Source organism: Sturnira hondurensis, unplaced genomic scaffold, assembly GCF_014824575.4.
Source record: "Sturnira hondurensis isolate 20B ecotype Veracruz unplaced genomic scaffold, ASM1482457v3 Scaffold0022566, whole genome shotgun sequence".
In the NCBI taxonomy this organism is placed as follows: domain Eukaryota; kingdom Metazoa; phylum Chordata; class Mammalia; order Chiroptera; family Phyllostomidae; genus Sturnira; species Sturnira hondurensis.
The window spans coordinates 17,682,346-17,753,120 of record NW_028095197.1 but is presented as its reverse complement, the minus strand read 5'-3'; the positions used below and the strand labels follow the sequence as shown (position 1 = coordinate 17,753,120).

General features: G+C 47.0%; 3 protein-coding genes across 3 annotated transcripts; 2 read left to right on the top strand and 1 right to left on the bottom strand.

Annotated features, from left to right (window-relative positions):
* Positions 1 to 25,323: 25,323 nt before the first annotated feature.
* On the top strand, positions 25,324 to 52,607 carry LOC118979688 (elongator complex protein 1). Its single transcript, XM_037035884.1, has 21 exons — positions 25,324 to 25,383; positions 25,466 to 25,571; positions 26,414 to 26,529; positions 26,926 to 26,999; positions 27,707 to 27,785; positions 27,884 to 27,963; positions 29,331 to 29,468; positions 29,559 to 29,644; positions 29,946 to 30,094; positions 30,840 to 30,963; positions 32,102 to 32,199; positions 33,616 to 33,817; positions 35,148 to 35,209; positions 39,850 to 39,912; positions 40,225 to 40,285; positions 41,904 to 42,020; positions 42,530 to 42,641; positions 43,699 to 43,826; positions 44,305 to 44,459; positions 47,046 to 47,121; positions 50,581 to 52,607. Exons 3-21 carry the CDS (start codon positions 26,500 to 26,502, stop codon positions 50,646 to 50,648), a joined length of 1,902 nt encoding a protein of 633 aa, XP_036891779.1. The 5' UTR covers positions 25,324 to 25,383; positions 25,466 to 25,571; positions 26,414 to 26,499; the 3' UTR covers positions 50,649 to 52,607.
* A 2,371-nt stretch (positions 52,608 to 54,978) lies between these two features.
* Positions 54,979 to 56,298, bottom strand: ACTL7A (actin like 7A). The gene has a single exon (XM_037035885.1). It carries the CDS (start codon positions 56,296 to 56,298, stop codon positions 54,979 to 54,981), a length of 1,320 nt encoding a protein of 439 aa, XP_036891780.1.
* A 5,995-nt stretch (positions 56,299 to 62,293) lies between these two features.
* ACTL7B (actin like 7B) lies at positions 62,294 to 63,547 on the top strand. The gene has a single exon (XM_037035886.1). The coding sequence runs from the start codon at positions 62,294 to 62,296 to the stop codon at positions 63,545 to 63,547; it is 1,254 nt and encodes a 417-aa protein (XP_036891781.1).
* The last annotated feature ends 7,228 nt before the right edge of the window (positions 63,548 to 70,775 follow it).

Sequence of the window (70,775 nt, the reverse complement as noted above, 5' to 3'; positions counted from 1 at the left end):
CACTACCTGAATGAGATTCTTGACACTTTATACCCAAGGAAACACACACAATTCAAGCTTATACAGATCTGTTTATTAGTTGTGCAACTTTGGGCAAATAAAATGTTTCAAGGCTCAGTTTTCACCCCTAAAATGAGGATGAGTATTGATGTGAGTAGCACAAGTTACTACAATAAGTAAATTCCAAATAGCACAATACAAATGTACCGAACAGCCCTGGTTGGTGTGGCTCAATTGGTTGGAGAGTCATCCTGTAACTGAAAGGTTGCAAGTTCAATCCCCAGTCTGGGCACATACAATCCCTGGTTCATGCACCTACAGGGGGCAACCAGTCGGTGTTTCTCTCTCTTCCTTCCTCTCTCTAAAAGCAATGGAAAAAAATGTCCTTGGATGAGATTTTTTAAAAAGCTCACTGAACAGCAGCTGTCTTCCAAAGTGTGACTCAAGAGCCAGACTGCTTCGTTTGGCTCTTCCAACATCACCGTGCTTGTCTTCACAAGACGGGGGAGGGGAAGAGACGCAGGAGGAGTGTCTACGTAGGCCTGGAGGTAACCAGAACTCAATCAAAGCTGTTGGTTTGGGAAATGGAGTTTATCTGCCTGCCCACAATGGGGAGCCAGCCAGTCCCTGCCACAGGACGATAACCTTACGGGATTATTATAAGATTAAATAAGATAATAAGCACTCTAGATGCACAGTGAGTGTTCAATGAATACTAATTGTTGCAGATAAAATGCCACAGGGGCACTCAACAGGCCCTTGAGAAGTGGTGGGGGATGTCATGAGCCAGGGAGGGTGATGACATCCTTTGTCTTGTATGGGCCCGAACCACACCCATGATCGGCTCAGAACCATGAACTCAAGCTCACACTTCTGCCGACTCCCTTTGGGGAGAGAAGAGATGGTGGGCTTTAGCTCTGAGTGAGGAGGAGACAGGGCAGTAGTGGCTATTCCAATTGCATTCATACTCTCTCACCTACCATGCTTTGGCCAGCGTTCCCAGCACACACCTGAAGGCTGGCAGGACTTGCAACCACAACAACTCAAGGACTCCCAGCCAGGCTGTAAGAAGGATGGATGTTCTCCTGCTACTTTGACATTGGCCACATTCCTTGAGGAATAATAACCTTGGCCTTACTTTTCTAGAGATACATTTGCCCCTTTTCTTCCTTATTTTAAAAGATCTACCTAGTGTATCAAATTCCTCTGCCCAGGACATTTGGGACAAAGGCTTTATGCTCAAATTTCTTCTCCAAGTTTCTCTCTTAATAGTAGAACAGAGGAAAGTGGTTGTATTAATGCCAACATATGAGGGAAAAAATAAAAAGTCATTACTTGATACCCCCCACTGCCACATTCCACACACACACACACACACACACACACACACACACACACCCCTACAGGTGAGCAACGGGAACAACTCCGAGCTGCATTTGTCATTTTGGGTTGGGGGCTTGGGAAAGCAGAAAGAAATGAGAAATAAAGGGAGTGGGACAAAGGGAAGATAAAATGTAATATAACTGGGAGAAGAGGGTAAGTAAAAGTCCTTTGGAGCCATGGGTGCTGTGCATTGCTGCCCCACCCTAGATAACTCTAGTTCTGACAATCTAGGTTTCTTACAAGACAGTACATCACATCGAGTAACTCTTTAGACACGAAAATGCAGGACAACCAAAGAATAAAGTGATTTGGTGACAAAATACATCAGCCTTTTGGGAAATATTGGTTCACTGGCTTATGAAGATCTTGCAAATGTTGGCTCGTTTTATTATATGATATAAAAATTCCACTTGTTATTATTACTACCCGTCTCATCAGAAAACTCCTTAAGTATTAAACTGTCAAGCTCATGGTGACAGAAACCAGTTTTCCAAAATTCTAATTGCTGCTTGAAAACTTGTATTTTGATCATTGGTAACAAACGCTGTCAGCTGTTTTCCTTGAAGTGTCAGGTTCATTTTGTTCATTTTCGGGGAAATATCTGCCAAATGGCCCATTCTGAATAATCACAGTTTGTCAGTCAGTCATCCTTGTAAATAAAACTGATAATTCTTTTTTTTAAAGATTTTATTTATTTACTCTATAGACAGAGGGGAATCAAGGGAGAAAGAGAGGAAGAGAAACATCAATCCATTGCCTCTCACACACTCTCAACTGGGGACCTGGCCTGAAACCTAGGCATGCACCCTGCCTGGGAATTGAAACAGCCAGGGTTCATAATTCATTTTAAAAAGTGATTAACTAAGCTCTCAGCTCAAACACACCAGTGCTTTTACCCAAGACAACCGTCATACCTCAGAACGCAGCAAAGGTGCTTCATGAGAAAGGCAAACAACACCTTAATGTGATTGGAAAAATAGGTTGACTCCCAACACCCTCTGAAGGGGTCACAGGTATTCTCAGGGGTCCTCAGAGCACACTTTTGAACAAGACAGATCCAGCTGAAGTCCTCCTCATTGTCACTAATCCTAGTCTTTCCAGCACAGCCACCACCTCCCAGCCACCAAAGTAACCACTAGTATAGGATTGGTATAGTATCCTTAACACACCTTTTTACATGGTAATCTGTCCATTGAAAATCTACAGGTTATTTACTATTTTTATTTTTAAGTGTATTTTATTGATTATGCTATCATAGTCATCCCATTTCTTTCTCCCCTTTCTCCCCACCTGCCCTGCAATCCTCTCCACCTAGCATTCCCCTCCCCTTAGTTCATGTCCATGGGTACATATATGTACATGTCCACGTCATGTACATATAAGTTCTTTGGCTTCCCCATTTCCTATACTATTCTTAACCTCCTTCTGTCTATTTTGTACCTACCAGTTATGCTTCTTAGTCCCTGTACCTTTTTCTTCCATTTTCCTCCCTTCCCCTCCCTACTGATAACCCTCCATGTGATCTCCATTTCTGTGAATTTATTACTGTTCTAGTTGTTTGCTTAGTTTGTGTTTGTTTCTGTTTTTTTCAGGTCCAGTTGTTGATAGTTGTGAGTTTGTTGTCATTTTACTGTATGTATTTTTTATCTTCTTTTTCTTAAATGAGTCCCTTTAATATTTTGTATAATAAGGGCTTGGTGGTGGTGAACTCCTTTAACTTGACCTTATCTGGGAAGCACTTTATCTGCCCTTCCATCCTAAATGATAGATTTTTGGAGAGAGTCATCTTGGATGTAGGTGCTTGCTTTTCATCACTTTATGTACTTCTTGTCAGTACCTTGTTGCCTGTAAATTTTCTTTTGGGAAATCAGCTGACAGTCTTATGGGAACTCCTTTGTAGGTAACTCTCTCCTTTTTTCTTGCTGCTTTTAAGATTCTCTCATATTTCATCTTATAATGTAATTCTAATATGTCTTGCTGTGTTTCTCCTTGGATCCAACTTCTTTGGGACTCTCTGAGTTTCCTGGACTTGCATGCCTATTTCCTTTGCTAGATTGGGGAAGTGTTCCTTAATTATGTTTTCAAATAAGTGTTCAATTTCTTGTTCTTCCTCTTCTCCTTCTGGCACCCCTGTGACTCAGTTGTTAGGACATTTAAATTTGTCCCAGAGGTTCCTAAGCCTCTCCTCATTTTTTCAAATTCTTGTTTCTTCATTCTGTTTCAGTTGAATGTTTATTTCTTCCTTTTGTTCCAAATCATTGATTTAAGTGCTGGTTTTCTTCCCTTCACTGTTGGTTCCCTATATATTTTTCTTAATTTCACTCTGTATAGCTTTCACTTCTTCCTTTATTTTGTGGCCTTCCACAGTCATTTCTGTGAGCATCCTGATTACCAGTGTCTGGAACTCCAACTCTGATAGATTGGTTATCTCCTCATCGCTTAGGTCATTTTCTAGAGCTTTGATCTGTTCTTTCATTCGGGCCACATGTCTTGGTCTTGAAGCACCAGTTACATATTAAGGGGCAGAGCCTTAGGTATGCACTGGGGCAGGGCAACCCACAGCACTGTGTTGTGCTGCTGTGTGTGGGGAAGTGGTCCGAGAGGGAACGATGCCTCGTGCTTGGCTCTAGCCCCACTCTCATCCCTTATTCCCATAGTGGACTGTGCCCTTTCAGGTGCTGACGCCTGCAGGGGTGGGCTTGTGTATGTCCTAGAGCCTCACGGGCCCCTCCAACAGTCTCTCCTGTGAGACCGGGAGTTTCTCCCACCACTGCAACCCCCACGGATTTTTACAGCCAGAGGTTTTGAGGCTTTCGTTTCCCACACTAGAACCCCGGATTGCATGATCTGCCTTGCTCCCCAGTTGCTCCTCCCAGCTTGTCCTCATGAAAACGGGGCACTGCCCAGTCTCCCAGCCACCATCTCACCTGCCGGGTCTACTTCCTCGCCACACCTCCTCTCCACCCTGGCTGCCTGTCTCCACCTCTCCTCCCAATCTAGACGAATGTTTCTTCTTTAACACCTTGGTTGTCAGACTCCCGTACCGTTTGATGTTCTAGCAGTTCTGGTGGTTTTCTGTTTTTAAATTGGTTGTTATCCTTCTTTTGGTTGTGCGAGGACGCGAAGCATATCTACGTTCACCTCCACCTTGGCAGGAAGCCCCAGTTATTTACTGTTTTTACATTTTGATAATTATCATGTTGTGCGTGTCATTTTGCAATACGCCGCTTTCACACGTCGATCGTGTATTTTTGAGCTTCCATTGAGTCAAATACACCTAGTCCACTCTTTTAACTGTATAGTATTCCACAAATTGTATTACCCTGTTTTATTTATTCAGTCCTCCATTCAGAAATTTTTTTCCTTTTGAAAAGTATTAGTCTTAGTTTTACTTGCCTACATTTTTTAAGCCGTGCAGTGTGGAATATTCCATACCCATAAAAGGTTATATATATATAACATGGCTGGGATGTGAAGCGTAGCGTGTGTGTGGAGCCTCGTGGACAGGGTGCGCTCACACCCCTGAAGGAGCCTCATATTTAGCAGGGGCGCGTGCAGACCGGCCGGGGTGAGCTGGGTCTGGTTTCTCACTCATGAGTTTTGGCAGAGCCTCAGGTATCCATGAAGACATGAAAAGACATCACTCTTGTATGTTAAGATGAAACTTGCTATTTCACTCAGGGACAAGCCCCCTTCCCCCCCCCCCCCCGCCCGGACCCCAGCTTTTTCTGGGACTGAAATATACAAAGTTTCCTTGTTTCCCTAAAGCAGGGCTCACTCGGGTCAGAAGGACAGGTCACTTTCCACTCTTTCCTCTCAGCGCAAGGAAGCACAGTGATTTTTTTTAAGTAACTTTAACAAGTCCGGGTGCCCAGGCCACACTGTGATGAACAGATGATTGCCTTTTTGACAGTTATGTGAGCTTGCAGTATTTTTTATTTTTGAAATTCGGTTACTATGTAATAGCTGTTTTTGAGTGTTTTTTCCAGATATGCAAAAGGGGGAGGATGATCTGAGGTTGGAGCTGAATTTCAGAGGAATGAACATGGGCTTCGGGGAGGGTTGGGGATAAGTACAACTCGCGGCTCTGTTACTTGGTAGCTGAGGGATATTGAGCAGATCAGTCAGGGTCTCTGAACTTCGCATTCCGCATCTGTCAAAGGGGCACGTTCCGCATCCCATCACCGCATCACACAAAGCAGTGGGAGCAGAGTGCCTGGCACGGTCTTGGGGCACGGTAAGTAACAGCTATGGATGCTCACTCATCAGCCATGAGAAGTATAGCATGACTTTCTGGTGGGTTATCTTCATTACCAGAATTATCATGGACATGGACAACAGTGTGGTGATTGAGGGGTTGTGGGGGGAGCATAAGGGAACTAAATAGTAATAGAAAAAATACAATTAAAAAAAACAAAATAATTATCAGAATTATTATGGATCTGGTTTGAACGTATGATGCTGGGAACATTTTATAAATACAACTTACCCCTTCATTCCTCCTTGGCTGCCATTCACACGTCACAGAACTTTTCTTTCCAAAGAAGCCACAACTTTCCCGTGGCCGAGCTCAATGGCACTTGTACACGTTCCTCACTTCTGACCTCTCCACAGCCCTGACAGCTGACTGGGTAGAGACTCTGCCCTCCCTGGCTTCAGGGACCCTCATTTCTCCCTGCTTTCCCAAACTCCACGGCAACAACATCCCTCACGGATGTCCACCCAGCAGTGTTCCATGGGGCTTGGCCTTCAGCCTCCACCTCGCCTCACTTTTCATCTTTCTCCTTGAGCGATTTTGTTTGCTTACACATAGAGCTCAGACCCATGTCTCCGTCTGCAGACCTGGCCTCTTGCTGCACTTCAGATTCTACTTTCTAGATCCCTAACGAACTCCTCCACATTGCAGTCCCTCAGACATCGTAAAGTCAACATGCTCAAAATGCCCAAACTCTCCAGTTAGTTCTCACCTGCCTGGTTCCAGCCGCTCTTGTAACTGACCTCTCTGCTTCTAGTCTAGTGTCCTTCAAATCCATCCTCCAACATGCATTGAGAATGACCTGTCTAAAACCCTCATACACACACACACACACACACACACACACACACACAGTTGACACAGGGATTGCTAACTCATTATGACCATATAATTAATGAGCCGGACAGAGACCCTTGTGAGGGTGGAAGTGTGTGCGGTGAATAATTACACAGGAACAACAGATAAACCCTAACTGTATGTCATGTATTATACTAAGTGCTTTATATAAAGCAAGTTTATCAGGGAAGCATTACTGCTATCACTTACAGACGAGGAAATTCAGGCTTGCAGAGATGAAGCAGTTTGCCCATAAGCACACAATGTAAATCCCACAAACTGTATGACCCTAGAGCTCATACTCTTAACCACTTTCCTACACTCATCATTATCATCTTATTATCTACAAAAAATATTTAGGCCTCCTTATCAGTTTCACAATAAAGCGTCTTGTCCTGACATGACCCCCGCACCCTCTCTCCGACACCCTCTCCCTGTGTGCAGCTGGACACACCACTGGCTGCTTCTCACCTCGGTGCCCTTGCTCTCTCTGTCCCAGCTTTTCTCCCACACGCCATTCTAAGCCCTCCTAGTCCACCACACAGCTCACAAGGCTCCTCTCCAGGTCAGAGCTCCCTCAGCACCACGTGTACGGGCACGTCAGAGCATGAATTCCGCTGCACTTCTCTGTGTCCCCACTAGAGGGAGTCTACTATCTTCTTCCAACTATCACGATGGAATGCTTTATTCCCCTACAAATGTTCCTGCTTTCTGATAAATGCCTCTGAGACTATAATTTTTCCTCTGATCACTTCTTTGGCTGTGCCTCATGAATTCTGATGTATAATGATACCTTTAACCCAAAGATTTGGGGGACTGTTTCTTTTTATGTGTTTTATTGTATGTTGGTTTCTGGCCAATGGAAATTTGTTTAACTCCTGTATTGCTACTGATTTTTAACTTTATTGCATTACAATCACAGAACACAGTATGCATGACATTGACACTTTAGAATGAACAGGACCTTTCCTATAGCCTGAAACACGCCCAATTTTAATAAAAATACAATGTGTGATCGCAGGTGCATATTTTATTTGCCAGGTATAAAGCATAGTATGTATCTCTTTTCAGGCTTATTAGTCTAGTTATTTAATTCTTTTATATCTTTGCTTATTTTAAGTCTGCCCTGCCAGTTGGTGTTCAAGAATGCTGCATTAAAATTTCCAAATGCCCTATTCAAAACTACATTCCTGGCATTCAGTACAGGCACCAGATGCGATACAGGTAGTAGCTGAATAAATACAAACACACCATGACTTTCTCGGTATCTAGGACTCACCTCATTGGAAAGAAGTCATGTAGAACCCAGCTCAACCATCCTCTTGCTCTGAGTCAACATGTCCTTGGCTACTCCAGTGCCACTCCACCAGAGGAGATGGGACACAGTGTGGACAGATGCCAGGGCCTTGGAAGGGGCCCATGCAAGAGAGGGGCAGTGGTGCCGAAATTCCTCCCTTGTGAACGTACTTTCTTGGGCCTTAGCTATCTGACTTTATCGTCATGCCAGGACCACCAGGGAAGCAAGGCAGGTTTTATTGTCCCCAACCTACAGCTGAGACTCTGAAGGTCTTGATTGTACTGCAGGGTCACACAGTTAATGACAGAAAATGATTGCCAATGAGAGAAAAGCCCAGCTGACTGTTGTTTTTGCAGAAGCATACAGAAGCCCACTCATTTTTTAAAAAATTAAAAGTCCTGTTATTTTGAAAGGTGTGTGAGAATTTGATTATTCCCCTTTAATTAATTCCTTATCACAAGAGCATGGTAAACCAATAACAAGCATTGGCAAGTATATGAAGGAAACTGCTGGTGGGAATGGAAAATGGGAAACAGTCTGGAAGTTCCTCAAAAACCTAAACACAGAGTTCACATGCAATCCAGCAATTCCACTCCTAGGTATATACCCAGAGAACTGAAAACATGTCCACACAAAAACGGACACACAAATGCTCACAGCAGCATACTCACAATTGCTTAAAAATGGCAAAGGGTCCCTCAGTGGATGAATGGATAAACCGAACTGGTCTGTCCATACAAAGGAATATCGTTCAGCCATAAAAAGGAATGAAGGATGGATGTATGCTACAGCACGGATGAACTTTAAAAACATTACACACAGTGCAAAAGCCAGACACAAAAGGCCGCATATTGTCTAAGTTACATGAAGCGCCTGGAATGGGGAACCCATAGAGATGGAAAGGAAATGAGTGGTTTTCAGGGGCTGGGGCGGGGAATGGGGACTAACCACTAATGCGTGTCCGTTTCTCTTTGGGGCGACAAGAGAATTCCTGGATTAGACGGTCACGAGGGTGGTACAACTGCGTGGTTGTACTAAACACCAGTTAGGAGGATGGATTTTATGGCACAGGCATCGTATCTCAATTTTTTAAAAGGGCCTGGCAAACCAGGAATTACGGACCCCACACGGCTGCTCCGAATCCCAACAGAAATTTCCTAGGAGGCCGCACAGTGCACAAGAGTATGGAGTTTGGGGGAAAAAGGAACATACTTAAATTCTCCCCTCCCACCCTGGCTGGTGTAGCTCAGTGGATTGAGTGTGGGCCTGTGAACCAAAGGATCGCAGTTCGATTCCCAGTCAGGGCACATGCCTGGGTTGCAGGCCAGTTCCCAGCAGGGGACACACCAGAGGCAACGCTACATTGATATTTCTCTCCCTCTCTCCTTCCCTTCCCCTCTAAAAATAAATAAATAATGATTTTTTAAAATTCTACCCTCCTAGTGATGACCTCTAAAGTGTGGGGGGGTTTATTTAATTTCTCTAACATGTAAAATGAGAGGCAACATTCTTACCTGTAAAATGAGAGGCAACATTACCTATATCCCGGGGTGGCTGTAAGGGCTAAATAAAACCATCCAGGTAAGACACTCCTACTGTACCACAGATTTACTAGCTATAAATAAATGACTGTCATGATAATTAGTACTTTTATAATTACTGTTATTATTTTCACATATTTCAGACATTTCATATCAGGTCATATTTTTAGCATTGTTCTTTTCTTACACTTCTAAGAGCAAAGAGATGAAATGTTTCCAGTTTCTGTGTGCATGATCTTGGCAAATTCTTTAGAAGGCATGGTTTAAAGAAAAATCTATTTTTAGTATGGTAAGCTATCTACTGTGCCTGTTCCATGAAATAAGTAATAATTAGCAAAACAGCTGCTGAAAATCATGTCACATGAATTTATTCAATACATTGTTATAAATGGAGCAGTAGAAATGTTTGCCCATTGCGCCCTCTTGTGAGAGTTTAGGGGAACTACCTGTATTCGAGCCGGTACCTAGCTTTAGAGCCTTGCAGTTCAAAGTGTGGTCCTCAGATCAGCAGTATGGGCATCACATAAAACTTGATAGAAATTTAGATCTTGAATCCCACCTCTTAATCAGAACCTACATTTTCACACTCTCCCTGGGTGACTTGTAAGCACATTAATTTTGAGAACTACTAGCTTAGAGCTATAGTGAACTTTATTTTTATTTAGGAAATAATATCTTACTATTGAATGTGAGGCTTGGTGCCAGGAACTAGAAATACTAAAGTAAAGATAATTCTTTTTATAAAGATATGTGGGTTTAGAGACCTGTAATAAGAAGAATTAATTATGTACTTTTGAAAGGTGAGTTTGCTCTGACTGGTGTGACTCAGTGTGTTGGGCATCACCCAGCAAACGAAAGGATTTCTGGTTCGATTCCCAGTCCAGGCACATGCCTAGATTGCAGGCCAGGTCCCCAGTTGGGGGCATGACAGAGGCAACTGATTAGCACATCGATGTTTCCCTCCCTCTCTTTCTCCTTCCCTTCTCTCTAAAAATGAATAAATAAACTCTTTTTTTTAAAGGTGAATTTTATAGTATGTGAATAACACTGCAATTAAAAAATAAAAGAGCCCTGGCTGGTGTGGCTCAGTGGATTGAGTGCCAGCCTGAGAACCAAAAAGTTGCTGGTTTGATTTCCAGTCAGGACACATGCGTGGGTTGCAGCCCAGGCCCCCAGATGGGGGTGTGCGAGAGGTAATCAATCAATGTATCTCTCACACATCGATGTTTCTTTCCCTCAATTTCTCCCTTCCTTCCCCTCCCCCTAAAAATAAATAAATACATGTTTTAAAAATAAAGAACGCCATGGCAAATCACGAATCATCGATCACTGCTCTAAAACCCAATTAAAAAGTTGCAAGAAAGCAGCACAACAGACGGGAGGGTGGCCTCTGAAAACACCCAGACAATATTCAAATTCTGCCTTTCCAATGCAATGAGCACTCTAGCATAGTTGCACACAAGGTCCGGTGGTACACAGAGAGGAGAACAACTAACTGTCTGGAAAAACTGAAGGGAGGTCATAGAAGAAGGTGGCATTTGATGACTTCACCAGTTAGAGAATTTTGACCAAGGCCCTCAGGGCTGAAGGACGGCCAGGGGCACAACGCACGTGCGTTCAAAGGCATGGGCTGTGTTAGAATGCCGAGTCCTTTGGTGTGTCTGGTGGGCAGCGTGTTGCACGGTGACTTAGCCTTAAGCTACCTCAGGGCGACCTGAGCACAGGCTCTGCAAGCCCCGCCCTCAGTCTGGCAGGTGAGGAGGGGGGGGCGGGCATCGGGGTGCAGCGGGAGCGCAGGCCGTGTGTGGCGACCACGGCGTGGCGGAGGGGACGAAGGAGCGACTCCCATCTAGGGCTGCGGGATGGAAGAGAATATCGCAAGGTTCTGTCACACGACCCAGAAGAGCATGCACTTTAAACGATGAACTGTTTATTTCTGGAAATTTTCATTTAAGATTTTCAAACTGCAGTAGACATCAGGCAACTGAAGCTACAGAAAATAGCACCAGGAATGAGGGGAGAGGACTGTAAACCAAAAGCTAATTCTCTGGGGGGGAGGGGGTAAGTATCGATACAATCGACAAATGTTTAGCCAGACTGACCAAATTCAAAAGAGAGAAGACACACTCGCCAGTATCAGAAATGAAGAAAGGACACCACTATCAAGTTTACGGTCATTACGAGAACAAGAAGAGGATATTATGAAAGGATTTTTAGAAGTAAATTCAACAACTTAGATGAAATAGACAAATTTCTCGAAAGATACAAATTTTTAAAAAATGACTCAAGAAGAAACAAGACATCTGAGTATTCCCATATCTACTGTAAAAATAAGCCTCTGGCAACGAAAACCTCAGACCCTTTATCTATTGTTAAAGCCTCTGACAATGAAACCCCCAGACCCAGATGTGTTTACCGGCAAGTTCTATCAAGCGCTCAGGGGAGAAATAACACCCCTCCTAGGCCAACTGTCCAGAGAAGAGAGGAAGAGGGGCAGCTCCCAGCTCATGTTATGAGACCAGCACAGACTCGGTACCTAAACCAGGCAAATGCAGTGGCAAGAACTGAGACACGGAGTCCGATATCCCCCATAACACAAATGCAGAACTCTGGAACCGACCTGGAGCAAATGAAGTCCAGCAAGGCACAGAAAGGGTGAGCCACCATGGGCCAGGCGTTTGCATAGTTACCATTTGAAATCCAGTTATTGTCTTTTACCATACTGACAGATTAAAGGAGAAATTCTGTACGATTTTTCTCAATAGATGCGGAAAAAGCGTTTGGCAGAGCATCAATTTCTTACAAAGTTAAGCGCACACAGACTCAGCGGTTTCCCTCCTAGGCGGTACAGGAGAGAAATGGAAACATGTCTACCTGAAGACCAGTACGCAAATGTTCACGGTAATTTCATTCAGACTAATCGAAAAGTGGAAATAATTGCAATGCCCATAACGAGGGGATGGATAAGCAGTAGCGTGTCCACACATTGAAAACTACTCAGCAGTAATGAAAACGGCCTATGGTACACGCAGTAACATGGATGAGTCTCCACATGAGTGGAAGAAGTGAGATGTAAAGGACACATACTATATGATTTCACTTACATGGAATTATAAGAAAGACAAATTTGATCTTTGGTGACAGAAAGCAGATCAGTGGGTGCCTAGGACCAAGGGTGGGTGAAAAATGGACTGAGAAGGGACACCGGGAACATTTTAGGGTGATGGGAATGTTCTATATATTGACTGTGATACTGGTTACACAGGTGTATAAGTACATCAAAGGTCACCAAATGCACCCGTAAAACAGGTACGTTGTAATGGGCTATCCCTCAGTAACATCAAACTTTTTCAGGAAAGCACATTCATAAGGTTTTCATTGCAAGGGAAGGAACTGCCCCTGGAGAGTCTTACAGTTGCTGGGTGTCTGTTTGCAGCAGACCATGGAATGTTCTGGCACCACTGGTGAGGTCAGAGAAGCCTGGTGGCAGTTTGAACCCTAACAGTCGTACTGTGCAGCGGGCACAGACAGGCTCGCCTTGCCAGCTCAGCGAACATGTCACGGACTCACAGCACTGAAGGCTTTGGTTCGCACTCTTGTACCAGGCTCCTTCCCAGTGGTCCCAGAGAAGCAAGACCAGCCTGGCCTCGTGGACAAGGGCATCGAGTCCCCAGTGATGTTTCTCGGTCCCCCCTCCCTGCTCAGGTGCTGGTGCTGTCCCCGTGGTAAGGGGGGATAAAAGGAGGAGCGTCCAGAGGTAAGGAGAACATGGCCTTAGGAGCTGAGAGTTGTGTCTGGCAGTCCAAAGCCAGCTAGACCAGACCATGTCTCTCCTGGGGGGGGGGGTGCAGAAGTGAGAACCAGGGTGTTCCTACTGCCACAGCGTGGCCACAGGATGGGCTAGGGATGACAAGGTTTATTTTCACAGGTCGCAGCCATGCCTGGAAGAGAAATTATAGGAGGGTACACGTGCAAGGGGTTCTGAAACTCCAAGCCCAAGATGTACCTTCATCTAGAGCTTACGCTCTTCCTAGGTCACCTCAGTAACCATCCAACCCCTGCCAATGCCACCAACCCCTTCCTCCAGGTATGGGTCATGGGCCACAGGTGCTCAGGCCCTGATTTCTATTGACTCCGTCTATTTAGACTTTGCTCACCATGATGTCATCTGCATGAAGAGGCAACTCAAACTTGGGCCACCAGAAGAGATGGTCAGGCCATCGGTCCTTAGCTGAGCCCCTGGGGTCATATTCCACTACTTCACTTCAATTCACTTCTGGGGTCATAAGAAAGCCAAAATTTTACAGCCTTCTAACCAGCACATTTCATATACTTAATACTAAAACCCAACAAATGTCTGTATTATGAGACTGTAGATTTATCTCATGATTGAGCCTATTCTTCAAATGGTATCACTAGTGGCCAGTTCTTATTAAGCGCTGACATTGTCCCAGAACCTAGGCTAAGTGTGTGAAGTGCAGGATTTCACTAGATCCCCACAACATCAGATGAGGTGGTTACCATCATGCCCATTTCACAGATAAGCAAACTGGGGCTCTTTTGAGTCACTTGCCCCACTAGTAAATAACAGAGGAGGGATTTGAGCCCAGACCTGTTTATTGCTCTAGTTATTATTCCCACCACCACTGTGTCATCATTGGTTATAAAGCCAAAAGGAGTCCTGGCCGGTGTGGCTCAGTGAATTGAGTGCTGGCCTGAGAACCAAAGGGTCGCAGTTTCCATTCCCGGTCAAGGAAGGCCAGGTCCCCAGTAGGGGGTGTAAGAGAGGCAACCACACACTGATGTTTCTCTCCTCCACTCTCTCCCTCACTTCCCCTCTTTCTAGAAATAAATAAAATCTTTAAAAGAAAAAAGAAAAAGCCAAAGGGAAACTTTGAGCCCCTATGCTGTGGGTACAACTTTTGGGTGACTGAGACACATGTCTGCTATGAATACACAGTCAGACAGATGTCCTTCTCTGTGTTGACAATGGAGTCCTACCGTTCAAGTTCAAGAGGAGTTTCAAAGAACAGCTTAGCCTGGTAGGAAGTTATCTGCCAGAGAGAATCAGAAGTGAGTCCTTTAGTGGAAACACATGGGCATTCTTTATCAGGCTTTGGTTTCCTGAGGGATGGTGGTAATAGTTCTGTTTGCCAGGTGATACAATTGTCTGGGATTTGATCCTGATGGCCTCACCTGGGCTCAGTGCCTGAGGGTCACTGAGGGGCTACTAGGGCAGAAGGGGACTCAGAGTCTCCCGCCTCAACTCTCCTAACCATGCTGATTCCCCCCGGCTCTCCACTGCCCATCTTGGGGCTGCCACTGGCGTGCTTCCATGAGCACATAGGAGAAAAGTTTTAAGCTCATTCCTGAGAAGAGGCTGCACCCAGTCCTCAGTCTTCCAGCACCCATTGGGGAGGCCAGATTTGGTAGGGGGCAGGGAGTGGGCTGTGGAGGAACAGAATTTAATTCCAGCACAACTACTGAGGTACTTCCCTAGTCAGAACCAGGAGTCCTGCTGAAGGGTCTAGGGTCCAAATTTAAGGACCTCGGAAACTCAAGGAAGGAGAGGCGGTGTGAACTCAGGCAGTGGAAGAGGCTTCAGAAACAGTGCCACCCACAAAGGGGCAGGGTTCGGATGAGAAGGACATTCCTGGCAGAGAACAAGTGAAAGCTTAAGGGCTCCTTCCTATAAAACTGTCCCCAGCCCCCCTCCCCCAGTTCAGACACAGGTGCAAGTCCTGGTTGTCCCCTGTGCCCCTGACCAAACGGCTCTAGGTATTGGGGTTCCATGACCCCTTCCTCAGGTTCAGTTCATCTGCTACAGTGTCTCATGGAATTCAGAGAAACATTGCACTTGCTAGGCGACCTGCCTGTTAGAAAAGAGTCTAGCTCAGGAACAGCCCAGTGGAAGAGATACCCTGGGCAGGGTTGGGGGAAAGGCACGGAGCTCCCAGGCGCTCTCCCAGGTGACTGAGCACCAACCTAGAGGCTCTCTGAACCCCAGCTTTGGGGGTTTTATGGAGGCTTCATTTCGTAGTCAGGATTGATGACGTGATTGGCCATTGGTGATGGATTCAACTTGCAATCCCTCTCCCCTCCTGGGAGGTAAGGGGGTGGGGAACCTGAGCGTTTTAACCTTCTAATCACCTCCTCCATTCTCCTGGCAACTTGCCCAGCGCCCTAGAAGCTTTCCGAAGGTGACTTCATTAACATAACGAAGGACAGCTTTGTTACTGTTGTCAAAATAAGAGGTAAAGTTGATTTTCTGAGTTCACAGGTCTAGGAAGTCAAGGGACAAGATTGCCTGTCTTACTCTGGAGCCCAAACTCCTAACTCCTCTGCTCCAGCGCTGGGCTATCCGGTGTGGTATTTGCTAGCCGCTAAGGTAGCTCATTGGGTTTAAGTTCAAATGAAGTAAAATCAAGTAAAATTAAAAACCCACTGGTCATCACAGCCACCTTCCAAGTGCTCAGTTGCCACACGTACCTGGGGATAACTTATCACAGAGTGCAAACATGGGGCACTCCTGCCCTCACGCACGGTCCCCTAAACAACCTGTCCATCTGGTGCTTCTCAGGTATACATGTGGACCAGGGGCAAAGCCACGCCCTCTCTATTCACTTAAATTGTTCCGAGTGCTTCTTCAGGAAAGCGTGATCCTGACTGGTCTTTCTTTCCTGCCTGCCAGCTTTCTCCAGCCTCCAGGAGTTGGGCAGGAACCCTCACCACTGAAACGCAGGAGAAATATTCTGGGAACTGAATCCGAAGACCTGGCCTCCCCACACCTACACTGGCTATTCACCAGGAGACCTTCAGTGAGTGAGGTCCCCAGCCGTGGCCCCAGGCAAAGGGGTTTCCCTCAGTCTTGGCCTGGACATTGCTCAAGTCGCTCAGGAACCAGCGGGTCCTCCTGACCCCCAAGCTATGTTATGGCCAGTTGTCCCTAGAAACAAGGAGTCTCTCTACTAGTTCCTGTGGGGTTAGAGGCCCAGGAGAGCCTAGTTTTCATGAAGTCCTAGGTTCCTCTCAGCTTCTCTACACTCAGAGCTTGCATCCGGAAGAGAAACCATTCTCTGGTGAGCTACCTGGTGCTTTCTTTCTACAAATAAACTTTGCTAAAAGAAGGTGCCCAGACCCCAAGGTGCGCAGGGTATGTATACCCTGAGCAGTATGTAGGCTGGGCCTCCTCTGCCTGCAAAGTCACATTCCTCAGGGTATCCTGGTCTCTTCTCCCCATGAATCTTCTGCTCTCAGGACCCAGCAGGGACGCTGGGCCCTCTTCCCTGGTCTCTGCTTCAGCGGCCTCAGCCCCATTTCACATCCTGTTAATATCTGGTCCAAAGACAGCCTCCTGCCACTGTATTTTCCCCCGCTAACTGTGCTTCCTATTCAGTTTGTTCCTCTGTGACCCACCCCACCCCCCAACTCAATGCAGGTAGGAAGGGGGGGTGCAGGCTCTGCTGCCCCACAGCCTGCCAGCAGACCCACAAGAAAGCAAAAGGCAAGATTCCAGAGTCTCCTGAGCCTGTGATGAGGGTGCATTCCACACTCCAAGCTTCAGTGACCTGCTGGGTGGGGCGTCCTGACCACCAGCTTTTCTCTTCGTTGGGTCAGTCTCTACCAGAAGAAAAACTGGCCGTGTCCTCTGCTGCAGGTTTGCTCCTCAGGGTGGGACTCGGCCTCAGGCAGGAGGTTCCCAATGGACACATCTTCCCTCCACTGACCTCCTCAGGAGAATCACCTTTCCTTGGGACTCTGTCCCTCTCTCCTTGACCAGGAGGTCGGTGCATGCCTTGCCATTTGGACCTGCAAATAGCAGGTAGTAAGGACCCTTTTCCTGTTTGATAGTATGTAAAGGCTTGTAGGGAGAAGAACAGATGAGGACAGCATGGGAAGAGAAGGTTAAATGGAAGAAAAAGCATTTGCAAGACACGAGCTGCAAGAGCCATCGTCGGTCTCTCTTCATAGCTATTCTGTTAACTGTGGAAACAGCCCACACAAACTGATAAGAAAAAAGTCATTGAAATTTTTGAAACATGGGCAGAATGTACGAAAACATGATTCTCACACGGACACACATACACACAAACATACACACAAAGTCACTGAAAATGTCTAAGTGGGACTGTGTTCAATTTCACCGCTAGCTGGGGACATAAAATTCCAATAACTGTGAAAGGCCTGTTCTCCCCCATTTGATGGGCAACAATTAAAAAGAGTGATCCCTCCCAGGGCTCACTATTGACCAGACAGGACGTCCCAGGCAGGGCGGTGGGTCGAGAAGTGTGAGGGCTGGAATGATATCCCACCGCCATTTCTGTACTTCGTGCGTGTGGGGGCTGCAGAAACATAAGGCACTCTGGTCAGAGAAAAGAGTTATTGATTGATTGGACCCAGTCAACCGCCAGAGGAAATTAGCAGCGTCAGGCCCCGACGCACAGGCAGTGCTGTGAGGGCCCATGGGAAATCTCATCTGAGTGGTAAGTTCACTCCACACACAGGAGAGGAGAGAAGGGATCTCCCCCATTTGTATGGAGGAGAAAGACGGACGCCCCCCTCCTCTCTGGAAGAGGGAGAAAATCCTCTGCACCTCGGAGAAGGGATGGGAAGGATCCCGGATTCTCACTTTAACCTTTTGAAAAGTAAGAGCATCACTCCAAAGGCCAGGGAAGCCCCAGAGCCTCGGGCTTTTGCAACCAAGAGACATCTCAAAGATAGTGCCGCCCTACCCCCATCACTGTGGAAGCTTACCCTGGGGTGTCTAAGTCCAGGTTATAATCATTTGTCCCTCCTGGGAAGATTAGAGAAGTTTGATCGCCCCATTGCATTAGAGGAATCAATACATGGCTGTCTATCTAATTCTCACAGCATGTGAAAAAGCAAAATGTGCCTAGAGGAGGGAAGGCGGACGTCTCTGTCTTTGTACCATGCACTTTCCTCTGGGAGGCCAGGGCTTTTCACGGGCTCCAGGAGAAATCCCAGGAAGCCCTTTATGCCTGGCCGCAGAGGGAGAGGCACGCACTTGCACTCTGCTGGCAGAAGTGGGAATTGCTACCTGGCTCTTTGGGGAAGGAGTCTGGCAAGTCTCTTCTGACCGTACACCTTCACTCTCCAGAAGTTCCACTTTATGAAATGCAACAAACAGAAACGAAGCAGGGGGTCCAAGGAACACATGTAGAAGAATGCGAATCGCAGGACTGATGGAAAAGGCAGCGAACAGAAAATAATCAAAATGCCCATCAGTAAGAAGTGGGGTATAAATTGCTGAAACAGTTATACCATGAGGTATTATGCTGGGTGTTTTTAATATTTATTCTAGGGAGGGGGGGCCTGAAAAACCCAGAATTTATTTATAAAAAATATGTGTATTTATCCTTACATGTTTAAACTTCAGACACCTTCAAAGGACTCCCCTATCGAGAGTTGCATCCGCCTATTGAAACCTTTCGTTCCACTGCTCCGCACAGTGTTTGAACTCCTTGATTTTGATGCCTTTTAGTGCTTCTGGCATTTTTTTGTTTCACCTCTTCCACATCCACAAAATGTTTCCTTTTGAGGACTTTTTTTTTTAATCTGGGGAAACAAAAAAATGTTGTTCGGGGAGAGATTGGGTGAATATGGAGGGTGGGGCATGGAGGTCGAACTGTTTTGGGTCCCAAACAGCTGAACACTCAGCACCGGGTGGGCAGGTGTGCTCATAAATCATCCATCATGAAATGGACAAATGCACTGAAAAAAAACTAAGTGAAGCTGAACAGAGCTTCTCATAATGCCAGCTGGTGCACTGATACAGATGGGTTCCTAGAACACTCACCTAGTGGGGGAAGCCTGTACTCCAAGGGGCCTGCCCTCAAGAAGATAATTCTGGGGTTTTTCAGGGTCCCCCTCATATGTCTTGATCTGGAAGAATTTCCTTTATATACATAAGTGAGAAAGACGGTAAGAGATACACAAAATATCTGTTTTGCAAGACAATAGAAAACTTACACGCATATATACCATACATGTACATGGTATGGACCATGAAGAAAGATGCAGGAGAGCAGACTTTTAATATTGTCACTGGGAGAGTAGAGACGGAAAAGGAAAGAGGAAGGTAAAATTTTAAATGCAGCAAAAAAAAAAAATATGCACGGCTTCATATCCAAGGAAACAATAAGATACAGAAGTTCCTTTGTGCTATTAACTAAAGTATCTGCAAATTGAATCTGTTCACGGACATCGACAAGTGAAAATGTCTTCTCGGAGTTTCGGTTCACTCGGGGAACACAGTGAATGTCTACCGTGTGCCAGGCACAATTCTCGCCTCTGGAGAGAAGACGATGCCAGACGACATGCGAACGCGTGGAGCTGCCTCCCCCCCCCCGCCCCCCCCACGGAAACAGATAGTGACATGATCAAAATAAACTTATCAGGAAATGTCAGGTGGTGACCGTTGCTATGAGGGAAAATTAAGAAGGACCAGAGTGATGGGGCTGCTGTTTTAAACGGAGTGACAAGGGATGGCCTCTCTCTAAAGAAGCAACCCCTGAGTGGGGGCCTGAACAAAGCAGGGAAGCAATCACGAGCTTCCCCCTCCCCCAGCTCAACCCTCATTGGGCTCTCGGCATCCCTTCTCATTGAGTATTTTTTGTCCGTGTCTCAGAGGAGTCCAATGATTGGAGCCCGAAGCCAAAGCCAGCCCTCTTCCCTGAGGCCTAACAAGCATGGGGTACAGGCAGTGAGTACCTACCTGCTTTTCTCCTGGAAACCCCATGTGACATGTAGAACACAACTGTCCCGTGGGCAGTAAGACATCCAAGTGAAAAGTAAACAATCTGCAGCCTAGGACCCAGAATCGGCTCTTGGTTCTCCCACTTACCAGTTGCATGACCTTGAGCAAATTATTTAACCTCTCTGTAACCATAGCAATAGAATGGGGGACAACCTATTGCCATAGACAGTTTAAAGATCTAAATGATGTCTGATACACAATAAAATCTAAAAACCAAGAGCTCTTATTATCTCTATTACTATTTCACATTGTTATTGCTCCTGCTACTCACTGAAGGGTCAGCCTGTTCTTACAGTGCCGACTCATTCTGAACTTATGAAATGTTGGGGCCTGGTTTAGACTTACAAGAGGTGGAGACAGTCACGGGTAATGGGACACAACTGCTTTTGAACCCTGCAGTCTGAGCAGGCCTCTCTGAGGAGGCAACATCTGAGTGAAACAAAGTAGGCAGACAGTGTTTTTATCATTAAGGAAATGAGCTTATAAGGAGCAACATGTACCCAACTGGAGGAGGCTTTGGGATTCACTCTTAACCACCAACTCAATGAAAAGTGAAGAAATCATTTACATCTGAAATATTTGTCATGTGACACAATTATTTTGTGCCCACGTTCTCAATCTTTAATCAAAAATAGCAGGCAGTGATCATTTTTGTATTACTGAAATATATGATATTACAACACATTGGTTCATAATCAACAAACCCTAATTTCTTTATAATGTTAGGTTCCCTAAAAAAAAATCTCTGAAAATTTCGACACAACCCTGTCACAGAAAAATGACTCCCTGTCTGTTATTGTGGTCACTCATTAACATTTTAAAACAAAGTTCTGAAAAATTATGTTTTAGATTTTTGTAAAAGAATAACTCATGATTTGAAGAATTCCCCCAAATTCCAAGAAATTCCTCGTTTGTCTTCTTATATCCCTAAGGTAAATAAACATCTACCAGGAATTTGGAAATGTTACACTCTAGAGGGAGGAACTGGACAATAACATATGGGGAAAACTGACTAGGTGAGAAAATGCCAGGTGGTGGTTAAGAGCTATGAACTCAAATACAGGGCTAGGCTGAGACGGGGCTGGCTGCTTTAAACGGGGGGTCAGCAGTGGGGGAAAGCCTGCAGACTGAGAAAGACAGGAAAGAACAGAACATCTGAGGGAGCCTTTGAGCAATCCAAAAGGAGAGAATGATGGTGGGCCACGGACCCCAAGGGCAGGTCCTGACAACACTCGCGTTTGGGAGTTTATGGTGAGGAGGCTCCAGGACCTGCCTGTGTAGAGGGAGGGAAACAGAAGTGACCGGAGCACATTCAGAAATGACAAGGAGGGGGCGTGGCTGTAGCACAGGAGAGTGGCAGGTTGCTCTAGATACAGTGGAAAAACTGGGATGGGGACAGAATGCATAGCATCCTTGGGAGTTAAGCTTACAGGAAGCCAAGGGCAAATCCTGGCTGTGATCTAGTTAATTCTGTGGGAGATGCCTCCCAGCATGGTAGCGTGGCAGAGGGACGGAAGTCTTCCTTCCCCAAGTCCCCATCAGGACTGCAGCAAACAGGCCTCAACAGGACGTGTCCTAATGTTCCGATTCCCCTGCCTCTGCCTGTGCACTTGAGAGTCAGCTTTTCCTTGCCAGCAGCATTGACAGAGATCTTGGCTGCCTACCCCACTATCCATTTCCTGTCTTTTGCTTAGTAATAGAGCTCCCATTCAGCAGAGCACAGAACTACTTGAAATAAAAAACCTTACTGCCCGGCCTCACTCACAGCTAGAGCTAAGTTCCAATGTGAGACATAAACAAAAGTATTGTGGGAGCTTCCTGGATATCTTAAAACACCGCTGGACCACGCCTTCACCCTCTTTCTTCCTTCCTCTCTTCCTGCTTCCTGTTAAAGAGGATGGTGGTATGATCGAACATGGGCCCCATCGCCTTAGACCAACAAGATGGTGGAGAAGCAAAGAGCAAGCTGGGTTCCCACTGATTGTAGGACTGCCCTTCCAGCCTTAACTGCTCCCCTCCGACCTCTATTTAAAGGATAGATCATCTATCATAGACTTAGGTCATCGTCATTTTGAGTTCTCCACCCCTCGCCACCTTTTCCTAGATAGGGAAAGGGTGTGCAATTTTTTGGTTCTGTTTTTGTTTTGTAAATGTGTTCACATTCCAACGTTGCTGCCCTGGGGAAAGAACAGTTCATCCCAGTAAGCTGAAACTTGAGAGGAGGTCAGAGCCCTCCTTGGAATCAGGTATGCCAGGCACACCTGGCAAGGCGTACCAGCCAGAACCACCCACAGCACTCCCACATTCTCAGTCCAACTGGTTGTGTCTCCCTTGCTGTGGTTTATTGATTTCACAAGGGCGCCCTTACTTGCCTTTCGGGAAAATGGCTGGGCAGGTTTGACTTGAGAATTGTGGTTGACCTTTTATGCACTCACTGTTTAGCGAGCACCGACTCTGTGCCTGTCCCTATGACAGCCAGGTTTAGAACAAGGAGAGCAACGGATCTGCTATATTCTGGGCACATCACACACTTGAGGAACATAGATTCCACTGGGGGAGGAGGGTCACATCACTGGCGAACTCAGGCATATCCAGAGGGAGCCCAGGATGGTAGGTGTCTGGGCTGCACCCTTCTCTCCCATTTTTTAAAACTTAAGGCCTGAAGGTAAGGCCTCCAGGGTGAGGGAGATGTCCTGTTTTGATCTAACTAGAGTCCTTTGCCTCCTTATTCTGGTAACCAGTTACCCTGCTTTGTAGAGAAGCTACTCCTTCCCCATCCTTGTGATTGTGGAAGGGCTCTCAGTTGTGGTACTGTGACCTCCAGTCACGGGGACAGACCGTGACCTACAGCAGACCAATCAAAGCTCTTCCTTGGGGCTTTTGTCTTTTTCCCTTTGGCCAGTGAGTTAAAGGATGTGCTTGTAGAGGTGGCACTCGTATCCCCAGCCATTTGGAAGGACTCGAAATAATTAATCAAACACACAAATAGAAGACAAGCTGAGAAGTGCAGAGACAGAGTGTAACTGGAGCAAAGACAGTCGCGCATCGCTAAACGGCAGGGATGCAGTCTGAGAGTTTCATCGTCAGGCAGTTCCATTGTGCAGACATCACGGAGCGCACTTGCACTTGAGTCAGGCACAAGAGAACACAAACGGAAGCATGAGGCTGCTGCTGGCACAACACGGCGTACTGATCTACAGCCAACTTTATAAGTAGCAAGAGTATACGCTAAAATAGCAATAAAAAGTGTAGTAAATATATAAACCAGTAACTGAGCTGTTTATTACCATGATCAACTATTATATACTGTACATAATTGTACGCGCTATATTTTTATACCACTGGCAGGGCAGTAGGTTTATCAATGTCAGCATCACCACGGAACACATAATGTGTTGTACTAGGACGTTAAGAGAGCTGCGATGTTTAAATAGACAGTAGAAATTTTCAGTCCTGGTGGTCAATGGTCACAGCAAACCTTGCAGCTGACTTGCCGAATAAAATCTGCCAGCAGCAACCAAGAGGAGGGTGTACTGAACCGACATGAAGGGCACATCTTGAGCTACCCAGCTTGGGTGAAAGGGAAGGCTGTGCCACTGGATCCTACAGGACACCTACTACGTTAAGCCGTACTACTAATACATGGAGTCAGAGCATCCCTACCTAATACATGGAAACAAACACAGGGAGGCTGCCAAGATGAGGAGACAAAGAAACATGGCCCAAATGAAAGAACAGATCAAAACTCCAAGAAAAGTACTAAACAAAATGGAGATAAGCAATCTATCAGATGCAGAGTTGAAAACACTATTCAGGGACACATAAGAATGGTCAGGGACCTTAGTGAGAACCTCAACAATATAAAAAAGATCCAGTCAGAAATGAAGGGTTCACTAATTGAAATAAAAATCAACGTACAGGGAAACAGCAGGAGAGTGGATGAAGCTGAGAATCAAATCAGTGTTTTGGAACAAAAACATCCAATCAGAACAGCAAGAAGTAAAAAGAATCCCCCAAATGACGTATGAGCAGTTTCTGGGACAACTTCAAGAGGTCCAACATTCGCATCATAGAAAAGAAGTTAGTTACCTGTGTGGGAGTTCCCATAAGACTGTCAGCTGATTTCTCAAAGTAAACCTTGCAGGCTGGAAGGGATTAACAAGAAATAAAGTCTTAAAAAGGAGGGACCTACAGCTAAGATGGCTCTACCCAGCAAAGCTATCATTTTGACTCGAAGGACAGATAAATAGCTTCCCAGACAAGAACAAACTAAAGGAGTTCATTGTCACCAAACCATTAATATATGAAATATTAAAGGGACTTAAGACAAAGAAGTTCAAAACTGTGAGTAATAAAATGACAAAAAATACGTATCAACAATTGAATCTAGAAACCAAACTAAACAAACAAGAAGAACAGGGACAGAATCATGGATGTGGGGTGTTTTGATGGTTGCCACATGGGCCAGGGATGTGGAGGAATGGATGAGAGGTGAGGGGATTAAGAAGTACAAATAGGGAGTTAGAGAAAAGCCACGGGCTTGTAAAGTACAGTGTGGGAAATGGAGTAGCGAAAGAACTTAGACACATGACCCTTGGACTTAAACAGTGGGGGGGGGGGTTGCCTGCGGGAGTGGGGTGCACTAGGTGGAGAGGGGCAAAGGGGGAAAACCAGGACAACTGTAAGAGCGTAATCAATAAAATACGATTTAAAAAATAAACCAAAAAAGAAAAAAATGGCAGGACTTGCTGAATTGTATGGCATCATACGCCATTTAGAACGGGACCAACCACATCTTCGATACCTGTATTCTCTCCTGAATACAGAGACTTAGATGTGAAATCACAGGTCAGTAGAAATGTGTAATAGAAAAGTTAGGTTTAACCAGCTTAGTTTGAATTGTTTGTGATTTCAGTTTTATTTCTTTGCAGGAATGTGTCCTTGGTCTGACTGACAGGTGTCGCTTTTTCATCAATGACAATGAGGTATAGAGGCTCGGTNTCAATAAAATATGATTTAAAAAATAAACCAAAAAAGAAAAAAATGGCAGGACTTGCTGAATTGTATGGCATCATACTCCATTTAGAACGGGACCAACCACATCTTCGATATCTGTATTCTCTCCTGAATACAGAGACTTAGATGTGAAATCACAGGTCAGTAGAAATGTGTAATAGAAAAGTTAGGTTTAACCAGCTTAGTTTGAATTGTTTGTGATTTCAGTTTTATTTCTTTGCAGGAATGTGTCCTTGGTCTGACTGACAGGTGTCGCTTTTTCATCAATGACAATGAGGTATAGAGGCTCGGTTTGGTCCCGGATCCTTTTCCGTGTTGCTCCAAGTAATAACGGTCAGTTTCCCCTTGCTTTGTTGTAGGTTGCTTCAAACATCACGTCGTTTGCAGTATATGATGACTTTTTATTGTTGACAACTCATTCTCATACCTGCCAGTGTTTTTGCCTGAGAGATGCCTCATTTAAAAGTAAGTTTTCAGTGTATAAAATAGAAAATAGTCCCTCTTCTTATATCTTTTTCCTCTGAAGTCTTGATGACTTTCAGGTCCTTCACCTACTTGGGCTGTTGGGTCCTGGCGTCCTAGACTTGGGGAAAGCCGGGGGTTCAGTTCTTTGGCCCTAATCTCAACACAGCACCTCAGTTGAATCATTCTGCACCCGTTAGCAAGACTTCCTTCCAGAGCAGGCAGTCCTTCCTTTAGCAGAATATTCTAAAGTTAAACAAGAAGTTTTCGGGAAATTTTAGTATATGACTAATGCAATATTTTACTTTGAGTTACCAGTAAATACCAAACTGGTAATGCTAACTTCTTTTTGATCTTCCTTTGTAACCTCACTGTGGCCACCCTCTACGGCACCATCTGAAGGGCGCCATCTGGTGGTTTGCAGGAGATTGGCTTCATTTTTTTTCCTTTTATTCCATCCCGACATCGGCGCAAGGGCGCGCGCGTTTCTCCATATTCTAAAAATCTCCACTTATTTTCTTTGCTTCTAACTTGGAAATGGAATCACTCACCAGTATAATTATAGTGCTTAGAAACAGGGAAGCTACCCAGTCTTCCGTGTTTTCCAAATCGGTTGATAAGTTGTGGATGTGAATATGCGTGAAGGCTCTGTGAGGGAGGGCACGTTCAAGGGATGAGGCTGTTTATCAGGAAGGCAAATGGTCTTGCAGTTAAGTGGGAGAGCAAAGGAGCCTGGTTGTTAACGGCTCTCTTCTGTTTCGGGTGATGTGCAGTTTTGCCTGCAGTTAGTGAGGGGTGGCTTGTCGTGACAGTGAGTCTGAAGGCTTAGCCAATGATGTCTTCAGCATTACAGGCAAGTCTGAGCAACAGTGACGTGCCCAACGGGGAGATTCTGCGGAAGGTGGAGAGGGGCTCGCGCATTGTCACTGTCATGCCCCAGGACACGAAGCTGGTGTTGCAGGTAAGTGGATTTGGGGGCTGTGTTTCTGATTTCATTGCAGTCAGTGCCAGGCAGTTCTCGCATGTTGTGTGGTAGGCTCTGTTTTCATTTGCAGCAATGTATTTCATTTGCAGCAATGTATTTCATTTGCAACAATGTATTTCATTTGCAGCAAGGCCTTTCCTTGCTGGGTTCTGTTAGCTTCATGCAGAGGGGTGTTCACACAGGCTCTGCTTCGTCAGGCTACTTCCCTTTTCTGGAAAGGGAAGCCAGATACTGAGCACAAGTGGACTCTGCTAAAGTGTGAATTACAGCGTTGTGGTGGTTCACTGTGAAGTTAGGTAAAGTTGTGTATCCTGGGTAGTTAAATGTTTTCTGTTTAGTTAAAAATTGTTACTTTGATGTATTTATTTTAAGATGCCAAGGGGAAACTTAGAAGTTGTTCATCACCGAGCCCTGGTTTTAGCTCAGATTCGGAAGTGGTTGGACAAGTAAGTACTGTGTATATGACTAGTTAGCTTGTTCTGACTTAGTATACGTGGAGACAATAAGTATTCTTTTAAAGTATTTAAAACTTAAAAGTCTGAAAAACATTCATTACAGATGTCAGCCAGGTTATCAGAGTACTTTTATTCACGCTTTCATTTTAAATCCATGTGATGTACTGAACATTTCTAGTGGAAAGAATTTCAAAGCTTGTCCTATCGGTCACGGCATCTTAGCCTCAGGGGTCCAGGTCCAGGTGGGCTTTAGATGGCCTGTGAGCCGGGGAAGTGGGGCACCAGACCATATCTGTGTGTTTATCTAGGCAGAAGGCCCAAGGCTTCCAGAGTTACTGGGAACCAGCGACCCCCAAGTGCCTGAGCCACTGTTAGGAAAGCAACCTTCTCTTGCCTGAATCTGTATGGGGGAAGCTGGATTATTTTGTTAAAAAATGAAGTGGCCCTAAGTTCCATGATGGTTTTTCTCGTGTGTGTATGTGGGGATGCTGTCCTCAGCCTGCCATCGTGTCTTTTAAGGGAGGCAAATGAACTTGGTACCCTGTTTCATCTGTGATTTCAGAGTGGAAACCCATCAGCAGTTGTTGGGCATGTGGGCTGTAATCTCATTAGAACTTGCTTGTGTTATAATGACCACAGGCTGGGTCCGGGGAACTCGGCTTCTGTGAAATGCCTTTTTGTGTCGGTTCTCTTCGCAGGCAGATGTTTAAAGAAGCGTTTGAATGCATGAGAAAACTGAGAATCAATCTCAACCTGATTCATGATCACAACCCGAAGGTAACGTTCCGTGTCTGCTCTTGGCCTTAGCTTACTTTGCACTTGAACTAATGCAATCTGAACTAAAACATTTTGTCTTTTTTTTTTGTTTTGGTTAGGTGTTTCTTGAAAACGTGGAGGACTTCATAAAACAGATAGATTCTGTAAATTATATTAATTTGTTTTTCACAGAATTGAAGTAAGTATTTTGAATAATTTGTGAGTGTTATATCTATAATTTTCTCTTTGAGTTAAGGAAATCAGAGGAGAAAGATTAGTGTGTAGTATTTTTTTATCACTGTAACTCTTAAATGCCGTATGTACTGGATTTTTGCTGTCTCTTTTTTAAAAAACAGTCAATTTAAAACTAAAACTTTGAAGTAAATAGGTCCGAATATTGTTTACTTCACTTTTAGGTGGACATATAAAACTATTTTTTTTCTTATGAAATGAAAATAAAATGGAGTCTTCTTATGTCTGCATTGACTTTTTCCTCCAACTTTTTAAAAAAAGATTTTATTCACTTATTTTTAGGAGGGAAGGAGAGAGGGAGAGAAATATCAATGTATGGTTGCCTCTCATGTGTCCCCTGCTAGGAACTGGCTTGCAACCCAGGCATGTGCCCTGACTGGGAATCAAACCGCGATTGTCTGTTTAGCAGGCTTGCGCTCAATCCACTGAGTTACTCCAGCCAGGGCTTTTTCCTCCGATTTTTTGACGAGAAAGTTTAAAACTGTAGAAAGTTGGGAGAGTTGTCACATGAGACTCATATACCTCCAATCCAGATTCTAGAATTCATATTTTTCTCTACTTTATCACTATTTACCATCTGTCCATTTATCACTATTTACCATCTGTCCATTATCATCTATTTTTAGAAAAAATTCAAGGTAATCGTTGGCATTAGTCCGCCTTCTCTCTCAATATGTCACTTTGGTCAGCATGACCTAGAGTGTGACCTAGAGTGACCCGCTGGGCGCAGGTCCCCCCGCAGGTCATATTGACAGTGACGTGCACAGGGCAGCACGTGTGCCACTCGGGGTTTTGACACATGCAGCTTCATGTGGCCTGACGCCTTCCAGGAGAGCGTGTCCTTCATCTCAGAAACTTCCCCCAGCCCCTTCTCAGCCAGTCCCTGGCCCCTAGGCAACCACTGTTGTGAGTTTTCACTGTAGGTGAGTTTTACGTGGTCAGGAACTTTGTAGGAATGGATTCACGGTGTATTTAATTTTCTGTGTAAATACAACTTCTTTCACTTAGTGTCTATTTTGCACATCTCATGAGTTCATCTGGTTTATCACTCAGCAGCACACCCTGGTGTAAATACACTGCAGGGGCTGATGGGCACCGGGACTGCCCCTTGTCTGGGCTGCGCAGTAAAACGTTGGTCTGTTAGTGTACGGGTCTTCATTTCTCAGTACGTTTCCCCATTTTTACCTGGTGTGAGGAATAGTGCAATGAAACTGTTTTCCAGAAGCTATTTTCATTTATTATCTCCTCAGGACCCCTGGGTTTACGTTAGTCGTTTGAGAGCAGGTAGTGACCATCTAACACACGTGTTCTTAGGGAAGAAGACGTCACAAAGACCATGTACCCTCCGCCAGTCCCCAGCCCCGTGCAGCCGCCGGGGGGCCCCGAGGGGAGGAAAGTGGACCTTGTCTGCGAGGCGATGAGAGCGGCCATGGAGAGCATAAACCCTCACAAGTACGAGCGCTGCCGTGGGTGGGCACCTGGTGACTGACAGGAGCGAGCAGTCGTCCTTACTGTGCGCGTTCCTCCTCCTCGCTACCGCAGGTACCTCCTGTCGATACTCACCTCTCACGTGAAGAAATCCACCCCGGAACTGGAAGTTGTGCTGCAGAAGATCCACGAGCTTCAAGGTAGCGACGTGGTCACAAAGAGCATGTTTAACGGGGTCTCGATCGCCACCAGTCTTCCGGTCTTCGGGTGGCCGCACTGACCAGGACCAGGGCCGCAGCACTGTTTTTACCTGTGGCCTTTGGGTTGCTGTTTTAAGACCTGTGTCATTTTTCTGAGTTCTGCCCTGTATACAAGCATGTGCAAAAGAGTCGAAAGTGTGTACGTGCTAGAAAATGTGTTACTGTGTCTTCCTGGTTATGTTGTTAGGCGTGTGGGGTTGTCCCACACAGTTCTGTTCTCTTGTTTCTGACACGCGGACAGGAAGTGCCCCCTCTGACCCCGATGCTGTGAGCGCTGAAGAGGCCCTGAAGTACTTGCTGCTGCTGGTAGACGTCAATGAATTGTACGACCGTTCTCTTGGGACCTACGACTTTGATTTGGTCCTCATGGTAGCTGAGAAGTCCCAGAAGGTACGTGGAGTTGCTGCTGTGCCGTCTTTCTGGTTCTTGCTTAGGTGACCGTGGTGGCATCAGCGCCTGCTCCTGGTAGTGCAGCTTCCTGCTGCTCGCTGGCCTGGAGGACAGGCCTGGAGGCAGACCTCTGAGCAGAGCCCGGAGGCAGAACCTGCTTCCAGCGCCATTCCCTGTCACAGTCGTGTGGGCATCAAAGTGTTTGGATCGCTGGGTTGAGCAAGTGAAATAAAGTTACCTGGTTATTTTTAAGATTGCAGGCACATGTGTGAACAAATTCTCCTCTTACAAAGAAACATAGCAAATGGCCCTGGCTGGTGTGGCTCAGTGGATTGAGCACCAGCCTGCGAAGCAAGGGATTGCTGGTTTGATTCCTGGTCAGGGCACACGCCTGGGTTTCGGGCTGGGTCCCTGGTGGGGGGCACACAAGAAGTGGCCACACGTTGATGTTTCTCTCCCTCTCTTCCTTCCTTCCCCTCTCTAAAAATAAATAAGTAAAATCTTTTTTTTTAAGTGGAACAACAAATCAGTGTTTCTCTTTTTTTTCTCTCTCCCCCCTCCTCTCTCTCCCCTTCCTCTCTCTCTCTCTCTCTTTAAAATCAGTAAGTAAAAAATAATATATTAATATGGTACATACTCTTAAAATTATTTAGTTTTGGACTTACTGCTATAATTATTTACTTATTTATATTTTTATAAGTATAATCACAAGCAATAAAGTTTCCCAACTTACAATTTTTTTTAGGATCCCAAAGAATATCTTCCATTTCTTAATGCACTCAAGAAAATGGAAACTAATTATCAGCGGTTCACCATAGACAAACACTTGAAACGGTATGAAAAAGCCATTGGCCACCTCAGCAAATGTGGTAAGTATGAGGATTAGTATGTTTATTTCTGCGTTAAATTTTCTTTGGGACTAGGCAGGCTATAAATTAAAATACTAGTCTATTTATTTATTTCTAAAGATTTTATTTATTCATTTTTAGAGAGAGGGGAAGGGAGAGAGAAAGAGAGGAGAGAAACATCAATGTGTGGTTGCCTCTCACATGCCCCCTACTGGGGACCTGGCCCTCAACCCAGGCGTGTGCCCTGACTGGGAATCGAACCAGGGACTCTTTGGCTCTCAGGCCATCACTCATTCCACTGAGCCGCACTAGCCAGGGCTAAAATATTATTAGTATAGAAGTAGACTGATTACAGTTTCCACTCCTGAAAACTTTACCGGTTACGTACCTCATTTTAGGTGTTCTGAGAAGCTGAGGGTAAAGCAAATGAATGTCCTTTAAAGAGCAAGGATCTCCACAGCTAAGATAATAGAGCAGGTCTTTTCTGGGCCAAGGATGCTCATCTCCTAAATTCACTTCAGTGTCTCAAAATCAAAACCCGTTGATAACTCACTCTTCTCACGGTGTTGGCAAACACCTCAGGGAAACCCGGTGTGCCCAGAGCGCAATGAGAGTGCCCACTGGCGGTGCCCTGCAAGCCACAGTTTCCGTCGCCGGTGCTGGAGTGCAGCCAGCCTAGAGCCAGTTCCTGACCCGTGCTGGGGCCTCTGGCTTCAGCAAGTGTGGTTCTTCCCTGAGGGCCGAGACGGGACAGGGGAGGGTCAGTCACCTGGGGAGCTCGTTAAGCATTCAGCTTCTGGTTTCCTTAGAAAATCTGATTCAGCTGGGTTGGGTGGGACTCGGGCATGTGTATATTGAATAAGCTCCCAGGTGATTCTTATTAAGCAGGTTGAGCAAACTGCTGGAAGGTCATTTATCCAGGGTAGTGAAAAAAAACTTTTAAGTGGAACTCTCATCCCAGTTCGAGCTTCTAATACCGCAGAATCTGCAGTGGTGGTCATTCAGATTCAGGTTCCTGGATTCTGTGCTCTAGATCCTCTGATCACACAGGTCTTAGAAAGGTCCCTTGTTGATTTTGTTTGGGCACCATTGATAAAACCAAAATCCTTTCTGCTTCCAAAGTCTTCAGCTTGCGTGTGTGTGAATCTTATTTCTGCAGGACCCGAGTACTTCCCAGAATGCTTAAACTTGATCAAAGATAAAAACTTGTATAACGAAGCTCTGAAGCTGTATCCACCGAACTCGCAGCAGTACAAGGTGTGTGGTGTGCAACACGAGGCTCTCCAGGTTCTGCTTTGTGCTTTGGTTGGACAGGGGTGGGGGTCTTGAGTCCATAACTCTGTCCTTGGTGTCTGGGTTCATCTTCAGATGAATGAGCCTCACCTTGAACTTCTCATCTGACCTGTTCCTCTTCTGAACCACTTTCCCAGGCCTGAAAGCTAGGCATGGTCCCAGGTTCCTCATGGGGAGTAGCCCCGGCAGCTTCCACATGGGCTCCCTGCCTCCACCCGCTCCTGCAGCGCAGCCTCGCTGCTGCATAGCCGATCATGCTGGAAAGTGCGGGTCCTCCTCATGTATCTCGGGATAAAGGGAAAACATTTGGATTGTCTGTTTAAACAAACATCTGTCTAGCTTTTTTATACATCAGGTACTTTGCTTGTAAGTTACACATACTGTGTAATTCTCATGAAAACGTGGTAGGTGGTGTGCACACCTTACAGTTGAGGACACAACTTGCCTGCAGACCTGGGCGGTGAAGTGGCTGACCCAGGACCTGGAGCCCATGCTGTTAACCAGCTCGGCAAGCCGCCCTCCGTACCACCTCTGGTTGCCTGTAGATCGCACACACCTTCCTGTGATCAGGCCCCTGGCTGCTTCTCTAGCATCAGCTGCCTCTGCCAGCCCTCTGCCTCCCCCTTCCTTTGGTTCCACTTGTCCATCAGCACGCTCGGGTCTCCCCTGCCAAAAGCTGGTCTTGGATGAGTTCCAAACGCTGACCTTTCAGACTACCTTGTTCTGAACTTGGTGGCATTTATCAAACTGCTGGTTTGCTGATCTGTCTCTCCCACCAGGCAGCGGACTTCCTAAGGGCAAAGACTCGGTATTACCTTCCTTCTGTGTCCCCGCCTAACACCCAGTCAGGGCAGTAGAGAGTTTGGCCAGTGGCTGCCTCTTCGCTCTCACTTTCGTCATCTGTTCCTCTCCCCTGTGCGCTCACTGCTTCACTCACACCAGCCTCGCACACTCCTCTCGGTGTGTTCTGTACGCGTTCCTGCAGTTTGGCCATGGAGCCGCCCGTGCTGCCAGCCCCACTCTCCCTAACTCTGCCCATGGCTTACTCTCCTTGTAGCTCGCTGCCGTCACCTCCGTAAGTCCTTTCTCTGGTGCCACAAGAGCAGGCACCCAATTGGTGGTGGTTCTTGTTTTGTTTGGTTTATTTTTTGGTTGCAGTAACATTCGCACTGCCCTGAATAGTACCCAGTAATTACTTGTTGAGTGAATTAACGGCGCATCCTCAGTAAGGTTTTGAATGGCAGAATGACTGAATTCACTGAGCAGCCGTAGGGTTTTCCTAAGTGATTCAAGAGTGCCAAGTATGGTGACAAACGCAGGCGACAGTGGAGATTTAAAACATGGTCGTCCCCCTTTTTTACCGCCCATCTCTTGTCACAGGATATCAGCATTGCCTACGGGGAACACCTGATGCAGGAGCACCGCTATGAGCCGGGGGGACTGGTGTTTGCCCGCTGTGGTGCCCACGAGAAAGCACTCGATGCCTTTCTGGCCGCTGGCAGCTGGCAGCAGGCGCTCTGTGTGGCAGCCCAGCTTTCCCTGAGCCAAGACCAGCTGGCCGGCCTTGGCAGAGTTCTGGCAGGTAGGCACTGTCACTTAGGTTCTCCGAAATGAGACCTTCTCCAAAGGTTTTTTCCTTCCTTTCCCTTCGTTCCTTTCCTCTCTCCCTCCCTCCCTTCCTTTTTCCCTTTTTTTCAAAGATATCTAGGGCAGCATACCTTAAGGCCGTCTCATACTCAGTACAAATTAACGTGCTGTGGCTGTACCAGAGTCTGATCTCTCAGAGCAGAGGACAGGTTCCGGTCTGCCTGTGAGAAGAGAGGAGTCGGGGGTCTGGCTCTCTCAACTGTGCTTGGAGTCAGTGACTACAGGTTACATGAATTTTTTGTTTTAGGCTTTTTAGTTATTCATTATGGCTTCATTGTTACTTCTGCTTTAGAAACTGATGGGTATTGGTGGTTTATACCTTCCAGCTCTGTGATCTGTGATCTGTTTTCGTATTCTTTATGACTCTTGGCTTGCTGTGTGCCTCATGGCGGAGTATACCTAGTTCTCCCAGGTGCTTATAAAAGTGGTGGGGAAGGCAGTGGTTCTGAGGAATATTAGGTGGTGGGGTCAGTTCATGGGTATGTTAACTTCATCTACATAAACCAGCCCTTTAAATAGTGGAGGCCACTCTGCCTGTTTTTGTCAGTGATTGTATGGCCTGGAGGTGGGGGACGTGGGTCTGCCAGCCCCCGGTTCCCTGTGCCTCCTTCCACAGTGCGATTGCCTCAGCCAGGCTCAGTGGGCACGGTTCTGGGGTCTAAAAACACTGCACGTCCCCCAGCAAAACAGCTGTGTGCACCTAGTGCTCAAGCAACCAAACAGCAGTCTCCTCCTGTTGGGGGAGAAATGGATGCTGAGAGGTGCCAGTCGGTTTCCGACGCACATGCCTTCGTAAGCATTTTTCACGGCTACTTTTGACTGCACGTGGTTTTCACGTCTCATGCTACATTTAGATTGTAATCGCCATTCACGGTAGGACTCCGCAGTGTTCCTGCCTCTTCCCCTCAGAGAAATTCATAAAGTATGTAATTTGGTACCTAATAAAGACATATTAATTGTCTTCATCAGAAGATTCTGTTTAACTTTGTTCTTTTCCCCAGTGCTTCCCAAACTTACTAGATGTGAGACTGGTTTTTTGGTACTGCCTTTTATTGACTTATGGAATAGTTTTAGCACTTTTGAAAATGTTGTTTCAAAGCAGTTGAATTTGGGAGTATACACCACAGCACTCAATCTGCAATTTGTATTGAGACCATTTTTATTTAAATAACTTACACTACCAAAAACCATTTCACCTGGAGCTTGGTGATACCATTGTTTTTAGTGGGCCAGCCATGGTCAAATGCTTATTGGTGTCTTTGCAGGGAAGCTGGCTGAGCAGAGGAAGCACAGCGAGGCAGCCACGGTACTGGAACAGTACGCCCAGGTAAGCGCAGTGCCTCCCTCCGGAAACTCTGCAGTTAACAAACAAGTTGTGCCTTGTGGACCGTGAGAATGAAAATAACCGTGGGTAATTAGGAAGTTCAGAGGCAGGTTGCCCAACAGGTCTTCCATTTTGCTGACTTGACTTGGAAATCTGAATTCAGGATATGTCTAGGTTTGGTGAGGCGGAGCACCAAGGAGCTCTGCTGCAGTGTGTACTGGTGGTTTGACCTTGGCACAGAGACTGAATTAAATCTCAAGGAAGTTATAATTTTTATGTTAACTTGCCAAAGTAGAAAAAAATGAGAAAGGGCCATTCTAAAAAAAAGTGATTGAACTTTAAATACTTTTTTGGCTTTTACACTCATTTTCTCTGTTGGAAATATTTCTTTCACCTTGGGTAGCTTGATAGGTACTGATTTTTTTCAGCATATTATAAAGATAAATACTTTTACCAGCTTTTGCTAGAATTGCAGGATTTAATGTGAAAATAATAAAACTCTGAACTGATACTGGCCACGGACTAGCAGGACACACTGGCACTGTTGACCCTAGAGATGGTTGCCTTCTAAAGTGGTTGGCCTTTGATGAGCTGGTGTTTTTATAGTTGTTAGTAGTGGGCACATTTTCATAATATCATTTTGCTTTTAAAATATTTCAGTGTCTTTTATGTTATATGGGTGAGTAAAAGAAGATAACGTTAATTTCGTATCATTAGACCCTGGAAAGAAAATATGTTGGGTGATTGGCTGAAAACAGCAACGAGTACAACATGCATGGTGCATGTAGCAGGAAAAGAGGAGGGCGCGTGTGAGACGGACTGAGTCTGCGGGAGCCGAGCAGGGCTGTGCAGGGCGGGACACGGGGACGGCACTCACTCACAGGGTCACCGGGGTCAGGGTCCACTCGTCAGCACATACAGCAACAAATGCAGAGGCTGGGATAGAAGAATGTACCGCCTAACAGGGTTAGCTGAATGGATAAGATGTTACTCTTTTTTTCTTTTGTAAAGGAAGGCTAATTCATATATATTTGTATATATACATATATATATACTTATAATTTACATATGCTCAGTTGGGATATTATTTACATACAATAAAGTTTACCAAGTTTAAAGTAAATTTGGTAAACAATTGGACAAGTCTAGATTCTTCCAGTTTAGGGTTGCATGGCCACCATTACAATCAGGATACTAAACCTTTCTCACACCCCAAGAAGCGCCTTATTTCCCCTTTTGCAGTCAGTCTTTTTTCCCCACTCCCGGCCCCCATTAACCACTGCTGTGCTTTCTGTCATTACACTTTGGCTTTTTCTAGAATTTCATAGAAGTGGATCCATCTGGTATGTGGTCTTTTTTCACTCATGTAATGCTTTTGGCTTCTAACATTTCTTTTGATCTTTGTTAAAATTTCCATCTGTCAGCTTACTTTGCCGTCTGTTCTTGCGTTTGGTCTATTTATTCTATTAGAGCCATTAGCATATTAGTGTTGCTAATTTGAAATTTCCTGCCCCGGTTCCAACATCCCTGCCGTATCTGAGTCTGGCGATGAGGCCGGCTCTGGCTCATCAAACTGCTCTTTGTGTTTTCCGTGTGCCTTGTTTTCTGTTGAAAACCTGATGTGATGTCCTGGGAAAAAGGCAATTCAGTAAATAGGCTATTAGTGATATGACAGGTATGGGGACAGGAGGAGCTTTCTAGAGTCCTGTGATGAGGTCTCAGTCTTTTAGTGAGTCTGCGCCCCTGCCTGGTGACCTTCCTGGTGCTTCTTGGGTCTCTCACCCCATAGGTAGCCCAGGAAGACGGGGGAGCTGCAGTTGGATAATGCCCTTCCCCCACGTAGGTGAGACCCTGATAAACCCACTTCGGTTAGGTTCTAGCAAAATAGTTTCTCTTGAGGGTAGGCCTTGTAAAGAACAGCTTGCTTTGGGTATATTTTTAATGGCTACTTTCCCCCTCTGCCTGCTGAAAGCATGCGGTTTCCTTCTGAGTCACTGTGAGATCCTGCAGGGCTCCTAGGGGTGAAGACTCACAGAGGTGTAGGAGCCTTTCGGAGTCTGGGCCCCTCGGAGTTTTTAGCTCTTAGCCTTATATCCACAGTGGGCTTTGTCGTCAGTCTATTACAATGTAGATTTTTCCTGCCCGGCACTCACTCTGGTAGAGGTTTCTGTTTGTGGCTTTCTGCTCTGGTAAGTTGCAGCTCTCTGTCTCTGCCTGTCTGTCCCTCCCTTCTTGGGGGGGGGGGGAGGGCAGCTGTTTGATACACGATACAAGAAACACTGTACACAGGACAATGACACCTCAGTCCCCTTCAAAGTAGGCACCTTGGACCTCACAGCTCTCTCAGTGTCCCTTCCGCTGTTCAAAAACACTTTGCAAAATCCTCTGTTGGAATCACCATCAACTGCCCCATCATATTTTCCTGAATCTCACTGATGGTCTGAATTCTCTTCTCTTTCAACGGTTATTTTACTTTTGGGAAAACCCAGAAGTCACAGGGTGCCAAATCTGGGCTGTGTGGGGGCTGAGTTACCTGGGTGATTTGATGTTTCACCAGAAAACTCTATGAGATGTGATACGTGAGTGGACATGTTGTTACCGTGAAGCTGCCAATCACCAGTTGCCCATAGCTGCTGCCATTTTCCTCATCTTGCATCTCAACCGATGAACACTGAAGCAGTACTCCTTATTAATTGTTTCGCCTTCAGGGGCGTACTTAGGATGGACAACACCTTCCCAGTCAAGAAACACAGTTAACGCAGGCTTGATCTTGCTGCAACTTTACCACGCCTTCTTAGGACATGGAGAACTAGGCAACTTCCATTGGGACGACTGAGCCTTCGTTTCTGGGTCATAGCTGTAGACCTACGATTCACCTCCAGTTAGGACCTTCTTGAGGAAATCTGGTTCATTGGTAGTGGTTTGAATCAAATCATTAACTACACGATGTTCCTTCTGCCCTGGTAACAGAAGCCACAGAACGAATTTTGCCATAACGTGTTTTCTGCCAAGATCCTGTGTCAAAAACTCGGACACAGTGGTTTTTGGAATCCCCAGATCAGCTTCTAGTTCTCTCACTGTCGGTGACCCACCTTTGTTGACTGCAGCCTGTACATGTTCAGCATGCTGAGGTGTTCTGCTTGTTGCAGGCCTTCCAGAACCTGGATCATTTTCAACAGATTCTTGACCATTTTTGAAGCATTTGTCCACACTTTTATTTGCACGGCACTCATTGCATTGTCCCCAGAGGCCTTCTGAATCATCTGAATAGTTTTCACAGAGGAATGTTTGAGCTCAGTGCAACATTTGAGGCAGAGTCATTGCTCTGCTTGCTCTGTTGTTTTGAATGCAATAGCCACACAGTACACATGCTCACTGAGTGGTATCTACCACCCCCACTGACTAGGACAGTGAAGTCGTCATTGTGCATGCATGTGCATTCCAGTCCACTTTCCTTGGTTGCCAGGTTACATCGATGTTACACAAACCAGTCTCCAATGGCTGAACTTTTTTGGGACAGATTGTGTGTGTGTGTGTGTGTGTGTGTGTGTGTGTATAACACACACATGTCTTTCTAACCAAAGTGGAATTACATTGTAAATTTGCTTAGTTGTTTGGTTGTGATCATCTTTCTATGTTAACACATTTTAATTTATCTAATAATTAAATTTCAAGTTCCCCAGTGCTTCCAAAATTGTTTACAGTAGATAGATTCAAATTAGGTTTCAATCTAAGGCCATGTATTACATCTTGTACCTTATGTCTTTTAAATCTTTTTTAATTTAATGTGTACCCTTTACCTCCATTTTTATGGTAGTAATTATTTGAGGAAACCCGGTCAGTTGTCTTATGTATTTAATCTTTTAAAAATGTATTTTGTTTTATATGCTTTATAAACATACTAGGTAATAATATTTTGGGATGCAGGATCAAAATTTTTACTGATAAGGGTACAAGCATCAAAAACATTTGAAGCCCATAGGAAGTTTATTACACTTATTTTTTCAGTTTTCTGTAGGTTTGAAGTTTTTTGAACTAAAACATTAAAAAGTAGAAGTACAGCCCTGGCTGGTGTAGCTCAGTGGATTGAGCGCGGGCCTGCAAACCACACGATCGCGGTTCGATTCCCAGTCAGGGCACATGCCTGGGTTGCAGGCCAGTTCCCAGCAGGGGACTCACGAGAGGCAACCATACATTGATGTTTCTCTCCTCTCCTTCCCTTCCTCCCTAAAGATAAATAAATAAAACCTAAAAAAAAAGTAGAAAAAGTAAACATTAAAAAAGCAGGAAAAGAGTTTAGAAGCTTACTATTCTAGTGCCTGTTTCTTCAAAGTGTGGATTTGTTAATTCGGGAGCCCACTTTTGCCTGGCGATGAGGCTGGGGAAGTGGGCATTTTTCACAGACCTCTTTGGTCCTTTGGATGCTCAGGGATGTAGGGAGGTGATACTTACAATGTGGTTTTTGTATTATTTCTAGAATGCACACCTTTCTTTGCCTTTTGGGTCAATATTTATTGAGCATGTGCTCTAGACCAGGCGCGATGCTAGACCTGGGACCTTAAGGGAGAGCTGGAAAGGCATGTAGAGGCGTCTCACCCGCCTGCTCCAGTAACCTGTCATTCGCTTTGACATTCCTTTGTCAGGATTATGAAGAAGCTGTGCTCTTGCTGTTAGACGGAGCTGCCTGGGAAGAGGCGCTGAGACTGGTAAGAGAATTTTAAAAACCCTCCCCGCGTCAGGTGCAAGAGTGCAGGGGGGACAGGGTCAGAGGAGCCCCTTGTCTTTGGAGCTCAGGAGGTGAAGTAGTAGTTCGGTTCCCAGTCTGGGGATAAGCGGTGCTTTAGAGACCACGTTAAAATTCCTGATGTCGGGAATTAGTTGGTCCTCTAACTGTGAAGTATTACTGTTTTCTACCGGAACGACCTCTGAAAAATATCCTGGTCCCTCTGAAAGTGATACGTTTCTTTCCAAATATCTTGAGTATTTCCTTCCTAAAATCCCCGTCTTCTTCCTTCTAGGTATACAAATACAACAGACTGGACATTATAGAAACCAACATAAAGCCTTCCGTTTTAGAAGGTGCAGGTTACATTTTTTAATTTTTTATCCTCACCCAAGGTTCTTTTTTCATTGCTTTGAGAGAGCTGGGCAGTGGGGGGGGAAGAGAGAGAGAAACGTCATTGTGAGAAATATTGATTGGCTGCCTTCTCATATGCGCGCCACCCGGGGTACACGCCCCAGCCGGTGATTGAATGCCTGACCTGGATCTGTGTCCTGACTGGCAGTTGAGCCCGAGACCTTTCAGTCTGTGGGACAATGTTCCAACCAGCTTAGCACACCAGCCAGGGCGGTGAGGGTTACGTTTAAATAGAATTTCTCATTTCGGTGTATAAAGAAGGCGGGGAGGAATGGGAGTGCCCACCCTGTGTTGTTACTTCCTTTCCTCGTGTGCTGTGTGCAGTCGATGAGAATTCTCCACTGGTGTAATGCTTGATTCTGACCAGGGTTTTAATACGCTGACCTGTTAAATGATAGCACATAAAGTATTTGAAGGATAAAAAGTTGCTATAAGATAGGGTTAAGAATCTTTGTATTTGAGAATAGTTGGTAAACTTGAAAGGAATAAGTATTTTTTATCTATGGACAGTTTCCTACATTTAGTAATTATATTGTGGTTATATTATATAATATTAGATAATACCCTTATTCTTAGGAGAGAGATACTGAAGTATTAAGGAGGGTTCATATCTGAAACCTATTCTCAAAGGTTTCCACGAAGATAAGAGGGAGAAGAAACAGGAAGCCAAAAATACGTCAAAAGGTTAAGAATTGGTAGTCTAGGTTCTCTCTGTGTGGGGTTTATGTATGTACATTGAACAACTCCAACATTTATGTAAGTTTGACATTTTTTCAAAATAAAAAATGAAGAGAAGAACCTTTGCAAATTTAGTTGGTGGTTCTGGTGGCCCCTGTGTCCCCTTACGAGCAAGGCTGAAAAGAAGGGCATCAGTTTGACTTCAGGAAATTTGGGGGAGTTGGGGGGTGATTTTCAGCCCTCCTATTTTTAGCACAGTCTACAGTGTGACGTGTGGCCTTCCTGACAGTAACACTTCCTGACAGTAACACGTATTCATATTCGCACCCTGCCTGCTGCTCCCTCCCCCATCCTACTTCAAACCATGGGAGAGCTCTTTCTGCATCATTCACTTTAGATACCCCTGCCTGGGTACCAAAAGCATCCTTCCTGTCCCTACAGCAGTCCCTTAGCCAGCTCTTCCCTAAATTTTCTCCATTATCGAGAACCTAGAAAAAGACTAACAGTTCATCTGCATACACAGGACTAACACCTGTGTTTAAGAAGCATTTCAGTGACTTTCTCTTTTTGTTAACAGCTTCCGTGCACTCCTTTTCTTTCTCAGTCCTGTTTTGGGTTAGGTATCAGGTCTTTTTTAGGTGATTTTGTACATTTTGTGGTAGCGAGTCTTGTAGGACAACATTGATGAGCTCTAAGGTCTGAAATCTCAGTATCTAGTTCATTCTCCTAAAATGACCTAGGGTAATACTCATCAAGAAGAAAATATTGCGTGGAAAACTTAGTAACCTATTTCTTTTTGTTCAACTCCAACTCCCTTACTCCTGCCACTCTGCTTTTCTCTCTGTGTGTAACCATCACACTGAAATTATTTTCCATTCCCAGCCCAGAAAAATTACATGGCACTTCTGGACTCGCAGACAACCACATTCAGCCGTCATAAAAAACGTTTGTTGGTGGTTCGAGAGCTCAAGGAGCAAGCGCAGCAGCGCATGCATCTGGGTGAGAGTTACGGAACCCTGGAGCCAGGGTGGATGGCAGCATCGCACTTTGTCTTAGCCGTGTACTGTGCCTCTGGCAGTATGAGGCCTGTGTCGTGGGGAAGTCCAAGGCCTCTGTGAGAGCCCTTGGGGGCTGTGCATGTCTGTCTGTCTGTCTGTGTGTGTCCAGAGGGCTCAGGAGCAGGACCAAGCACAGTTGGGAAGAACTCTGCCAAACCTTCCCCCCACCCCACCAACCAGAATGGTTGACTACTGTGTTTTACAGAGTCTCCTCATTTCTAAAAGTTACTTTGCTTTAATAAAAAGAAAGAAAAGGCTAACTAGGTTTGGTACTGGTGAACTGGTGTATTGTAATAATAACTATTTAATATTATTTCATTTTGGATCGACTTTATAATAAATTTCGTCTGTCCTGAGATATGCCCTGGTTAACTCTAATCCACTTACCCGACTGAAGGTTAGCCACATCAGCAGGGAGTTTTCATTCCGCACCTGGTTCTTCTTTCCTAGATGATGGGGTGGCCCATGGTCCAGAGTCTGACCTCTTCTCTGAAACCAGCAGTGTCATGAGTGGCAGCAACGTGAGTGGGAAATACTCCCACAGTAACTCCAGGGTATCAGCGTACGTATCACGTTTACCCCGCACACCAACCACCCTGGGGAAATAGGAAAGTACAAGCAACTGGGTCAGTTTTCCACTGGGGCTTGCAGCAGGAGCCGGAGGCCAGGACTCTCCCAGACATCTAATAGATTAGACTCAGTGTCTGGATGTTTTCTGTTGAAGCTTCATGGCCCCTGGGCTTACCCAGTGCCCATAGGACCTCCCACCCGCTACTCAGTTTATAAAACATCTGATTTTACTCATTTAACACACAGTAAGTGACTGTAATGGGTGGGCACTGAAAAATGAAAAGATTGGAGTCTTCTTCAGTTCAGAGTCGGGGTTGGAAGAGGTCACAAATGTAAGTCGTCACACTTTTACTCAGAGTAGCAATTTGTAGAAGTATTTATTGAACACTCACATGCCAGTTGTAGTGGAGGTTATGAAAAACTTTTAAGGAGGTATGAGTTGTAAGAGCTATGGCCTTACTTGGGAGACCTAGCAGTGCAAGGTTATATATTTAAACTGAATTGATCTCGAGGATGTGGGAGGCGATCAGAAACTACAAGAAAGGCAACTAGAACTGGGCTTTTTAAGAGTTGGGGTGAGAGTCCCAGACGAAACAAATGGCATGTTAAAGACCTCTGAGGCAGGAAAGAATATGGGAATTCGTGTATACTTTATTATATTCAAAGTCCAGTCTAGTATATCTGTGTCTTCTTATTTAACCTTTATTTTGTTGCCTTTAAATTTGTTTTTCGTCATAAAATTCAAGTTTGATGTTGTTCTATTCATTATTCCAGCTTTTATTATCAAGTGTAACCTTATTTTACTCTTGTGTTTTAATTAAAGGTCAAGGCCAGACATAACTTTTTAGGGCTTTCCTTATTCCTGACTGTAAGACTGGCCTCTCCCCATTATATTTTTTCTATCCCTTTAACACTTCATTGCCATTTCTCCCAAGCACAGATTCATCCGTAGCCACCTGGTCTCTCAGAAAGTGTTGGGCCAACAGGCACATTCATTTTAACACGTCCAGCACAGGGAGAGCCCTTGTAAAACCTCTCATTTTCACTAGGCGATCATCTAAGAATCGCCGCAAAGCAGAGCGGAAGAAGCACAGCCTCAAAGAAGGGAGCCCCATGGAGGAGCTGGCGCTTTTGGAGGCTCTGGGTGAAGTGGTGCAAGGTGCTGAAAAGCTGAAAGGTATTTGCCCGACACTGACCGATGATTTCTGCCCACAGACAGACGGCAGATGCACTACACAGACAGAATTCAGTACACAGCGAATACGCAATTTTTCCAACTTGGGGAAAGATGAAAACTGTCAGTAGGAAGCGACATTTCAGGGCACATTCCTGACAGGGTCCCCCTCAGATGATAGCCAAGAAGCCTTCTTCCACTGGCATCCTGTACATACAGCACCTGGGTGGGAGAGCTTAGTGCCAGTGGCAAGGTCAAGGACTGTGGAGATGCTGCGTCCTGCCTGGGGCCTCAGTGGGTGTGTCTTCCCTTTGTAGCGGATCTGTTGCAAGACTCCGGCACGGGGAAGGAACAAGAAAATGTGGGAGGTGGCAACTGTCATGTGATGCTACGTGTTTTTCTATAAGAAAGGAACTGTGTTATGATTCTAGCTTGGAGCTGGGGGCACACCTTAACACCCCCTCCCATTTCTGTTCCCTAGATGAAATACGCTGTATTTTAAAGGTGCTCTTTCTCTTTGAGTTTGATGAGCAAGGAAGGGAATTACAGAAGGCTTTTGAAGATACTCTGCAGTTAATGGAAAGGTCCCTGCCAGAAATTTGGACTCTCAGCCACCAGCAGAATTCAGCTACACCTGTAAGTTTTCCTCAGAGACAAAATGTGCATTTTGTCATCATTTCACAGGTTGTTAACACTGACTCAGTGTCTTGAAAGTCAAAGCAAAAGACTTTCTTGTTTTTAAGACATAATATGCTGTAGTTAAATTATCTGAAGCTTATGTTTAAGCTATCGTTAAGATTTTATAGCTGATCATACGGTAACTCGTGTACCTTGGCCTAGATTACGTTTGTGTTGATGACTCTGCATGGAACAGCAGTCATGGAGAAGGTGGGACAGTCAGGCAGTTGTCCCTGGCCTTTGATGGGATTGGGTGGACAGAGGGAGGTGTTCAGACTTACGGGTGGGATCAGAGTTTTTCAAAGGAGCCCCAGATCATTGCTTTTCCTTTTGTTTTGTGCAAAATTTGACTTGTTCCATCTGTGTCGTTATGATGATCCTTGCTATAAATGATGTTTAGGGCTGTTTGTGTCCCATCAAAAATGATAATGTGTTATCATCTATTTATTGTGGATACCTCTGCTCAGTCTCCCACAGCTCGGGTCTGTTGAGACTTTCGATGCAAATTCAGAAAGGCAGGTGTCAGTCAGGGCCCGACAAGGAAAGCAAAACGCGCTGCTGCTTTTTTATCAGAGTGAATTTGGCGCGTGGAACTGCTGAGACGAGACTTGGAGGACTGAAAGGAAAGAGGGGACCCCTTAGAGGAGGGACTGAGATGGGAGCTGTGGGAGCTGCTGAGAGAACAAGAGGAAGAGTTGGGGATTATCAGAACACAGAAGTTTGCAGGTGGGGCCCTGCCGTGTTGGTGCTTGATCCCCAGAGAAGAGGGAGCCAGCTGGTGCTGGAATCGCTCAGGGCCACAGTGAGGCCGCTTCTCAGTGCGGAGAAGTAAGGAGACCTGGGTGAACAGCTGCTGGTGGCAGGAAGAGCTGTCAGCACTACTGAACGAAAGGAAGCAAGTGGAGGAGGAGGTCTTCTCCCCCAACCCTGCACTCCTGCTCTGGTGTGGAGCTGGCTGACAGAGGAGTGCTCTCCCTGGCCCCCCGCCCAGCGTCACAGCGGTGCACAGAAGGTGGGCGTGGAGCTCGGAGGGGGCCGGTCTCTGGTCGCTGGGTAGAAGTGCACCAGTGAACTGGCCTCGATTCCTCAGTTACGAGTGGGGACAGCGCTTCCCCTGTGCACCTCGCGAGATGTTTTAGACATTAGATGAACGGGTAGATGAAAAGGCCTCTTACACACCATAAAAATCAACTCAGAATCGTTATTCTCACAAATACTTGAATTTACTGTAAAAGGTATTTTCCTAGAAGAAATGCGATCACCTTTAAAACTCCAGTGATTTCAAAGCTAACGATTTATAATGCTTCCCCCACCCTCACCCTTCCCCACCCTCTCCTATTCAGATCGTGCTGACTTTATGAGCCTTACAGGGAAAATGACCAGCAATATTGGGGTTTCGTTTTGGTGGTTAAAGTGTGGTGATGGCANTGCACAGAAGGTGGGCGTGGAGCTCGGAGGGGGCCGGTCGTCTGGTCGCTGGGTAGACGTGCACCAGTGAACTGGCCTCGATTCCTCAGTTACGAGTGGGGACAGCGCTTCCCCTGTGCACCTCGCGAGATGTTTTAGACATTAGATGAACGGGTAGACGAAAAGGCCTCTTACATACCATAAAAATCAACTCAGAATCGTTATTCTCACAAATACTTGAATTTACTGTAAAAGGTATTTTCCTAGAAGAAATGCGATCACCTTTAAAACTCCAGTGATTTCAAAGCTAACGATTTATAATGCTTCCCCCACCCTCACCCTTCCCCACCCTCTCCTATTCAGATCGTGCTGACTTTATGAGCCTTACAGGGAAAATGACCAGCAATATTGGGGTTTCGTTTTGGTGGTTAAAGTGTGGTGATGGCACCTGTGCAGGGCACCATGAGTCACGTGCGGGTGCTTGGAGCTCTGACTGCGGCTCAGGGGCCACCTGGGGCCCCCTGCGCTCCCCGCTGCAGACCCGAGTGCAGGCAGAGGGCCTGGCGTGTGCACACCCAGGCGTGTGTGGGTGTGGAACTCCGTGAAGTGCCTTGTTTTACCTTGAACACACATGCAGAATTTCCGCTCTATTCCATGATGTGTGCCTCCTGTCCTCTATAAAAATTCCCACAAATCTTTGAATAGAGTTTGACACTCTATGTATTCTGTAGCCTCTTGTACTATTTTCTCTCTCCTCAGGGAATGGCTTGCTCATTTGTAAGGAATCAGGCATATAACATTGTAGATTTCTTCTTCCTTTTTTACAAGAGAGAACAACCAGATTTCATATGTACATATATATGGGAACCCCACATGCAGGAAAGTCTGAGACCTCACATACAGGAGTGGCTCCCAGGTTTTCTTTTCTTATTTTTAATCCTCGTCATTACTTTGTTCTTCTGATAGAAAGGAGACTTAGAGGTCTGACTTGAGACTGGAGGAATGGGCAAATTGAAGTCACAGAGGAAGAGAGAACTACTGTGTGGGATGCCTTAACAGTGAAAAGGGCGGGCTGTGGTTGGCAGCGGAGATCAGAAGTACAGACGATCTTTGCTGACACACCTCCTTTCTCCTTAGGTTCTGGGTCCCAGGTCCACTGCAAACAGTATCATGGCCTCTTACCAACAACAGAAGACATCAGCTCCTGTTCTCGGTTAGTATTGTTTCCCCTTTTTAAATTATTGCAGTTCTGAGCAGAAGGAATAACTTCCTGCACGTGTCGAGAAGTCCAGCAGTATGAGGTGACGCTGGCTGTTGACGGCAGTTTTCCCTCGATTCTACAACTGCGTCTCTAGTAAAATCAATTTAGTGCTTCTAATGTTGGGAACCTGAAGGGGTGGAATCCAACCTGACATTAAGTGTATAATTTTTTTTTTCAGTTGCCCTGACGTGTGCTTATCATGACAATGGCATATTCTTGTCCATACGGGCACATCACAGTTGAAGTTTGAGTCTAAACTTCACATATATTTCACTCATTTTACATATATAAATTTTGCATATGTTGAATTTACACATATATTTAAAATATTCTCCTGAATCGTGATTTTTGGCTATTGGCAGTGTGTGTCTTGGGGATGTTTTCATAATCCTGAAGAGCTGGGCCTTTGTAATCGTTTTCAGGATTGACAGTGTAATTTGAAAGCAAATCCAAAGAACGTTGTTTGTCGAGGGGAGATGATTCTCAGTTAGAGCACCCATCCGTCAAAGCCAGAGTCCAAAATGCTTTCTTTTGAAAGTTGACTAGAAACGTTTGACAAACCAGTTTGGTCCCTGAGGGTTTGCCCTTCGGGTGGATTAACCAAGCATGCCGATCGCGTGGCTTTGAAACGTTAGCAGGATGTTTAAAATGGTGGTTTTACTGCTGCGATTCGCATTTTCTAGCATGTGACAGGCAGCAGTCTGACATTTCCTTACCTGAATGCTGTACTGCAATAGCATTTGACGACATTTGGAGCCGCCATGGAGGGGTCGGATTAAGTTTAACGACTTGCGTTGCCGCCAGGAATGAACAGCGAACCACCTTCCATCCCGGCGAAGGTCACATCCCTGGACAGTAACTGCCGCATCCCTGGCCCCCTTCTTCCCGGAGGCAGCAGCTTCCTGGGTTGCTGCTGTGGGTATCAGTCCCAGAGCGTTGATTTCCGAGATGCTACAAATTCATCTTCGACCTGAGGCAGTTTAGTAATTGTTTAGTTTGTGCTGTGTCGAATCTAGTACTTTCTGCCCCATTTTCCTCCTTGCTGGCCTGATGCTGACCTTTGGGTCAAGTCCAGTGACACCTTCCCCTGGAGTGTTCTGGATGGTTTTATTTGTCCAAGAGCACTTCCATTCTCTAGCTGAGCCTCAGCGAGAATAATACTTTGAGGCTCCTCGTTACCTGAATATGTATTATCCAGGCCCTTGTGCTTACAAGATTATGTAGGAAAAGAGAATGCCGAAAGTGGCGGATGAACTTCTCACGAAAGGAGTCCCACTCGAGCGTCCGCCAGTTAGCCCAGTCCAGCCAGCTGCCCCCTCACACGTCCCCACGCGTGGGACCGTCACTTGACGGGGCATTCTCTCTGACTTTCATGTTTACAGCGCAGGGAAGGAGCATGCAGATGGACTTACAAGTCTTGCACAACTGCAGGGTTTTGTACAGGGGATTGTAGTGTCGTCAGGGAAGTACTTAGCTCATAGCTGAGCTGGACCTGTTACAGTTGCTGACAAGTGCTTCAGATGAGAAAGATTCGAGTATCAGAGGATGGAGAAGAGGCCCTGGGAAGCTGGTAAACCCCACCGTGTGTTGCAGTAGAGCCCCTCTTTCTGTGCCGTGGACACGGGGGTGTGGAGGGCGTCCGTCCCGCTGCCACAGCGCTTGTCAGAGGACCTCCTTCCCAGCCCAGAGCCGAAGCTCGCTGTTTATTCTTGGTTAAGCAGAGGAAGCAAACGCTGTCATAGATATGCCTAACTTTTTAATAAGGTAGAATGTATTTTCCTAACTTGTTTTTAAAAAAACATATGAAATCTCAAAGTTTAATCACTAAGTAACATAAAATTGTGAGCCTTGTTGACAGCAAATTTATTTAAGTCATTTTTCCAGTGTAAGTATTCTTTTTTTTTTTTAAGGTTTCAAAAATAGATTATTTATTTATTTATTTATTTAATATATTTTATTGATTATACCATTACAGTTGTTCTATTCCCCCCCTTCATTCCCCTCCACCCGCACACTCCCTCCCCCACCCTTCTCCCCCCATTAGTTTATAACCACGTGTCTCAAGTTCTTTAGGTTCTATATTTCCCCCACTATTCTCACCCTCCCCCCTATCTATTTTCTACCTACCATCTATGCTATTTTCTGTGCCNAAATTATAAAACTGCTATGATTAGTAGAAAAATCTGAATTGTACAGAAAAGTATGTTAAAGAACATAAATTTGATAATTTCTATCATGTGTAAATGTATGTGTATTTATAATATGAAAACTGTGTTTTAAAAAACTTCTTGAGCAATTTTCTCAAATTGTTAAATATTCTTGAAAATAAGTTTTAATGGAATTGTGGCTCCCACGTATAGGTGTACTGTTGGAAGTTTGTCAGGAACCCTGCAAAGACAGGACATTTTTATGTATACAAATGTTCTTATATCTCTGTTTCCTGTATATGCTTCTTGCCCTGGCCGGTGTGGCCCAGTGGATTGCCTGCTGGCCTGTGGACTGAAAGGTCGCTGGTTCGATTCCCAGTCAGGGCACATGCCTGGGTTGCAGTGCAGGGCCCCCATTGGCGACATGCAGGAGGCAGCCAGTCAGTGTTTCTCTCACACATCAATGTTTCTCTCCCTCTCTTTCTCCCTCTTTCCCCTCTCTCTGAAAATAAAATAAACCTGTCTATGATTCTTGTTTGGGTAAGGGGCTCCACAAATCTAACTAAAATAGGGACATTTTTATTGATCAGTGCATTTGTAGAATTAAAAAAATATTTTATTTTTAGAGAGAGGGGAAGGGAGGGGAAAAGGGAGGGAGAGGAACATCAGTGTGTAGTTGCCTCTTGTGCACCCCCTACTGTAGACCTGGCCTGCAACCCAGGCAAGTGCCCTGACTGGGAGTGGAACCAGCGACCCTTTGGTTTGAAGGCTGGCACTCAATCCACTGAGCCACACCAGCCAGGGCAATTTGTAGAATTTTTTTTTATCAGAAAGTATTTTCATTCCTTTAACTTTACTTACTGAATACATGCCACCACGTTTCTCTTACAGTTGAGGTGAATTTTACATACAGTCAAATGTACAGATTTTAGGTACACAGTTTGATGGGATTGACGTAATATGGCCTTGAAACCAGCGCTACACCACCCACCTGAAACACAGAGCATTCTTTGACTTGGACTCACTCGGTGGGCACTTTCCTCCAGCTCTCCGTGTGCCTGGGTTGGAATGGAATTCCTCTCCCGGGGCAGGCTTCCAGGCTGTGTTTGCTCAGATAGCAGGTTGTAAGGCGGTAGAAACAACGCTCGTTCTGATTGTCCTGTAGAGGCAGAGCTCGGTGACCCAGCTTTAGGTGAGCGTTACTGCCTCAGCTTCCACCAGCAAGAGCCAGTGTGTTCTATCACAGTCTCCTTCCTTTTACTAGATGCTGAGCTTTTCGTACCCCCGAAGATCAACAAAAGAACCCAGTGGAAACTGAGCCTTTTAGAGTGACGATCCTATCCAGGAGGACGCTGCCGGAGAAGACTGTCTCCTCTCCACTCCTCACTCCTTGAGGCCGGGCTGCTGAGCACTGGGAAGAGTAAGACGATGCCCCGCCCACCGCAGCACTGCCGAGAGCTGCTCTGTGCAGCGGACACTGCAGACGCCTAGCAGTTCTATTCTGTTTTCTTTTGTTTTGCATAGAGTTCTAATTAGCGAAACTTTACTGTTTAACCAGTATAGCATCATCGTGTAAGAATTGTTATTTAGACTGTTGCAGAGCACATTTCTGGTATTTGTGGTGATCGGGAGATGGAATCTCATTCCCGATTACATGTCTGACTCATATTGGGACCTTAGACGAGTCACATATGAACCTGTGCCTCAGTTAACTGGGAATAATGATTCATGGCTTCTACCTCAAACATGTGAAGAAAAGTAAAATAATGTTTTTTAATTGCTTTACGTTCCTGGAGGAGAGCGTTACATATAAACAACATGGCTGTTAGTACTACCAACATTTAGCACATTTAATCACTTGACTTTTTTGTGTTGAACTACGTAGAATAAAAAGCTGAATATATCCTTTGAAATTCCAAAGTTTCCATGCTAACAGCTGTTATTTTGAAATATCTTAGCTGGACATGTGCTTCCCATTATGACTGGGTTGAGTTTCCTGTCACTACAATATCCACAGGAACTATTTTCACTGCTTGCGAGTTTCTGCTCGAGTCAGCAGAATTCCTGGGACAGTGCTCTGCGCATTTGTCACAGCGAGCTGTGCTCATCTCGTGGCATGCACAGTTGTAGGTCATTCTTTTTTCTTCAGATACTGTTTTTTTTAATGTAATGTTTTTGTCAGCGTCTAGAGACTGACAAAAATAAATTTCATTTATTTTTCAATATGGTACTTAACTGACCTCTGTCTTTTAGTTATTTTCTTTGAAAGAAATGCGAATGTTTTCTCTTTTTGGTCAGTCTAGAAAAAGCTCATGTCATTTTGACAATAGTTTTGTGGCCGATTCTTAGGTAAGGTTAAAATTTCTTCCATGCCTTAACACCAGAATCGGACCTTCATTACTATGTAACAACGAACAGGAAATGCTGCTTTTGATTCTTGGAGTATTGATATATCCAGAAATGTAATGAAGACTTCTTAGTGTAGCAAAATATTAGCTGTAGAATCTAGGTGTGTTCACTGCTTAATTCGACTCTTCTGTGTACCTGAAAATTTTCACAAAATATTAGAAAAAAAGATCTAAAGATATATTCTGCTTTGGAGAAACTGACTTTTTGAGTGACCCCCATGTGGATTTGCTGTAATGAGTGCCCAGCACTGGGAGGCTGCGGTGCGTTGTGGCTCCCCTTGGGCCTGGGGAGGTGAGCGCGGTGACTGGGACCCGTTGCAGTGAGTTGTAGTGAAGGGCCCCCTGCTGAAGGATGGGAAACACAAGGAGATGTGTGTCGATCACAGTGTGACCTCATGGGTGATCAGTTTTCTTACAATAACATGCTGAAGCAGCAAGAAAGAATTTGTGTGAACTTTTTCAGTTCAAATTATTATCAGTTACTATCTCACTATTGGAAGCAAGGTGGAATTTTTTTCATTTGGAGAAAAAGCAGGTGGGAGCAGACCTTCCAAATTCAAGGCAAAGTCAAGGGAGAATTCATAGTGAAAAATGCAGCGTATGGGGAAAAAAGGAAATCCTGGGAGTGACGAATGCTTCATTTTGGGGAAAGATTCTGTCAAGTTCTAGAAAAGAGTATATAACTCTTCCCCCAAATTTGGACTCCATCCCAAAGCAAGTTCATACTGCGATGAGCTAAAGGCCTTCCTTGTTTCTTTGGTTCCACTGAGGCAGCGTTGCTCAGCCACCCAGACATGAAGAGGTAACTTCCAGAAACTGTCTCCCAGAATCAAAGTGTGCTTTACATTTACACTCCTTAAAAAACAAAATAACTAAGGCAGGAGCTAATGTTTTCATCACGTCTTTGTGCGTCCAGCTTGGTGTCATTTCTTAGCGCCACCACATACAATGTAAACATTTTCCCCATACATACTTACATACATATGTGTACACGTTTGAGGGATTTTTAATGGCCATAATTGAAGGTGTTTTTAAAAATAAGTAAAACTGCTGATTTTTCACAGTTTGAGGAAACCACAAGTTTGGGAAGCAAACTTAGCTCCCCTCTCGGACTGCCCCTGGGCTGTGCTGGCCCATGAACCTCTGCTTCACGGGAAGCACCTCCTGGACAAGCCCCTGGGAGTCGTTGGTTGTGCCTACTCGTCCGTCATGTTTGTTAGCAACTGGGGTGAGCACGAACATCTTAAGCTAAGTGACCATGAATATCCAAGGTTCCGTGGACCAGCCAGAGCTACGGAGCTAACACTGCGCTGTTTGGCAACATTAAAGACCTGCTCTGGATTCCCGGGTTTTCTCTGCTCCCCTGGCACTTGCGTGTGCCTTGTGGTCGCCATTACTCGTTGGGATCTGAACTCCCAGGAGCTTGATGACCGGGTTCCAGAGTAACGTAAGATGACCTCCTGGCTTGCAGGAAAGAACGAAGCCACGAGTCCATGCATTTTAGTGTCCTGGGACACAGCCATTTGATTTCACTGAATCTTGCTCTGCTATAGCCTGTGTGCCCGTTGGGTTCCTTGGCCTTGGCACTTGTGACACTTTGGGTCATGTCATTCTTTGTTGCAGGGGGCTGTCTTGCCCAATGTTAGGGCGTTTAGCTACACCTCCGCCTCTGCTCTCTAGATGCCAGTATCACATACTGCCCACTCCTGTTACAACAACCACAGATGTCTTCCGACATTGCCAGTGAACCACTGGGCTGAGACTTCCAAATACTAACAGCATTTACTTATTTGTGAAGAGGATTCTTTTTTTCTACAAGGGCGTAAGAATCAACTGAGGGAATTTATAGGAGAGCTTTGAAAAAGACTATGCAGTTGTTTAGCCTTATGTTGGTATTTTTCATTTTAAATATTTATTTTAGAGAGAGAGGAAGGTATGGAGAGGGAGAGAAGCATCGATCAGTTGCCTTTCACACGCCGCCTTGACGGGGGACCAGGCCTGCAAACCAGGCACGTGCCCTGACCAGGAATTGAATTGGCAGCTTTTCACTTGGGGGGACAATGCCCAACCAACTGAGCCATGCTGGTCAGAGCTGATATTTTTCATTTGAAAAGACAGAAGGATACTTAGGCCTAGCATGGCCTGGATATTATCCTCCAGAGCCGCCTCCCATGCCTCCCGTCATCAAGACCCTCACTTTTGGCGGGGAGGGATTCCTGATTTGGGTTATGGACCCTTAACAGATCTGAAGATAGTGTTCCTGTATGATTGTTTTCCTCTAATCCCAGGGTTTCTTACTCTGCCAAAGAGGTTCAAAGGTTAAGAATCAACCAAATTCAAGCCATCCATCAGAGAATGTTGGCTGAGCGGTGTGGGCAGAAACCCATGAACATACACACCTCCTCATGTCGGTGCCCCCGGCTCCTAGCTGATCTGAGTTGCCAAGCCGCAGGAACGCCAGTGCCTGTCTGGCCACCTCTGCTTTCCTGCTCCCGCCTGCTGGTGCCAGCCAGCTGTGCTCACGCAACAGGCCTGGACCCAGAGTCTGCCATGTGTGTTTTTCAGGCTGTCCAGGCAGACCTGGGGGCCATGAGCATGGTTCTGTAGGGCTTTCCCCCCTGGCATGGTGGAGATGCTGCAGCTCTCCTGTGTTTGAACGTGTGCCTTTGGAGCTGGGGGGGGGGGGGGGCTGGTGCAGGAGATTCCAGACTATGGTTGGGCTCCTGTGTGAGAGGTAGAAGTCTACAAGGTAATCCTAACAACACTGGTGATCCCCTCCTGGAGGCCAGACGCTGGTATTCAGGTGCTTTGTGAGAGATTGGACCACGGCAGCGTGCTTCCTATCCGTGTTCATCAGACAGGATCCTCTGTGTCACAGCAGCGTGTGATCGGTCAGCACACCCCCTTCCAAGCAGATTTTAACAATACAGTAGTTCCTACAGTGGGAAATACAAAATAAGGGCCACCATAATTTTAGAGCAAGTTTCTCCCAAGAATGTTCAAGCAGTTAACATGTGAAGCACGTCTTTTCTACCATCCCATCCCCCACCGCCACTTTTGTGTTGGCAAATGCACGTTTTGAGGCAGAGCTGCATGTACGTTCTCATTTAGTCGGGAAGCAGAGAGACACACTGCGAAGGGGAACAGATTGTTTAATCCTGCCTGAGTGCGAGTGCTGGCTCCCTGAGCGCGGGGCGGTGCTCACCCAGCAGAGCGGGCACGGGGCGGCCGCAGTGGCCACACTTCCCCAGAGTTCAGAAGCACCTTCTGGAGAGGAAGGAAGGCCCGTGTTCCTCGTACTCGGAGCGGTGGACCCACAGGGCTTGGAAGCCCTGAAGCGATGCCAGGATGGAGCCACCCGTCCACACCGCAGTGTCTCTTCCAGGCAGCGCATTGACCTGGGGGCGGTCACGGGGACACAAGCTGCTCAGCTCCTTCTGCAGACGGTTGGGGAGACCGCTGAGCATAGTGCTGCCCCCGCAGAGCAGGATGTTCCCCATGAGGTCCCGTTTGAGGGCGATGTCACACTTGTGGAGGCAGGACACTGTCTGGGTGTGGAGGCCCAGCTGCATGGACTTGATCAGAGACGGCTTGAAGAACATCTCCGCGCAAAGGAACCTCTCCTGGCCCAGGCTTATCTCCTGCCCGTCCGGCAGAGTGTACTGGACCATGTGCGCAGTCGCGGGGACTTTCTTCTCTTCCACGGGGTCCAGGGCCACGAAGCAGCAAGTCTTCTTGATGTCCTCCACGATGCCCATCTGGGCCTCGGTGAAGTGTTTCCCACAATTGTTCATCAGGCCCATCAAGTAGGCTGTCAGGTCGGAGCCCGCATAGTCCAGCCGTCCCGTGATGCTGGGCAAAGGATGGCCTTCATAGATGGGGACCACATAGGACACGCCGTGGCCGACCTCCACGACTAGGCCGGAGGTCCTGCCGTAGGAGTACATGGACAGGCGGGACTGGTAGGCGATGTGCATCGCAGGCATTCTGAAGGTCTCAAACAGCATTTCGGCGTACTTCTCTCTGTTGGTGTACGGGCTCAGGGGAGGGTCTGAAACCAAGACTGCGTGCTCCTCGGGGGCAATCTTCATCTCTTGCTGGAAGAGATATTCCCAGATCGCCTGCACAGAATCCCAGTCTACAATGATGCCGTGCTGCAGAGGGTTGATAAGCTTGAGATGAACCTCTGGGTTGAGGAGCTCCCGCCCCACGAACGTCTCTTTGCGGTTGTCCCCCGTTTGGGCGGTCTCCACGTAGGGCTTGCCCACAGTCGATGAGATCTTGTGGCTGGGCTTTGGCAGCCCAGCAAAGCCACATTTACAGTAGCCAGTGCCAAGGTCCACAACCACGGCCTTAGTCTCCTTTACCTTGGGCTTCTTGGCCTCCACTGATACAGTAGGTTCTTCTGGCTCCGAACAGGTGCGGTGGACCCACACAGCCTGCTTTGCGGGGCCGTCCCTCAGGAAGGCCGTCTGCAGGACCTGTGAGTTCATGGGGGCCTGTTGGCCCTCTCTCTTCTCGGGCCCATCGCCCACGACTGCCGCCTGGAGGACCCACGTGTTATCAAGAGCCATCTTGCTCTTGGGGAGTTCCTCAATCCCAGTGGCTTCAAGGCCTGAAAGGCTCAAATCAGAGGGCAACTTGAGAATTTTCCCAAAGATGACATCATTGATTATGACATAATCCAGTGACCTGGGGCTTTCCAGGTACCGGGAAACTTTGTCCTACGTTAGGGTTGATTCGGGTAGTGTTTTTGAGGTGATTTACCTTTTTCTAAATTTTGTTAATCAACCTGGTTCATCTAGTCAATATGTACTGAGTGTTTGCTATATTTAGTCAATATTGAGTGTAAAGGCAGCTGGGAATACAAGGCTGGGAAGAGAAGTAGAAAAAGAAAACTCTGTCTCTGTGAGCTGACATTTTCGTCAGTGGGAGTCAGGGGAGACACGGACAATTACCGAAAAGGGACAGGGAAGGTGGCCGTGTGAGTGTGCCTGGGCAGGGCCCTCTGGGACAGTGGCACTGCGGGAAGACCTGAAGGAGGCAAGGGAGAGCCCCGAGCATGTACGTCCAAGTGGCAGACGCAGGGGAGCGGCAGCAGACATGTTTACGACGAAACCTGGAGTGGGGTCGGCAAATGGCGGCCTGCAGCCTGTCTTTGTAAATCAAATGTTACGGGAATACAGCCACTGTCTGGCCACGTGTTGAGTCATTGCAACAAGGACCTGTATGGCCCCCAAAGCTGAAAATCAATACTGACCACCTGGCCTTTTGTAGAAAAAGCTTGCAAGCCCTGGCATTCGAGGATTCCAAGAAGGCGAGTGTGGCTGGAGTGGAGAGCGCGAGGTAAAAGACATGAGACGGGGACTAAGGGGGCGGGAAGGGGGAGCAGCTCCCATCGGGCTAGGACGTGGGTTCTGACCCGGCACGAGGTCCGCCCCGGAGAACTCTGCGCAAGGAGTTAACCCCATCTGATTTAGATCTCAGCTGGAGTAATTGCTGCTGTGGTGATTGGCCAAGAACTTTGATCTCATTTGTTCCTTAGGACAATCCGCAGAACAGTTATTTTTGGACACCGATTTGTACTCACATTTATCCTTCACATGGGTCGGCAACGAAATTAGACCTAATGGAGTCATACCGATGAGAACATGGAGGCTCCTAAGTGCGTAACCTACCCCAGGATGGTCCAGCCGTGGCCAGGCTGCCCTGATTACAGCTTCCTCCCAGGGGTGTGCTGTAAGCAAACCTTGATGGGACCAACACAGGCCTCTGAGGCTGCCCAGCCACCGCCTCCCATGCCGTCTCTGAAGCTGGGCTTGTTGGTGCCGACACCTGCCGCGCTCAAGCCGCCCGGAATCCAGCGTTACGGTGTGCAGCCTCACGCTCTTCATGAAAGAGGCAGGCCCTACGGTGCTGGGCTTCCTCCTTTAAGGAAGTTAGTTACTGGAGGTGTTCTTGGCTCCTTGTGAGCCATGAGAGAAGACAAGGGCTGAGTCCAGTCTCGTGAGCCTTGTGACTGTCTGATGGGAACAGCCAAGCTATCATTTCGGAAACATCTCAGCTTCTTGGTCCATTGGGTAGAGGGTGAAAGAGCACAGAGTTTTGAAAGAGTAGGAAAGTTCTTTTCTGTATACCTGGCAGCCTGAAAAATAGTTTACTTACCTCTTTTACTCAGGGGTGTCCATGGCCAACTTGCATTGTTTGACTTTATTTCAAAAGAACTTACATGATAAGGCATATTTAATTTAGAATCATCTATGTTCCTTCTCAACCCTTCTTGAATTTTGAGAATCTGCAGCTGTTCAGTACCCTTTTCTGCCCAGGATTCCTGGAGGGACCTGTATTAGTTTTCTATTGCTTCTGTAACAAATTACCACAAATTTAATGGCTTAAAAGAAATTTACTACAATCTGGAGGTCAGAAATCCGCAGTTAGTGGGCTAAAAGCAAGGTGTTGGCAGGGCCTGCTGCTTTGTGGAGGCTCCAGGGTCTAATCCTTCCCTCGCCTTGTCCAGCTCTTAGAGGCCACCTGCATTCCTCGTCTTGTGGCCCCTTCATCTTCAGGGACCTCTCAGACTTCTGCTTCTTTGTCACACCTTTGACCTGTCCCCTCCTGTCTCCCTCCCAGTATGACCCTTATGACTCCTTTGAGCCCGCCTGGGTAATCGAGGGCAGTTAACCTCCCCATCTCAAACTCCTTAACTCACACCTCTGCCAAGTCCCCTTTGCCATGAAAGGTGACATAGTCACAGGTTCTAGAGATGAAAAGGTGAGGAGTTTGGAGGGGCCATTATTCACCTGGCACTCAACCCGTGCGCCCCACTTCACTAAGACACCCGAACCCGGATACGCTATTTCACACGTTCCTCCCCCTGCCTGTGATTGCCCATCCTTCCCCTTTTCTGTCGTCGTCGTAGGTGGAAGAGGTGCTGTGCCAGCTTAAGGCCAGTCACTCCACCTGGTCTGTCACAGGGTCCTCATGATGGATCCTCTGCCTCAAGCCAATGGACACTTCACTCCTTTTGTTTTCCCTCTCAGGGTATCGCATGCTTGGATGGTCTAACCCTTTCCCCCTTAGTTTCCATGTGACCCCTTGTGCCCCTTCTCTGCTCTCTGGCCATCCCACAGTGGGATGGCACACCCCAAACTTCCACTGCCTGTCACACAGAACACCTCACCATGTCACTAACCATCTGGTGGGGTGCCTCAGGGTAGAGACTCTTATATTTGCTCAGACTGTCTTGGACTACATTTGCTCTGCTGGCCCGAGACCAAAACAAAACATTTAAAAAAACGAGGTGATCCTTGAAAACAGTCATGAAGTGATCTCTCAGTTCCTAGCTTCCAGTTTTGAGACACAGCCCACCCTTGACCTTTGAAATAAAGGTGAACCAGGCCCCTGTACTTCAGCAGTTGTGGGAGGAAAGAAAGAATCTAGTAAGGAAAAGGCCAAGATACAGCATCCCTTCTCATAAGTGAAGGTTCCTGGTTCCCACCCCAGCCTTACCGAATCCAAGTATTCAGGGAAGATACTGAATTATTTCCAGCCGAGGATTGTTTAGCCCTAGGAATCCAACTCTTCAATGCTGACGTTGGGAGCCCCTGAGTCAGGAGCTCCCAGCAAACACAGCATTCCTTGCCAAAGAGACACTGTAAGCTTCATTCCCAAAGCTCAGCCCCCAGTGTGGTAACCCAAACACCAAGACTAAGTCCATTTTCCTAGAGGTGGAAGGGAGAAGAGCTGTCTTCAGAGGGTGGAGAGACTCCACTGAGGCCTGGATCTGGACCCCTCTTCTTCCTGAGCTCCACTCACCACAGCCTCGCGGTCTCTAGGCCAGCACGCCCACGTCTAAGCCAGCATGCCCCGGTGGGAACACATCATCTCCCCTCTGTAAACTGCTCCTGCCCCTGTACTCTCTCTCCCTACACGAGGGGGCCCATCATCCCCCTAGCTGTTAAAACAGAAACAGGGAGGCAGTGGATAGAGATCGAGTTGATGAGGGGATGCAGCACTGCCATAATCAGAGTCAACTAACGTTTTGAGGAGTTTGCCCGAGGTCATACAGATTATACTAATAGTAATGAAGCTAGACTTGAACTTGGGTCTTTGGAGTGCAGTTCCTTACTCATCTTTCTATTCTGTGCTGCCTTTCCATGGGGAATGGAAGAAGTGGGCTTGGGTTTCCATGAGCATTGCTGTTCAGTTGCATGAGGACTGTCATGTAGAAGAATCAGCTTGCCCTGCACAACCCAAATGTAGACCCAAGACCAATGAACAACACCTTCAGAGAGGCGCGTGGGTAAATCCAAGCTGAGGAAGAGTTTTCACTGACAGCTGTTCACGCCAGATCAAGTGTTTGGTCCTCAGGTTCTGTGATTCGTGACACCGCCGATGGAGCCTGGTGGCCCTCATAACTGTAATCTTATAAAGTTGTTCTCCACATAATCCAGTTCCAGAGCACCACGTTCCAAGAAACAGTTCAGCAAACAAAAATGCCCAGGAGTTAGTTCTTCATGAACAGTCTTACACGCTTCATAGCAGTGTTGATTATGTCTTAAAACCCCCCTTTTCAACCCTGGTTGGTGTGGCTTAGTGGATTGAACACTGGCCTGCAAACCAAAGGGTCACTGGTTCCATTCCCAATCAGGGCACATGCCTGGGTTATGGGCCAGGGGATGTGCAAGAGGCAACCACACACTGATGCTTCTCTCCCTCTTTCTCCCTCCCTTCCCCTCTCTCTAAAAATAAATAAAATCTTCAATTTTCTTCCTATCCATGTCACCCGATCCCTCAGCAAGGTCTGCTCTTCTTAATTCTCTTTGAAAACTCGGCCCCAGTTGTTTCTCTCCCCTCCTTTTTTTCTAATTTCTTTATCATCTTAGCCCTAATGTTGTTAGTTTGTTTTGGTAGGGCAGGGGGTGATTTGGGTTGGAGGGCTCTATGAAAATCGAATGAATTGGTCCATTCTGGATGAGGACAGACTGACTTTCTTTCTTTGGGCAGAGGTAAGAGGTTCATCTCTCTCCCTTACTCCCCACATCTGGTCCAATCATCTAATGTAAGTGCAAGGCTTGAGGCTAGAGGTGGCGCAGGAGCCAACCACAGAAGGCCTCAAATGCGGATTGAATCGAGGATAGTTGGGGAGCCATCCAGTTGGATTAGATTCTGCCCTCTAACCTTTCTTAGAACATGTCCCTTGCTCTCTTCCACACATCAACATGTCTAGTTTAGGCCAGCTTTGAGTCTTAAATGAATTTTTTAAAATCCTTACCTGAGGAGATTTTTCATTGATTTTAGAGAGAGAGGAAGGGAGAGAGAAACATCAATCGGTTGCCTCCCATATGCACCATGAACTGTGATTGAACCTGCAATGTACGTATGTGCCCTCAATGGGAATCGAACCCACAACCTTTTGGTGTATGGGACGATGCTCCAACCAATGGAGCCACACAGGCCAGGGCCAAGTTTTACAAGAATTTCTTCAGTTCTCCTTTCAAGTTTCAGAATTTTGCCCCTCTTTATTATAAACACAGATCTTTCTGAAAGTTTTCCCAGAAGTCAGAGCTGACCAATCCTTTTAGTCTTCATGGTTTTGCCACCTGTCCTCAATTTAATCCAAGCTTCTGCTCCTCACAGTTGAGCCCCTCCCTGGTTTTGCTCGGAGACCCCTCTAGCTTCGTTCATTTCTCCAAACACCTTACCTACAGGCAGGCCCCCACCATTCCCACTGTTGAAACTTGGCTCAGGCTGTGCTTTCTGCTGGGGGTGTCTTTTCCTCCTCTGAGCTACCTGACAAATACCCACACATTTTCCAGAACTTGACTTAAGCATCGTCTCTTTAGGGAACCTCTGACTCCCTCCCTCCAATGAGTGCTCCGTGTTTTGTGCACCTCTCTTCCCTCAATAGACTTTCACCTGCAAACTCCCGCGTCTCCTCCACCTTCTTCCCACCCAGACCGAGCACTGGCGGTGGCTGGGTTTCTGTCTGTCACTGTCAGGCTGTCCTGGGCTGGGCCCACCACCAACCGTAGTAAATGTTGAGTGAAAGAATGAAAGTACTGTTGCGGTCTTCACAGTCTTTTTAGGGAGACCTGGTGCATTGGAATTGGATGAACCTGGGTTAGAGCACAAACACTCTAAGAACGGTCAGCTGGTGGGCAAGCCATCGGAATTCTGAGCCCGACTTCCTCCGCTCTACCTACCACCCATGGGATTCTGCGAGATAACCTGTGAGGTTTCTGGTAAAGTGCCTGGCTTCCTGTAAGGGCTCAAATATGTATCACCCTTGCATCCAAGAAGCAGAGGAGGAAAAACAGTCCAGTTAGTGAGTAGAGGAGATGTAAGGGGGCCAGGAGCAGAAGTCTCTGAGTCCCCAGTGTGCTTGGGCTGCTAAAACAGAGCTGGCTACCTGATGGGGGTGGGGTCACAGATGACAGGCCCCCCAAGGCCAAGCCCCCAGTGACATCACAATCCTGAGTGGTTGCCAAGGCACTGCTGGAGGTGGGCCCTCCTTTCTCTCCACGGAGCTCTAGGATGTGATGTGAGAAAGGTGAGCAAGGAAGGCAGATGGCTACAAGGAACAGCCAGAGCCCCGTGCCCATAGGCACGGCTCAGGGTGACCCTGGAGAGGCAGGAATGCTGTCAGCTCCCGATGCTGGGGTTCGGGACACAGGTTCAGATACTCAGCTGAAGATGAAGCCCAAGTATGTGCGCAAGATCAAGGCGCTGGTTATCGACCTGGGCTCACAGTACTGCAAGTGTGGCTACGCAGGAGAGCCGAGGCCCACCTACTTCATCTCCTCCACGGTGGGCAAGTGCTTCTCCGAGGTGGCTGATGTGGGCGATGCCCGCAAGGAAACCTACGTGGGCCATGAGCTGCTCAACATAGAGGCACCCCTGAAGCTGGTTAACCCTCTAAAATGCGGCGTTGTGGTGGACTGGGACTGCGTCCAGAACATCTGGGAGTACATCTTCCACACGGCCATGAAGATCTCCCCCCAGGAGCACGCTGTGCTGGTGTCTGACCCCCCATTCAGCCCCAGCAGTAACCGGGAGAAGTACGCGGAGCTCATGTTTGAGACCTTCAGCATCCCCGCCATGCACGTGGCGTCCCAGTCGCTGCTGTCCATCTACTCCTATGGCAAGACCACAGGGCTGGTGGTGGAGAGCGGGCACGGTGTCTCGCACGTGGTCCCCATCTCAGACGGCAACGTCCTGCCAGGCCTGACTGGCCGCGTCGACTATGCCGGGAGTGACCTCACCAACTACCTGCTGCAGCTGCTCAATGAGGCCGGCCACAAGTTCACCGACGACCACCTGCACATCATTGAGCACATCAAGAAGACGTGTTGCTACGCAGCTTTGCTGCCGGAGAAGGAGCTGGGTCTGTGCTTAGAGGAGCTGCGCGTGGACTACGAGCTCCCGGATGGCAAGCTCATCACCATTGGCCGTGAGCGCGTGCAGTGCGCAGAGATGCTCTTCAAGCCCAGCCTGGTGGGCAGCGCCCAGCCCAGCCTCCCCGAGCTCACGGCGACTTGCCTGGGCTGCTGCCAGGGGGAGGGCTTCAAGGAGGAGATGGCTGCCAATGTGCTGCTGTGTGGCGGCTGCACCATGCTGGACGGCTTTCCCGAGCGCTTCCAGAGGGAGCTGAGCCTCCTGTGTCCTGGTGACAGCCCCACCGTGGCTGCTGCACCCGAGAGGAAGACGTCCGTGTGGACGGGAGGCTCCATCCTGGCATCCCTGCAGGCGTTCCAGCAGCTCTGGGTCAGCAAGGAAGAGTTTGAGGAGCGGGGCAGTGTGGCCATCTACACCAAGTGCTGAGCAGTGGTGCCCGGACCGTCCAGGCCTTTGGGGATGACCCCAGGCCACTCTATACATTTACAGAATTTCACATAAAATTTTAATGCAATGCCCTTGTCTAGTCTGGATTTCTTGCTTTAGTCTGACAGCAGAAGGTGGTGGTGAGTTAGAAGAAAAGGTAGGAGCACCTTTTGCTCTGCTGAGTGGGGAGCAGGAGGGGTGGGAGGTAGGTGGGTGGGGCTCCCCTCACGGGCCCCTCCCCTCACAAGGGTGACAGCATCTCAGAGCCCAGAGTTCAGCAGACACTCACATTGCTTCCATGCCCGCCCATGGACCAAGGGGGGAAAGAAGGCTTGTGTTAAGGGACTAGTTAAGTCCCTTGAGTCACACCGTTAAGTGGTAGGGGGACACTCACCACCAAGTGTATGATGGTCCAGCTCTTGTTTCTTCCCCACGGTTGCCTGTCCAGAGCTTCATCACTGCTTGATTGCCCCAGGCTCCCTCACTGCCTGCCCCTTCAAAGGTGCAGCCCACAGGTATGTGTCTCCTGAGTGTGAGGGGCCATTTCTGCCCACCCACCTTTTGACTTCAGCCAAAAAACTGCAGCTTTTTTAAAGTCACAAAGTAGAGCCAGTGAATCCACAGGATGTTGAAGGACCCCAGAGGGTCCTTTGGAAATCACGTGGTTCTCTCCCTCATGTAGAGACAGGGAAACTAAGGACTGGGGTGGGGGTGGGGGGCTATGTTGGATGAATACAGGTCTCCTGACCCAGGTCACAATTATTTCCAGAAGGACAAACACAGACTAGGTGACTTATAAACAACATAAATGTATTTCTCTCGTTCTGGAGACTGGAAGTCCAAGATTGGGGTGCCAGCATGGCCTGCTTTTGGTGAAGGTCCTCTTCTGGGTTGCAGACTGCCGACGACTTGCTGTGTTCTCATGGTGGAAGGGATGAGGGATCACTCTGGGGCCTCGTAGAGAGCGCCGATGCCTTTCCTCTCGTGACTTAATCATCCCTTAAAGACCCCATCTAATACCTTGGGCATGAGGTTCTCAACACGAATTTGGGAGGTGGGGTGGAGCACAAACATTCAACCTATAGCAATGATTCTTAGTGGTTAGCGACCATGAAGCACTTACCAAGCATCTACTATGGGGCCCAGAGCTGGAGACTGAGAAATGACCGGAATGTGGCCCTTCCCTCAGAATCACTCAGATACAGCTAGTGGGGGGTTCTGTGGACGCGACGTTGGTAAGGAGACAGGCCCGAGCCCAGGCAGAGTTCTTGGGGTGGGAAGGTGGTGGGTTGGAAAGCCATAAATGGAGGAGTGGTAGGCATGGTGGCCACGTAGGGACTTTGGGGCTGAGGGAGACGTTTCTGAGTCTTGTGAGATTTCAGCTGGTGAATGACCGTCCACCTAGAAGATGATGCTTTCTGCCTCTCTTTCCACCCGAACATCCTGATGGAGCCTGTGACCAGGTGTCCATGGGATCTAACGTGAGCTCACATGTCATCTGATGGGCTGCCAAATATTTCTGAGCCACCTCTTATCTTAGATACTCTGTTTGGGGCACTCTGCGAGAGTCCTTCTGCCCTGGAACTGTACCAGGGGCTACAGACTTGGCAAAGAGCCAGACACAGTCTTAATTGCTTGGCACCTTGCTATCCAGTCCCTGCCCATTGCCCAGAATCAGGCTTCTAGCCTGGAGTTTGAGTTCCCCTGGGGCGGCAGGGCCTTGGTGTTCTGCAGGAACTTGGGATCTTCCCTCCAGCTGCAGACTGGAGGCCTGAGACCCACAGATTTTGTTTGGCTAGCACAGCATATAATTGTTTTACTTAAATGCAATTTTTTCACTGGGGCCTATATTATTCAAATTGCCAAAGTCTCTACCACCCTGATGTCTCATACATATTTGCTCTTCATCTTTTGCTTACACAGCACTCACTTCTATTGCTTGCAACCTAAGAACCTTTGATCGGCACTGACCCTAAAAACCTGATGAGGTGCACACAGGGAAGTAGAGGCTTGTAGAGGGGAACGTGATACGCAGTAAATGAGAGTTGCTTGTGAACCCTCTTCCACGTGCTGGCCTTGGAGATCTCCAAAGCCCATGTTTGTGTCTACCTCTCTCGACCCCAAACCCTCCTCCTCATCCCCACAGTCAACCTCCCCTGTCCCCACAGTCACAGCCTCAGTGTCCCCATCCAGTGCTCACCTCCTCCAAAAGAGTCCCTTGTGCGGCAGAGCCTGCACAAACACTGGTCACTTCATCCTTGATGTGAAATTTATTCCAGCCAACCACAGGCACAACAGGGGGTTTAATCTGGGTGGGAAAATGCGGGTCAGCGATTTCAGTTTCAGATGACTGACTTTTTTGTTTATATCCTCTCCCTCCTAAAACTGAAAGTGGTGGCGGAGGAATATGGGTGTATAATCTCACTGCAGTGAGGAGGATGCTGGCGGTGGGGGGCTACAGGGGGCTAGAGATCTCACCCCACGGCCCTGGAAGAAGGAGAGCAGGTGGAGCACAGGATGGCTGCAGCCGGAAGCACGCAGGGTGCTCCCTGCAGGGGAGGCCGGCTTCCTGTCCTGAAGATGGGAAATGGTTTGGGACTTGAAATGCCAAGTAGAGGAAGAATAGGAGTGAAGTGTGCAAGACAAAAGGGACAAGGAACGGGTGAGAACAAAAGGTCTCTGAGAACACAGTGCCCCTCTCACTCACCATCGGTAGAGAGGTAACACGGCCAGCTTCTAAGTGTCGGGCTAAATTCTGACGCAAAAACAAACACATACAAATAAAAAATTGAAGAATTCTCCGTGAAGGCGGTGCTAGGAGACAGAAGAGTAGAGGAGCATATGAAGTGCAGGTCATGATCCCTGCCTGTGTCCCCTTGTCCCTCCTCTAAACCTCGGGACACTCGTACCGAGCTAACATGCCCCAGGTGGAACCTATAGTTGATGCCTTTATTTCCCCCTGGTCCCTTTCCCACATCTCCCAGTTTCTGCGTGGACAGCGGATCTGGCTCAAGGGTGGGGCATGTGACCGGAGCTAAGCCAATCAGAGCCGTCCGTCTGCTTGGCCACAACCATCGGCTGGGGGTGAACATGTGACTTCAGTGCATGGGTGCTGAGGGAATCACACGCCTTTTGCTTGGAAGATTGGCCTGAGATTGGGGTGTGTAGCCCAGAACTGATGCAACAACTTTTGTTACCTGGACGGAGCCCGCTGGAAGCTGACGCACGAAGGAGAGTAAAACTCAGAGCGCCGTATCCAGATGACAAAGTGCCCTCCAAATGAAACCGCACCTAGGGCGCCTTCTACCGTCAGACTTTCTTTCTGCGAGTCCGGTGCTTGGCCTCAGCTGCTCAGGTAAGAGTGTGTTTGCCAAGAATGTGCTTACTGCATCTGTGCCTTTCTCCAAAATGATGCTCCTCGGGACCCGTTTCCAATGCGGAGGGGCCAGGCCTGGAGAGGCCTTTTACAATGGAAACATTAAGCTCAGCACTTTATTTCCCAACAAAAAAACTACTACACACGATGGATTTTTATCAAGGCAGTAGAGAATTTAGTCTCTTGTTAGATATATGTTTCCGAGGTTGGACTTGGAGCTTCTTAAGGGCAGGAACTTCAATTTCCTTGACTTCGTCGTCTTTGTGCCCAGGGCAGACCCTGACACGGGGTGGATGCTTAGAACCGGCCAGCTGAAACGACTTAGCTCCCAGTGTATGAGGGAGAGGTTCCAGCGTTTTCTCCCGTTACAGACGGGGACCCTGAGCCTTGGAGAGGTTAAGAATATTCACCGGCCTGGTATCTCAGCCTCGTGCTAAATCAAAGTTTTGTGATTCCCAAATGTCTCTTTGCCCTTGTCGCCGCTCTTTCTGCAAATTGTCAATCTCTTTTATAAGAAAAAAGGACATGTAAGAATTGCTTTCATCACAAACAGCAAAAATGCCTGAATTATATATTCATCCCGAGGTCTGAAAGAATGCCGATCTTTAAGCAAAGGAGAGATGTGTCGTGCCCGAGACAGAAATAAGCAAGTGTTAGAGTGACATCGTGTGGTGAAGTCTTGCTATTGAGGCATCATCGCCGGAGGCCGTTCTCCTTAGCGTGTCAGGACAGCTGGTCTCTGTCCTCCAGGTGTTCACCACCAAGTGAGCTCTAAGGGTTATCTGCCTGAGGTGGGCTTAAGCAATCAATTAATTAGTTTGATTACAATACAGACTATTAGTGGTGTTTTCTTTGATGAAAAGTGTTTTTTCTCTTTCGGTCCTACGTTTTCTTGTAATGTAGTGGATCTTAGCCATGGGAAGAGGGGAGTGTGGGGTATTGGTTATGCTGGATGGAGCTAGTTCTTAATGGCTTTTGAGAGCCCACTGTTAACTGTTCAGAGATTTTGCAAGCCGGTTGTTAAACTGTTACAGCTTGAAAGTTGAAATCCGCCCTGGTGGAGGTATTTACCCTCACAGAAATCAGCAAGGATTACACATCATGTCCCCTCCTTCCCTCCCACCCAAGAGTTTGTTTAAAGAATGGGGGAGCTGGAGAAAAATGGTGGGAAGCAGAACCATCCAGGGAACTCTTGCAAAACCAAACCCACCCCATGTGTAACCTCCCCCACAGACTGAATCAGTAGATCTCAGAAGCCACTGATAAGTTCCCCAGGTGATTCTAACAGACACCAAAGTAGAGAGGCTGCTCGAAAGAGTGCAAGGCAAGACAGTGAGCAGATGTCAGTGTTTGGAAGTAGACCAGGAGGGGTGGCTTTGTGGGGGACCAGCCAGAGTTACGGAGTGACTAAGGGGCAGAATACCTTTCACCGCCTATCTGCTCTCCACTCATCCTTCGAGGCACAGCCCAAATGTTCACTCCTCTGGAAGGTATTCCCCGATACACCCAGGGGGGTGCCTTCTCCCTCTGCCCCTTGGCGCTGCTATGGCTTTGCAGGTCTGTCTTGGCTTTTCTTGTCCACGCAGCTTGGTGGAAAGGACAGAGACTGTGTCTTTTGGAAACGGAAGACCGTGTCTTCCCTCCCAAGCTTGGGTTTGACACTGATCAGGTGCCCAGGGGGAGGCACGCTGCATTTGTGGCTCCTGGGCTTCTTTGTATTTCCTAGGTCTTAACTTCAAGTTGTTCTTTCTTCCCAGAACTCTGCAGGGTCCCTAACATACTGGTTCTTAACCATTCAACCCCAGCTGCCTGTCAGTTGCCAGGGGAGCTTTGTAAATATACCGGTGCCCAAGCTCACTGCCACTTAAATCCCAGTGTATGGGGGAGGGGAAGCACCATTGTGTATTCAGGGACCCGCAGTCACTCCGCCATGCACAACATGCACTGTGGCTCTAGGGAAGCCTCGGGCCCTCCCGAGTGTTTCATTTTCGCAGAAACGCCAAAGAGCCTGTCAGGTAGCACTCAGTCTAGAAAAATGTTTGGTTCCTGAGTAGGGCCCTGGAATCTGCCGTTGTTTTGAGCCTTTAGCATTCCAGAGGCCATTGTATGGCTTCGGAAAGGAATTCTAGGAAATATGTAAACTGAGAAGTAGAAACGGAGTGAGTCATGGAAGAAGCAATAGAGCTGTGTTTAATTAGTTCTGGGAAAGGAGGCAGGAAGGCCGTGCTTTCAGGGTGATGCTCAAGCAATGGCAGCGAGACCGAGTTAGCTCCCTGATTTCAGATGGGAAGAGTCCGCTGGAGAAGCCCAGCAGAACCAGGAGTGAAGCCACGAGATCTTGCCTGGCTGACTGCAGAGCCACAACCTGGACAAACACCCCTCCTGCTCTTTTATAGCCAAATAAATGAACATGGAGTTGAATTCTACCAAGTTCCCTCCCCCACCCCCGCACTAAAACATGGGCAGCTCGGTACCCTTCCACAGCTCTAAGCACTTTCCGTCTTCTTGAAAGGACCCTGCCATTCTCTCCCCTGGCCCGGGTGCGTGCATGCACACAGACGCACCTTTAGGTACACACACCACAGAGCATGCTCTCTGCTTAGAGGAGTTTTTTCTTTGTTAAGGGGGGGGGCATTAAAACAATGGAGGGCAGAGTTCTTGGCTGTATGGGTCTCAGATTTTGCTGCATATTAGAATCACCTGGGGAGCTTTAAAAACTCCTAACTGTGGCAAAAACTCTGGTTCTGCCAAGATGGAGGAGCCTTTTTCTCTCAGACCCTCTCTCTACAACTAACCCCGTGCCCCACCCCCTCCCCCCAAGACATGGACGAAAATACTCTCCTTGACCAGACTCCAGCCAGGCTCCCCAACTGGGCCTGTAAAGACTTAAACACGAACCTAGTTTCTGACACATCGGGGTCACCTCCTTAGGAGGACCCTATCCCTCCTTAACGTGACTGCCTGAGAAAACTCAGAGATGCCAGAAGAACTTACTGTTTGTTCCAGCCAGGACCTGAAGGAAGAGAGGGCCCCTGTGCCCAGCCGCTGCAGGAGGGGAGGAGCCCAAGCGCTTCCTGCTGTTGTAATTTTCCACTTCTCTGATCCTGCGCCCTGCCGCCCCCAAGCCCTCATTCTCCTTTTAAGAGACCCAGCCACCTCTGTGGAAATGGAAGCAGAACTCTGGTCCCTGCCGTCGTAGTATTTTACTGACTAAAATCTGCCCTGACCTCTTAAACCAGTGTCCAGCTTTGTTTATCTGGGACAACACAACAAATAAGCATAAGAAGACTTCAAAAAAGGGAAAGAAGATGTGCTCAAGCAAGCTGTTATTACCTTTAGCAATTAATTAATATTAGCTACATTGTCTTATTTTTTGTAAGACTCCCAAATGCCAGAGCATCAAGAACACACCAAAAAATTAGGAAATATAGTTAATATCATCGGCCCTGTGGTGAATGGACGCCAAAACAAACATAGAACCTAAGAAAAGACAGAATAGGTTTCAGTGGGGCTGGAGGAGGGGTTGATCTCTGATCCCACCCTCTCACTCCCCCGGGTAGTGTTGGTTGCTCTGAGTCAAGCTGTACCTCCACCTCCACTCAGCAGCAGTGAGGCAGAATAAAGTGATGAGCCCTGGTGGGTGTGGCTCAGCGCACTGAGTGGCCTGCTCACCAAGAGGTTGCCAGTTTGATTCCCAGGCGGGGCATATGTCTGAGTTGCAGGCCAGGTCCCTGGTTGGGGGTGTGCAAGCCATCGATGTTTCTCTCCCTCTCTTTTTTCTCCCCTTCTGCTTTCTCTAAAAATTAAGTAAAATCTTAAAAAAAGAATGAGGTGACGAGAGGTGGGGTTAGT

What these genes read in the sequence shown, in the direction of transcription:
- ACTL7A (XM_037035885.1), bottom strand. Translation starts at nt 56,298, where the DNA reads ATGGCTCTTGATAACACGTGGGTCCTCCAGGCGGCAGTCGTGGGCGAT.
- ACTL7B (XM_037035886.1), top strand. Translation starts at nt 62,294, where the DNA reads ATGGCTACAAGGAACAGCCAGAGCCCCGTGCCCATAGGCACGGCTCAG.
- LOC118979688 (XM_037035884.1), top strand. Translation starts at nt 26,500, where the DNA reads ATGCCCCAGGACACGAAGCTGGTGTTGCAG. An exon ending in ATTCGGAAGTGGTTGGACAA is followed by an intron (nt 27,000 to 27,706) that starts GTAAGTACTGTG and finishes TTCTCTTCGCAG; the next exon opens with GCAGATGTTTAAAGAAGCGT. An exon ending in AGTAACTCCAGGGTATCAGC is followed by an intron (nt 42,642 to 43,698) that starts GTACGTATCACG and finishes CATTTTCACTAG; the next exon opens with GCGATCATCTAAGAATCGCC.